Source organism: Balaenoptera physalus, assembly GCF_965194825.1.
Source record: "Balaenoptera physalus genome assembly, chromosome: 18".
In the NCBI taxonomy this organism is placed as follows: domain Eukaryota; kingdom Metazoa; phylum Chordata; class Mammalia; order Artiodactyla; family Balaenopteridae; genus Balaenoptera; species Balaenoptera physalus.
The window spans coordinates 66,573,510-66,626,362 of NC_138899.1; the positions used below are offsets into that span (position 1 = coordinate 66,573,510).

Consider the following 52,853-nt stretch of genomic DNA (forward strand, 5'->3'; position numbering starts at 1 on the left):
CACCTTCATTAGACGCCTAGATTCTGTCTTGTCCATCCTCCTTAGTGTCTGGTTTCCATCTTGAAGATTACGTCATGGTCCTGAATGACAATTGGAGCGCCAACCTTTCATCTTTATTTCAGGCAGGGCTGATATTTACTCAGAAGGCATAGGTATGACCAATTCATTGTTAAAATATCAATGTATTTCTGAATGAGTGGGAAAGTAGCCATTGCCTCTTGGTACCTCTGGATCGTCCAGCAACTAAAGAGTTAACACAGCTGCAGCAGAATCCTGCAGGACTCTGCTCAGTGGTAAGCCTGATGTCCATTGGATTGGTTGAACATGTTCAAAATGACCCCCAATTCCAGGTAGGAAGAAGGGAGGGCCAAGCAAAAGGGTTCACTTCCCAGGTAAGCTGGCCTCCTTTACAGAATGTTTCTCACAAGCCCCACCCATCAACTTCCACTTACAGCTCATTGGCCGCCTCTTCCTGCAATGCAGACTGGGAAATGTAGTTCTATAGCTATCAAGATGTCATCCTTCCAACAATATAGAGTTCTCTTTCTAAGGAAGCAGGAGTGTTGGTTAGGCAACCCTACTGAAAAAACAAACTCTTTGGTGGCCACAGTGAAGGAGGCTCAGTCTTTTTACACCTTAGTGTGAATAATGTTCCAAATCAAGTCAGCAACCTTTTGGAGGGAGATAATTCTTCTCCTCTATTATTGTTGCTTACCGTGTGTGTGTGTGTGTGTGTGTGTGTGTGTGTGTGTGTGTGTGTGTGTGAGTGATGTGGGGAGGACAGGGATGAAAGGTAAGAGGAGGGGGGCTTATCTAGCTGGGATGTTGGATCTCCAGAAAAAAAAAAAAAAAAAAAAGGAACAGCATTTGTAGCTGTTTCTATTTGTCAGGGAAAAACATGATACTTCCCTCTGCCTAGACCAACTGCCTAAGAAAACCCCTCCTACAGTTTTTGAAAACAAAAACAAATAAATAAAACAAAAACAAACCTCCCCCCAAAGCTGGTAGGGTTGTAAATTAGACGGCAATTTGGCAGTATTTAGCAAAACAAAAAATTCACACACCATTTGACCCAGCAAATCCACTTCCTGGAATCTCATCTAAGAACTATTCATCTGCCTGTGTGTAGATGTCTGCACAAAGATGCTGATTGTGGTGCGGCCTTCAAAGGGGGAAGATTGGAAACCGCAGGCACATCTATCAATAGGGGACTTGTTAAACCAAATTAGGGTATATCTATTCTGAAGGATTAAAATAAGAAGTAAACTTATTGTATCATCAGAGAAAAATCTCCGTAATATATTTGGAGAGGAATAAGTAAATTGCATAACAATTTGAATGCAAGTCTAGTATGATAATACTTCTGGAAAAAAAAATTGTATACATACATGTCTGTATAAAATGGAACTGCCCACACTGTTGACAGGGGAAGTGGGGTGGGGGTGAGTGTTGAGGGGTGTCTACGTTTTGTTCTATCTACAGGCAAACCTCAGAGGTACTTCGGGTTTGGTTCCAGACCACCACAATAAAGCTAATCTCACAATAAAGATAAAGCGAGTCACACAAATTTTTTGGTTTCCCAGTGCATATAAAAGATATGTTCACACTATAGTGTAGTCTATTAAGTGTGCTATAGCTTTATGTCTCAAGAAACAATGTACATACCTTAACTAAAAATATACTTTATTGCTAAAAAATACTAACCATCATCTGAGCCTTCAGGGAGTTGTAATCCTTTTGCAATAGTAACATCAAAGATCACTGATCAGAGATCACTGTAACAAATATAATATAGTGAAAATGTTTGAAATACTGAGAGAATTACTAAAGTGTGACACAGAGACATAAAATGAGCAAATGTTGTTGGAAAAATGGTGCAGATAGACTTGCTCGGTGCAATGCGGCTGAAACAGAGTTGTAGAGAGAGTTGGCTGGCTGCTTCCCTAACCCACAGCTGAGAGAAGGGCACAGTGAGCCGGGAAGAAGGAAGCCGGGAGTGAACTCCTGCTGCCATGCCTCTGCTCCCGCCCCTGCAGCCACACTGGCCCTGGGCCTTTTTCTAAAACTTCAACCTCCTCCTTTGGCTTGTTGTTTCCTCCAACTAAATGGCTTTCCCTCAGCTCCCTTAGGTCTTTACTCCACTGTTCCAGAGAGGCCTCCTATGCCACCCTCTAAAATCACACCCAGTCCCTGTGCTCCTTAGCACTTGCCATTGGCCAACATAGGAAATGCTTTACTTCTTCCTCTGGGTTCTGGAGCACTGGAGCATGAGCCCTGGCTGATGTACTGGAGCATGAGCACTGGGTGATGCACTGGAGCACGAGCACTGGGTGATGCACTGGAGCACGAGCACTGGGTGATGCACTGGAGCACGAGCACTGGGTGATGCACTGGAGCACGAGCCCTGGCTGATGCACTGGAGCACGAGCCCTGGCTGATGCGCTGGAGCACGAGCCCTGGCTGATGCGCTGGAGCACGAGCACTGGGTGATGCGCTGGAGCACGAGCACTGGGTGATGCGCTGGAGCACGAGCCCTGGCTGATGCGCTGGAGCACGAGCACTGGGTGATGCGCTGGAGCACGAGCACTGGGTGATGCGCTGGAGCATGAACACTGGGTGATGCACTGGAGCATGAGCACTGGAACATGAGCACTGGAGCACGAGCAATGGGTGATGCACTGGAGCATGAGCACTGGAACATGAGCACTGGAGCACGAGCACTGGGTGATGCACTGGAGCACGAGCACTGGGTGATGCACTGGATGATGCACTGGAGCATGAGCACTGGGGCACGAGCACTGGGTGATGCACTGGGGCACGAGCACTGGGTGATGCACTGGGGCACGAGCACTGGGTGATGCACTGGAGCACGAGCACTGGGTGATGCACTGGAGCATGAGCACTGGATGATGCACTGGATGATGCACTGGAGCATGAGCACTGGAGCAAGAGCACTGGCTGATGTACTAGAGCATGAGCACCGGATGATATATTGGAGCATGAGCACTGGGGCATGAGCACTGGAGCAAGAGCACTGGAACATCCACTGGAGCACGAGCACTGGGTGATGCACTGGAGCACGAGCACTGGGTGATGCACTGGATGATGCACTGGATGATGCACTGGAGCATGAGCACTGGAGCAAGAGCACTGGCTGATGTACTAGAGCATGAGCACTGGATGATATATTGGAGCATGAGCACTGGGGCATGAGCACTGGAGCAAGAGCACTGGAACATGCACTGGTGCACAAGCACTGGGGCCAAGGCAGCACATGTTCACTGCTCTATCCCTGGCACCACACGACTCTGCCACATGGTTGGTGGACTGAGTGAGAGGGCAGGTGGGAAGGACGGCCTGGGAGGGGTGAGGAGCCAGCGGAGAGCCTTACGGTGGAGGCGCTAGAGGCAGGGCTGAAGGGAGTGGGAGGAATGCCTCCACACAAATGTGTTCTAAATATGTTTCCATTGAAGGCCTGTGGCCCCTGGCCCTGCCCCTGGCCCTGCCTGCTGACGGGCGAGCAGCCTTACCGGCCTCTGTGGACAGTGGCCGGGTGTTCGGGTGGCCCAGGGTTCCCTCTCTGTGGGAAAGGGCCGGGCAGCCAGTGGGAGCCGCGGAGCCCCAGAGCGGGGAGCGGGCACCGGGCCAGCTCCCCACAGTCTGGCCCCGGGGCCCAGGGAAGGCTGGGCACACAGCGAGCTCTGTCGCTCGGCGTGTGGTCTGCGGTTGTCCCCTCTGGCTGGGAGGGTGATTGGCATTTCCTGCTCCCATGCCGCCCTTGGCTCTCTGGGGTCCTGCTCTGCTCTCTGACCCCCGAGACAGGAACATCCTGTCCCATCGGGGCCCCAGAGACCCTATAGCTTCAGGTCACCACATGTTCCCTTGCCTTCGTTAACTACTGATCATCTCCCCTTCCTGGCCCCAGGGTGTCCGGTCCCTTAGAAAACCACCCAGAGCTGCCCTTTGTCGCATAACTCAGCCAGGCCCTGTGCCTACTACCTCTGCCAACCCTCAGACTCCCTTGTGAGGCTGCTACTATTGTTGCCCCCATTTTACAGATTGATATGAATGACTTGCATCATTTATTGAGAGCTTTCTGAGTGCCGGGCGATGTCCCAAGCACTTCACCTTTGGGACGGATTCTGCTCTTGTTCCCGAGTGCTTGCTGCCCCTCCCCGTGGGACAGTCAGGTCCCCCACCCTGAGGGTGACACACTGGACTAGTCTGACCAATGGAAGCGACAGACTTCCGCACCGAAGCTCTGAGAGCCATTGCGGGTTCTGCCTTTCTTCCCTCCACACCAGCCCTGCCAGGCCCAGAAAGGGGTGGGTCCGGACCGTCTGGTTCCCAGAATAAAGACATGTGGCCAAACCACAAAGAACATGTAACAGGAGCAAGAAACAAACCTTTGTTGTTGTAAGCCGCTGAGATTTGGGGTTGTTTGCAGCCTAATCTAGCGAAAGCTGGTGGATACAATGTGCATGACCACATTTAACCCTAAGAATAGCCCTCGGGGGTAGGTATTCATAGACCCATTTTTCATCATTAATACTATAACCCCACTAAATCCCGGAGAAGGAGTCTGTACGGCTCCGTCTCCACGTAGAGTCAACTTTAAAGAAACACGGGATGAGAGCCAAACTAATTAAAAGGGAATTTTATTTTTGTGTCTTTAGGAAAAAACTTAAAAGGGGGTCCATGTGAGACTCTTCATTGAATTCCTTCTCCTCTCCTCGCCCTCCCCAGCTGCTCCCCAGCCTGTCACGTGTTTCCCAGATTCTCTCCCATCCCGAGCTCCCCATCTTTCTTCTCCTCCGTTCTCCTCCCTTCCTTCCTCCCCACCAAAGCAGAGTAATTTTTTTTTTCCCCACTAAAAAAAGATCTTGGAACCCCCTTGTGTGGGGAACTTGCCATCTTCTCTTTTTCAGGACGGACACTCTTTGCACACCCTGGAGATGATTGATCAAGGAGGCTTCCTTCCACACCCATTGGCCCAGCGCCATCACCCAGGAGAGACTGGGTGACTTGTTTAGCTCCAACTGCAGAGAATGAGCTTCCTTTCTTGCAAAAAGGAGAAAGAAGGGGGAAGACGGACAGAATTCTCTTTGATGGTCAGGGGGAGGGGCAAAAGCTGTGACCATCCGAAGTTAATAATATTTGCCCTGTTACATTCATAATAATAGTCATAACAGCAGCCCATATTTATTAAGCATTTACTACATCCCAAACACTGTGCTAAGCGTTTTATATACACTCATCTCATTCATTCCTTCCTGCAACCTTGTACAATAATGAAACCCTCATTTTATGGAAGAGAACTGAAAGCCCAGAGCCGTCGAGAAAGTTGCCCAAGGACATAAGCTAAAAAGTGATAGAACGGAGGTTCAGAACCGGTTCCGAATCCACAGCCTGTTGTGTGACCCTGTGCCGTGCCGTGCTGATGAGGTTGGCTCACTGCTTCCAGACCTGGGGGCTTCCGGGCCCTTGGACACGAGCCCAGCCCTGCGCATGCCCAGGAGGTTCTGTAACCCTGTCCTGGCTTCCTTCTCGAGCTTCGTCCCCCGTCATCTTCCTTGTCTTGGCCCTCGTTGCATCTTTCCGGTTTCACTGCGTCCCTGGGGCATAGCCCAGGCCTAAGATGGAGTGTGTGCTCAGTAAATATTTGTTTAATGAATGGATGATTGATGTTTATTTATTCAATTTACATGAAGCGGATGGTTTGGTTGCTCTTACTGTTTGGTGAAGGTTCCAGGCCACATCTGGATTTGATATCTGTCGTCCTGTGGCCTGAAAGCCCTCAATGAGCAACATCTTCCTTCCTGCCTGGGACTCGACTTTTTCATATTTGCCACATGACATGTTTCACCTTTGCCACTTCCAGAGCAGACCAATTTTTTTTTCCCATTAAAAAAAAAAAAACTTGGAGATCCTTTGTCTGGAGGACTCAGTCACTTTTTTTTGTTTTCGGGATGGACCCTTTCCGCACACTCTGAGATGATTTGTCAGGGAGCTGTCCATTCACAGCCCGGGACCCAAGGTCCAGACCCCCGTCATCTCCTAGGAGTAATGGGAAGAGTCCACAGGGCAGAGATTGATTGACTGGCATCGCAGATTTGTCACGTGACATTTTTCCGGACCTCAGGCCTCCATGACAGCAACAGGGATATTGTTCTCATTAAGGGATAAGAGAAAATTCTTTCACAACTTGCAGCCGAAGAAAACCAGCCAACTTACCAACAAAAAGTGGCCAGCCTCCGAGGCCTCGCCTGAGGACCTTTCAGGCTTCCAGCGCAAGGAAGAAAAAAGGCAGGCGTAGAGCTTCCCACGGCACCTTGGAATCTTCACATTTGCTGCATGAGAAGTGCAGGAGGTATTATTCTGCGTGTCTCTCCAGGGCCAGGAGACTCTCCAGGGTCTCACACTCGGCATAGAGAGTGATTGGTGGGCTTGGGGGTAGAGTGAGCAGGGTCTGGACCGCTGCTCCTTTAGGTCACTTGCATTCATACCAACGTACACTTACTCATAATTCAGACCTGCCTGCGCCTCAGCTGATGTGTACCAAGTACAAATTGACAAGGGGGCATGCACAGTTCTACGCCTGAGAGTGTAGACTCTCCCTGGGCCCCAGCAATATGCTTGGTTGATGTATTGATATTAGGCTCCAAATCAATAATCTCTCAGAAAGTCAGAGTCAAGGGTAAATTAACATTTATTGTGTGCCAAGCACTGTGGTAGAGGCCTTAAATTGGTGATTCTCAAATGGCATCAGAATCACCAGGGGGGCTTGTTAAAACACAGAGTGTGAGACCCCATCCCTAGAGTTTCTGATTCAGTCGTTCTGGGGTAGAGGCCAAGAATGTGCCTTTCTAACAGGTTCTGAGGCGAGACTGCTGCTGTTGATCCGGGGACCACATGCTGAGAACCTCTGCCTAAGTGTGCATTCTTATTCTATCCTCCCAAGACTGGAAGCACGTGAAGGTGAAGCATCTCATTCAAGGTGACATCGCCAGTAACCTGCAGAGTGGGGAGTCTAGCCCACCTCCAGCTCTTCCCAGAGCCTGTTCTCTTTTCCGTGGCCCTGCCATCTTTCCATCACACTCATTTGCCCTGGGAACTTTGTACTAAGACAAACGAACAAACCTCAAAAGAAAATCCCAAACACTTAAAGAGAGCATTCCTCGTGTAGCTCGCTGCTGTTTTATTTCCGTGATAGTGACAAGCTTATGAGATTTAGAGGTACGGCAGGCAAGTAACAATCCATGACCACAAATCAAATGCATGATGGAGTCCGGGCTTGAGAATCTGATTTCTGCCTAGTGGGGAAGTCCCAAGGCCACAGCATATTTTAATCGATGTGCAGAATGATCAGGGATGTAGTTTTGAAACAGTCTTGGGTTGGTGGGGGGTGGCAGCCTTCCATATTGTTTCAACGCTCCAGGAACCATCTCTCAGAATGGCAGGGAATAGACGCACAGCCCTTGCTCTGGAGTGACCTTGAGAATGGCCTTATAGGAAGCCCTGGCATCCTGGAACCTTGCTTAAAATCTGCTGAAATTGTAAACAAGCAGAATGACAGCTGCCAGACAGCTAGGAAGCTCCAGCTCCAACCCAATGGGCCAGAAGTGAGAGATGTGGAGAGTGGACTTTTTTTTTGTAACTTCACAAGCCCGAGAGAATAGCATGCAACGTTTGGCCTTGCAAATGGTTTCTACACAATACAGACATCATACCGAGAAAAGTCTATGGACACACATCTATCTTTTGGAGTCACCGTGGAACCCATGGGCACACACTCCATCAATCACATCATCTTCCATTTCTGGAGCAAGGGTTGTTACATCAGTACTGTGCTTGCTGCTTGTGACACAGCCTCCAGCGTGAGGGCAGGGGATGAGCACACTCGCCCCTCGATGCCTTGAGCACCTTTATTTACAAAAAAGGATAAAATTATTCCTAAAGCACAAGAGGTCTCCTTACCTAGAGACAACAAGAACAGCAGATTATCAGAGGGGTTCGGTTCACTTTTTTATGTGGTCAAGAGAGTTTTATGATGTTTCTTGATTTCCCTTGCAAAGATTTTCTTCTCAAAAAATGACAGTAAGAGTAAAAATGATAATAACCAAAAAGACAAGCTAAACTCAATGAAGGAACAAATCTAGCATCTTGGTCAGATATTAAAAATGAAAAATAATCATGAAACATTCTCAAATCTTTCAAAGATTGTAGACTGCATAAAAGCTTGAAGAACTCTTGGGAGAAACTCCTCCAAATAGGTTTAAGAGCTCTGCTGAGTTGAGTGACAGGAGGGCATATATATATATATATATATATATATATATATATATATATATGTCTTTTCATTGGCAGGAGAAAAACATACCACTATTCTGGGTTCCAACAGAAACCCTTTTCCTTTGCTGGCAGCTACCATTTTCCCTGGGCCTCCCAAGACCTTCTTTTCCTTGAGGCTTCTCTGGGGTGAGCCCTGACAATTCAGAAATACTGGCTTTTGCTTTTATAAAGCCAATAATGAATTACAGGTAGAAGGACAAAATTACATATGTGTAGATTCAGCATATCTCCTTCCTGAGGCCCATGGAGGGGACCAAGAGTTCTACCACCATCAGCTTAGATAATCAGGAGTTCATAACACGCCCCACTATAGTTGTTCCAGACAAGCATTGTCAAATTGCTAGTTTATTTCTGTAAGTACAGAAACGTTTTCTCTCATTCCTATTGGATGGAAATCTTTCTAGGAGGCCACACTACTATCTGCCTTCTGCCCTGTTCCTTATGAGCGGAAATTATTTATAGTTCACAGATACCTTCCAGGGTTACCCTAAAAAGCCCTGGCTTGTTGGTCAATCTTTGTTGGTTTGTTTGATTTTTGCCTCCTTTACTGCTGTGAATTTTTCCTAAAGGGAGGAACATCTTACCTGTCTTCCCTGTTGGCTGTGAGGAGGACGTCTGGGTGTGGAGGTGATACGGTAATTTCAGGGCCAGAGTTTATTTGCCAACTCATTTGATGATTAGTCATCCATCACAATGTGAGTCAGGCAACTCATAACCACTCTTGAAGAAATAACTCAAAAGCCTCATTGTTTTTGAGGGCTAGCACTTCTAAAAATAATTTTGTTTAGGAATTTGAGGGGGAAAAAAAGCCCCTTTCCGTTTTCTATCCTTAAATGTATTTGGTCCGTCAGATCGTCACAGAAGAAGAAGGTGTCAGGAGGGGAGCAGGGGAGGACTTTCAGAGCTGAGTGTCAGCACTCACTTTTTATTCACCTGGAGTCGGGGCCCCTAGAGGTGGTCTCAGAGGCAGCTGGCCTTAGTTTCTGAACTGAGAATGAGGGGTAGGTGGTGGTGGACCTGCCCTGGGCCCCGTGAGTTGAGAAGGCGGCCATCACACCTCTCCATGTCTTCATGGTCAATTCCTTTCCCTACACTTCCTCAGAAGCCATGGTTTCCTGGCCCTCCCTCCAGTTGTTTGCCAACTCAGGATTTTCAGCCTTCAGTGGCTCAAACCTGAGTTTTCACAACAGCTCTCTGAGGTGCTTCTTCCCCAGTGTTATTCTTCCTTCCTTGACAGCGATGGTCATTTAAAGCCATTTTCTGGAAGAACCTAGGGGCAGGACAGGAATAAAGATGCAGACGTAGAGAATGGACTTGAGGACATGGGGAGGGGGAAGGGTAAGCTGGGACAAAGTGAGAGAGTGGCATGGACATATATACACTACCAAATGTAAAATAGATAGCTAGTGGGAAGCAGCCGCATAGCACAGGGAGATCAGTTTGGTGCTTTGTGTCCACCTAGAGGGGTGGGATAGGGAGGGTGGGAGGGAGACGCAAGAGGGAGGGGATATGGGGATATATGTATACGTATAGCTGATTCGCTTTGTTATAAAGCAGAAACTAACACACCATTGCAAAGCAATTATACTCCAATAAAGACGTTAAAAAAAAAATAAAGCCTTTTTCTGACTTCATACCTGTTCCTAGTAGCCTCTTGTGCTGCCTGACAGGTAACTTCAAAGGGGTCTCTAAAGATCACATGAGTTCATCTTCAGAATGGAGCAATGGAGGTGTGTGTGGGTTATTCATACAGCAGGCTTCCAGGGGCAGGGGAGGGGGACATTTTCGCGAAGTATTACAGTCAGTGGAAGATGAGCGATCTGAATTCAATTGACTCGACTGAGAATCACAGAATTTCAGACCATAAAAAGCCTGTAGAAAACCTTTGTTTTACAGATAAGGGCACAGAGGTCCAGAGAGAGAAATTGATTTGCCTGGTGCCACACGGCCTGTGGGCGGCCAGGGTTAGGGATGTACGCTGGCTCTTCTGATCCCAAGTTTACTGCTCTTCCTGCTACCTCCCTATCTAATTTCCCTTTGATCCCTGGGGTACTTTCCATTTCCAGTGGAATAATTTCTTAACTACTGTGGCCTACCAATTTGGGAGGAATGAAAAACATACCAGCATGAACATCAATGGCAGACGCGTTTTAAAAAATATAAAACATAATGAAAGGTCCTGAAATATTCTTGATTTTTCACTTCCCATCCCGCTGCTATGCAAAGCTTATTAAAGACTTGAAAATTTCGAAAGAACTACTTAAACTTTTCACCATGGAAACCATTTGGCAATTCCAAAATGTGATTTTTTTTTTTTAACTTCAGAGAGTATTATAAATCAAAGAAAAAGCATTTTACCTGTTCTCAAGTTAGAGGGAATAAAAAGAATGAAAGAAAATGTGTGTTGGGGGTTGGTTATCCTATCCTGAGCAGCAGGAAGTTCAGGGTCAGTGTTTCTTCGTTGTGAAAGAGCAAGTTTGAACCTTGAGCCCAGATTACTGGATGAACCTTGGCCCCTGATCTTAATAGCTAATTTCTCCTAAGTTAACTTTTCCTCCATTTATTCCTCTAGTACTTTTCAATATACAGATTATGGCAGGGATTTCTCCAGGCATATAGGGACATTCTAACTCCTTAGCATTCAGAGAAAAGCTCAGGTTTAATTTGATCCCTGTGATTGGTCTGGTTTCATTAATTTCCCATAGCACTCACAATTTTATTAATTCACCTGACTAGTGATAAGTTTATTTCTGATCAGCTTTTCTTTTCCTAACATAAAGCTTACTAAGGATATTAAATTAAAACAGTCATGCTTTGTAGTTAAGGTTGTCAAATAATGCATGGGATATATTTATACTTAAAAATTATTTCTTATTGATCTGAAATTCAGACTTAACTGAGTATCCTGTATTTTAATTTGCTAAATTTGGTAATCCTATTTGAACTATGTAATAGATACCCTCCTGAAATCTTGCATTTGGATAGTTTTTTTTTTTTAATAAAATCATACATTTAAATATTTTAGGGAGCTAAATGTCTATCTTTTGATAAAGACATGCATAATAAATCTGGATTTTTATGTATCTGGCTTGCTTTCAGTGTGATATACCCATATGTGTTTTATAAATTTAGTTTTAAAAAATGTTCATTTTGTATATCAACCACCACTCACCTTCCCTCCCCTGGGCACGCGTTACACTCTCTCAAAATTTGCAGACTCTAAGGCACAGTTTAGAAGTATATCATTTTCCACTTGTTTAGGTGTCTGCATTTCATGGTTTTTGAGATCTGTTTCAGGAAACAGATTAGCCCGTTGTGAATTTTGTGAGATATTTTTTTGAGCTCTGAGCCATTAACCCAAAAGAGTTCCACCAAGGACTTTGGTATCCACAGTAACAACATTTATTAAATGTCTACTGTATGCCAGGCCATATGTGTGCTTTTTGTATGCATTATTTCATCCAGTTTGAATGACCGTATGAGCTAGGTACTATAAATATCTCCATTTTACAAATGAGGAAACAAAAAAGTCGCAGTCATTTGCCTCTGGTTTCACAACCAGTAAGCTAAAGAGTCAGGACTCAAACCCAGGTCTGATTCCAACATGCTTTTAACTCTTACCTAAAACGGAATGTTTCCCCCTGGAAACGTTGCTGTGGGTCTTGTGAAATATGGAAAGTGCAGAGACTTACTGAGAAAAGGGAGGATCTAGGAAGGTTTACTGCAATCAACTGGCAAAGTCCGGCTCCGTAGCAGCCGACAAAGAGTGGAGATGGTTGTCTCTGCTCTCTTAAGAGATGGGTTTGCAATCCAAAACCCAGAATTTGAAGCCTTATCAGAAGGAAAATCACAAATTATTTACAAATGCTTTGAAATTAGGGTGTCTATCACATTCATGTGTATAAGAATCATCAGGAGAACTTGTATAAAGATTCCTGAGCCCACTCTTAGAGATTCTGATTAAGTTCTAATATGGTGGCTCTGCAGAGAATCCGAAACCTCAACTTGCTGCCAAATGTTTTGCAGCAACCTTCCAGGAACCGGGTGTTCCAAGTGGGTGCCAATGGGTATGCACTTTGAGAAACGCTGCTTGAGCTTGTGAGTTCCTGGAGGGCAGGAATGTGTCTCACCTACCTTTGTATCCTCAAACCTAGAACAGAGCCGGTTGCAAATCCGATACACGTTAGGAAGGTATTACAGGGAATGCTGAAAGGGAAGGGTTTCCATTGACATTTTGGGCTGCTGAAAATAACCAATTTAAATTCTAATCATGGTGAAAGAATTATATTCCAGCTTTTATAAGTGCAAAGTGTTGACTTTGATCTCCAGGGTCTATATTTCAAGGGGGTTGTGGGGGAGATGGTGGTGATGAGCATGTATTTATGTACAGCGAAATCCTTATTATGCTTTATCAGTGAAGCCGGCGCACACGCTTCTTTGTATGTGAATATGCATCTGTGTCTTCCTCCCTTCCACAGCTGACACTGGAGATTAGACTCAATCTTTAAGCTTGTAAAAAGCCTTTGAGGGAAACCCTTAATGAGGAACTGATCCTCTTAAACTCAAGTCTAATTACTTTTACAGCAACATTTCTATTTTGGACGCTTCCCATGAATAAAGTCTCTCTGATGCCATTGATGGCAGGCTAGCTCCTCAGTTGCATCAGAAAGAACACCCAGCACACGGCCTGACCGACAGACCCCAATGAGAAAGCCAGTGACTCTTGTCTGCTCGAGCAGCTGGCTGGATTTCAAAGGCCACCAGGAGAGAAAATCTTGGATCCCATGTTTACAAGCCCTTGAAAATGTTTCTATCTTTTCTCTGCTATTTAGCCATTTGCTTCCTCTACTCATGGCGAGTGACAGGCATCCTGAGGTCATGAGCCTTTTGGCATGGTCTCCTATGTGACCAAAGAAAATTGGAGGGGTTATTGTGGTCATTTTAGTCACATGGACACTTGCTTTTTCAGTGTCCAATATTTGATGGAAGCCATACGGGGGCACCCTGGCAATTGCACTTTTACAAATTGGATTTGGGTTCATCACTCTAAGGAGATCCTTGGCAGATGGTCCCCTCACCATAGTGTAAAAAGACTGGTATAGGAGAAATTAGGTCTGAATTTGTCTCTACTAAGACCCCCCAACCTGGCAACACAGTTTAATCTAATTTAATATTTTCCTGCAGACAGCTCATTTTTGACTAGAGATAGCAAGGTAAAACGGGAAGAGTACTAGATTAGGAATTAGGAGGCTTTCACTAATTCACCAAGCTCACCTGAGCTTCGTACTGAAAACACCTCCATGACCTACAAAACCTTTTATGAATGTAAGGTGTTAAACTCATGGCATCCACCCACCAAATAAGTGTGAGTGAAAGAATGTAAGGCTGAGGTTATGGGTGGGTAGATGCGGCAGGAATGAATTCCTATATCCTGGGAAGAGTGTGCCCCCTGCACTCCCACCAGGCCCCTGGGGTGGACGAGGAGTGTTGCCCTTGACCACCCTTTGTATTGGGTTCTGGAGAAAATGTGGCCAGAACCCTTTGGCTAATCAGGTGAGCATGGGGAAGGAGCACGGGCTTGAGCAAAGATGGGGGCCCCGATAAAACAGACACCAGATCTGCCACGTGTGGGTGTGTAACTGTGGGCAAGTCAGTGAATCTCTCTGAATTCCCATTTCCTCATCTGCAAGTGCCATCCTGCAGGGCACCTGGTACTAGGAAGCACCTTTTGCATTGTAGGTGCCCGTCAAATCAGAGTTGTTATAAATTACTAGCTGTGCTTCTTTGGGTTTGGGCTTTGGCTTGGGGTTCTAGCTGCCACGGTCTTTGTCCAGTAAGTCCAGCAATTGTTCAGTTACATTAAGTCAAGCTCTTTTTAATGACCTTCCCTTAGCTCTTCCACACTGTGAACATGGTCTATTTGGAAACTAAGATCTTTCTCCCATTATTAGCCTCAGGATGCTTCTCATCAGTGTTGGTGAACAGTTACTAAGGTGATTGAAGAGAAATGGGAGAAAGGCCAATAAGAGCATTAAAACCTTAAAAGTTAAGGAACTAGTAACTCTGGTGTCAGACTGCCCAAATGTTGGTACCATCAGTTACTTGCTAGGTGACCCTTTAAGATGTACTCATTCATGGGACTTCCCTGGCGGTCCAGTGGTTAAGACTTTGTCTTCCAATGCAGGGGGTGCGGGTTCGATCCCTGGTTGGGGAGCTAAGATACCACATGCCTCGTGGCCAAATAACCAAAACATAAAACAGAAGCAATATTGTAACAAATTCAATGAAGTGTTTAAAAATGGTCCACATAAAAAAAAAAACCTTTAAAAAAATGTACTCATTCATAAAATGGACATAATAATGTTTGCAGAGTATAGGAGATACTCATAGAGTGATTATAAGAATTAAATGAAAACATCTGTACAAAGTGCTGATTAGCATACTGCTTGGAATATGGCTATCCTTTGATAAATGTGAGCCTCTATGAGAAAAGTGTAAAAAAAGCTGGAGATAAAAGCTTAAAAGCAGCTCAAAGACTATCTTCAAGTATTGGGCTGGCCAAAAAGTTCGTTCGGGTTTTTCCGTAACATGTTATAAAAACCTGAACGAACTTTTTGGCCAACCCACTATATTATACAGCATGTAGAGTGTGATAGAAAATGAGACAAAATTGTAGCAAGAAATATTTAGATCATCATTAAGAATAACATGACTCTAAGGGTGATTAAACATTTGGATAGAATTTTATCCTCCTTCCGATTTCTTAAGACTTCTCTCCTGGTTCTTAGCTCTCCTGGAGCTGCATATTAATAGAATAGCAACCAAAACAAAGGATTTAAAAATATAGTTAGGGGCTTCCCTGGTGGCACAGTGGTTCAGAGTCTGCCTGCCAATGCAGGGGACACGGATTCGAGCCCTGGTCTGGGAAGATCCCACATGCCGCGGAGCAACTGGGCCCGTGAGCCACAACTACTGAGCCTGCGCTTCTGGAGCCTGTGCTCCGCAACAAGAGAGGCCGCGATAGTGAGAGGCCCGCGCACCGCGATGAAGGTGGCCCCCGCTTGCCACAACTAGAAGAAAGCCCTCGCACAGAAACGAATACCCGACACAGCCATAAATAAATAAAATAAATTAAAAAAAAAAGACAATTTCTAAAAATATAGTTAGAGACATTTGCTCCAAATACAACTCATAGCAAATAAAATTATAGTCAATAGTACTGTAATCACAGAATTTAAAAGTGCTCCTACAGCTCAGACTAGCTTCTAAAGATTTCACAGGGAATGGCTGGATTTAGGATCAGGATTTAGCATCAGCAGTTGACATCAAAGACAAAGCACACCTACAATGTGTGTACAGAGATATAAGCCAAGAAGAACAATCAAACTGGGGAGGGGATATCAAGTAGGCAGGGAAGACGGGAACACTGGTTATGTACCTAGTAATTTGCAGAGAGTGTACTGGGCTCCTTATATTTGTTGTTCGTTTATTCTTCATAATAACTTTATTATTCCCAGGAAACTGAAGTTCAGAGACTAAGTTAAATAACTTACCCCACTTCCAGAGTTAAATAGTGGTAGAGGCAGTGTTCACATTCAGGTCCCTCTGATGCCACGGGTTTTTCCTGACGCCGTATGGCCATGCACATATGGTGTATGTATATATTGCTACATGAGGCGCAAGATTATAAATGGTACCCAAACGAGGGATGGAGGAACTCTGTGAGCGATCTGAGGGGGGCTTCATGGAGGAGCTGGGAGCTGAGTAGGGTTCTGATACTGGGATGCCCATCAGGCTTTTTGGGGGCAAGAGAAACCTACTTGGGCCTCCTTAATTCATTAATTGCAAAGATACTAGTGGCTCATGAAACCGAAGAAACAGCTGAGGAGACAGAGGGCTAAGGCAGAGATTCTTAGTGGGAAATGAGGGAGTTAGGGAATGGAAGGTGACCACCCTCCCTGTCAGCTATATTATCAGTTCCATAGTTCCATCAGTTCCTCAAATGTCCTGATTAAAAATCCTGATAACAGAATCATTCCGACGTTTCTCTCATGTTGTCTTAGGCCAGCCTTATAACTCTTTTTCCAGTCAAACCTGAGGTCTCCTGAGTTACCTACTGGCTAATTTTAAACATGGAGTGTGAGTTTCTCCGACTGGAGTATAAGGTGAAGCAGCAGGTGGTGAGGTTGGGGGCAAAGGTGGGGGTGGGGAGTGGTAAGTGAGAGGAAGAAGAGGCCCTTAGGAGTTTAGGTTTGAGGCAGGAAGAAATGTGGGGCTACGGACAATTGAGTTCATTGGATTTGGGGCGAAGAGGTCATCCTCAGTCTTGATAAGGAGCATTTTCTGCGGAGGGATGTGGGTGCTGGGGATGTATCCTTCGAGCTCTGGCCTCTCCCCTGCTTTCTGCTGATTTAGGAGAATTGTAGCACATCTATCTGGTCGACCAGGCTCATGGGGCTGTGAGGACACAGCCTCAGCTGGGAGAGTGGGTGACCAGTGTGGTTACTGACAGCACCTTTGATTTATCTGTTCCACTCAGTGCTGAATGAGAGTAAGCCAGGTGCAAGTAGGAGGCGCCTCCCCAGTCTCAGGATGATTGGGGTGGTGTGGGGAGTGGGATGGGGGAGTAGATAACAAACCTTGCATTTGGGCGATAGCAAGAGCACCTGGGTTGGGCTCTCAGGACCCTGTGTGCAGTTGTGCTGGTCTCTTCTAGGCTAGAGCAGCAGGGAGAGGTGCTAGCGAGGCCGTGTTGGGGGGAAGGAGACTTGGTGACCCCCTTTCATGATGGGTGGCCATGCATGTGAGGGCAGCTGGCAGTGTGCCTCTAGAGGTTACAGTCTTTGATCTGCTGCCATATTGCTGGAACTGCCACCATGGTTTATGTTTGGAGGAAATTCATGTGTTAATATCTCAACCAGTGGTTCTCAAACTTGAGCCTGCAGCAGAATCACCTGGAGGGCTTGTTAAAACACAGATTCCTGGGCCCCATCCCCAGGCTTTCTGACTTAGTGGGTCTGGGGTCGGGCCTGAGAATTTGTATTTCTCACGAGGTCCCAGGTGATGTTGACGTTGCTGATCCTAGACCACATTTTGAGGATGACTGTTCTAGACCTGGTTTTCTCAGGTGCCTAGGGAGCATTCTGGGGTGTTCTTGGGTCAAGGAGACATTGAACCTGACGAGAAAGCCAGAAGACGAATCCTATTAAAGGTCCCAAAGTAAATTCACTGAGGGATGCCGGGGTAATGGGGGACAGGGTAAGATTTTAGGCCTGCAACTTGCCTGGGGCAGAATATATAACATTTGTTAGTCTTATTAAAGCTGCCTGCCCTCTTGTACGGCGTGACAAGGTGATTTCTTTGCTGTATGTCATGTAGCGAGAGATTGCCCCTGGTTTCTGGGAGAGACCTTGCACTAAGAAAAGAAGCTATGACGGCAAAGAAATCTGTGCCTTTCACACCCACCCCACCTACTACTTTGAGACAATACAAGCATTTTTAGAAAAGGAGGGGATATTTGTAGAGCATCTACTAGGTGCTGGGCATTGTGGTAGGTACTTTACACACAGCACCTCCTGCGTTTTAAAAAAATCTGCAAGGTCTGTATTATTTTTCACTTTATAAACGAGGAGACTGAGGCTCAGTAGCATTAAAACGTACCCGAATCACAAAGTTAGTAATGGGCAGAGCAGGGCTTGAAAACATGTATCATCCTTATTCCAACTCTGTGTTCTTGTGATTTGTCATTGGAAATGCAGAGATCTTTATAAAAATGTGCAGTTTTTAAAATGAAACGTTACTTCTTAATTTAAAAACAAGATTATATATTCAGGACGATAAAGATACAGACATGAAGGAGTGGGGATTATAGATAAAGGGATAAAGAACATAAAACATGTGAAATCAGGAACCCCTGGAGATATTTACATCGATCCAAGAGGTTATTTTAAAGCTTCTTCCCTCCTCTGCCCACTTCGTGGCTCTCCTTGGGTAAGTAAGAGTTCAGGAAAACTGAAATAAGATGCAGACGGCAGATCTGGTGAATCTTATATGCAGAGTGTTTCGAGGAGTGCCTGGCACATAGGCAATGCTCGGAAAATGTTAGCTGTTCTCCTCCTCCTCATCTTCACCTGCACCATTATCACCTGCCTGCAGGTGTGCAGGTGTGCCCGCCTGCAGGGAGAGTGAGGGTGGGAGTTAGGTGGGCACCAGTGGGTGCCCACAGTGGGTGGAATCCAAGAAGAAGATACACTGCAAAGAACAGATTGCTTTAGTTGTGGCAGCTTCCTGAAAACTCTGGGTTCTGATTTAGAAGGCAAATGTGATTTTGCTGAAGAAGGGAACTGGAGGAATTAGGGTCGGGGGAGAAGGTAAGGAGAGGATATCTGAGAGAAAAAAGTGCATCGGTCCGCAAGAATCACTGTCAGGAAGGTAATTGGAAATTTGGGTTCATCTTGCTGAGATATAAACTACCTGATTAGAAAACTCACCCTCTATTCATCAGAAATCCTGGTGGTGTGTGCGCGTTGGGTACTTAGGTAGTTCTTGGGAAGGCAGGCTTGGCAGGAAAGCTAGATGAAGACAGAGCTGCTAGGTGAGCAAGAAGCTAGGTGATTGCACCTGGGCATAAACTGGGGAGATGAACACACCTGTGGGCTTTTCAAAGAATGAGTTTAGAAGGTAAAGGAGACCGAAGGACCTTTGTGCAAAGAAAGGGAGCCAGGAGGGGCCCCTGGGAGATAAAGGCAGAGAAGAGGTGGCAGGCTGGGTAAATGGAAGGAGTTGGGACAAAAACAGATGTGGCTGCACATGTGGGGACACCCAGGAGAGGAGCGGAGCGGGCGGCAGGAGGGGGCCCTTTCAGCAGCCCAAGCCAGGCTGTTTCCAGTTGATTTCCACATGGCATGAGGGAGAAGTGCCGGGCGGCAGGCTGGGCTCCTCTCCGTAGGAGGCTGGAGGAGGCCGAGGACAGAGAACTGCCAACTGGGAAGCAGCCGGGGAGGTAAACAACTGGCCAGATGTTTTAGGGACAACCCGTGTGGCCGCCGGAACATATGCCAGTTATCAAGACCGATGAATAAGCAGGAGCTAGCGGGGCATCACGCTGCTGTTTATGAACTCGTGGGCCCTCTGCGCCATGTGTGCCAACGTGTGGGACATGAGATACGCCAGAGATGCACCCGAAAGTGATTCTCGTTTCCGTAGAGCTAATTAGGAGCCTGGTAACAAAACAGGAGCCTGGCAGAGAGGTGAGAGAGGGAGTTTGCGGGAGCCAGTCAGAGCCCCAAGCTCGCTGTTCCGTGCCGTGCTGGATGAATTGTGGCGCAGGGGGGTAGTAGCCATTTGGGAACGGCCTGTTCCTGTCGGCTCTGAAAGCAGAAGGCATTAACAGCCTGGTGATGTGGCCTCGGCTTAACTCTTTTGTAAGACTGGCCTTTGCAGCCTGTTTAAGCATTCTGTGACCGTGGGGCGTGGAGTTCCTGGCACGGTCCACAGAGGTCCTCCTCGCTAACAGCCTCTCCTTGTCTACGACTCCAAGGGAGTTCTCCACGGCAGCTTTTCAGCCTTCAGATCTGCCTGTCTCTGAGGGTAATTGCCGGGAAAGAACCTAGCTGCAGCCCGGAGCCTGGTGCCCACGGCAGGCTAGGGATTAAGTGCCTTCTGTCCAACAGTGGCAGGTTCGAGGCCCCCTTTGGCCATCCCTATGGCTCTACCCGACCTCCACTGCACTGAGTAAACTCTTTTAATGTGAATAAACACGGGAAGGAAATGAAAAAGAGCTAGCAAGTTAACAAACAAAAATTTAGCTAACGAAACTCAAGACTAGCAGACGCTTGGGTGGTCGAGACGCCCCAAATCACTCGCCTGTACAGCTGTCACTGAGCGTGTTTCTAGAACAGGCATTAGTAATGGAAGAAGAGGGAATGAGAGCGGGAAAAGGAAAAGCCAGCAGAGTGGAGGGCTGCTGAGGTGGAAAGGGAGAGTCAGGATGCAGGAGGCGAGGAGGAGAGGGCTCCTGACCCCAGCAAGCTCAGGGACCTCCCGGTGACAAAGCAGGCCAGTGTCCCAGGGCCGGGCGCGGCAGGGGAGTGAGACCTGGCGGCCGAGCAGAGACTGGCTGCGGGTTAGGACACAGAGATGCTGTGTGGACATGGATTATTAATAGGGACCCAGAGCATTTGCTGGGGAGTTGGGGGAGAGCTGCACTTTCCTTGGGAATTGGGAAAGAGGCAGGGGACAGAGGGCTTGGCAGAGCTGCTGGGACATTTAAGAGGACTGCAGAGATCTTGCTGAAATAAAACTCTGAGGTCCCCATCTAAACTTTCTTGCAGAATGATTAGAAAATATAGCTTGGGAGGCCTTTGCCTTGAGAGAAACTGCCTTGACAATTTCTCTCTCTCTCTCCTCTCTTTTTCTTTTTCCTCCTCATTTTGTTTTCTCAGCTGAGAAGTTGCTTTGCCAGCCAGTCTGGTACAATCCGGATCCTTCGGCTCCATATAACGTTCCCTTATGAGTAACTGCCAGCATCTATCTTATTCCCTCCATGACAGGGAATCATGGGCGTCCTGCTGCCTTTCCTCCCTGAGGCGCTCAGCAGCTACCCCTCTTGTCTGTATTGGGTGCGTCTCCTGAATCTTTGAGTAGCATGGAGACTGGGGGCCATCTGCAATGACTTTGGGTCAGTGTTTATCAGCTTTAGGCAAAGGTTCTGGGTCAGCCATCCCGGTGGGTTGGAGGAGAAGCCAAGGATGGGGGTCTCATAGACTCTTTCGATGAATTCCTTTTATGCTCCTTTTATCTTCTTCCCAACTACGTGCTTGTTCCACAGGTATACTCGGAGCGTCAGTTCTGTGCTCTCGGAGCTACAGAGGTGAAAGCAGCCTTGGAAGCTCAGTTCTTCTTTCTCTCTGCAGTAGGGTTTCCAGGAAGCATTCAGGGAGCTTAACATGTAGTACTGGACAATAGGGCATTTTCCTGAATAATCATAGCGTAAAATAGAATGTGATGAGTACACTAAGAGGTGTCTAGATTTAAATACTTTAGGAGTTCAAAGGAGGAGAGATTTACTACGCATGTTGGAATTGTATTCAAGTACAGGTTGTACCGGGAGAAGATAAATAACCTATTCACATCATAGTAATATAATAAATAAAATATTATTGACGTGGCTGGGAAGACAGCTGATACCATTCGGGCATTGCGAAAAAGTCTGATGTATGAATAACCATGGGTTCATAGAACCACAGAATCTAGAATGTGAGCAGCGCTGCAAGTGAGCTTGGAAGACATCCAGTTCAACCTCCTCATTTTGCAAATTTACAAATAGAGGTGCAGATAGGTTCAGTCAGTTGCCCAAGAGGGTTTGTGGCCGAGGCAGGGGCCGCTTACTCACTGTTCGCACTGGAGTGGTGACATCACCCACCCTCCTGCCTCTGCTGAACAGCTGGGGGATTTATATTCCTATCCCAACTTTCTTACCAGAATACCAGCATAACGTTTTTTGTCTCCTTAGAGCATGAAGTGTGGGTGACAGTTCTTTACAGAGGACTCAGATGGCCTGGGAACAGCACAGAACAAGGAAAACAAAGATGGTGGGCTGGAGTATGTATTGATTTTATAATTATATAAAACAAAATGTTGAGCAGTTTGAAGGAAAGAGCTGACTGCCTTGGCCCCCTCTCCCAACGTCCGGTCTCTCCTCTGCAGTGTGCCCAGCCCATACCCCACCTTCTCGGGGATCCGCTCCCCAACCCAGCAGCCGTGTGTCCACCACAGCACGTGACCCAAGGAGGGAAAGTCAGCCAATCGGATTTGTTCTGTCTCTGTCAGTCCCTCTGTTTCTGTTGGCCAGTCTGTCCTTTACTCCCTCTCTAGCTGCTGGTCAGGCTCTCCTTCCATCTGTCTTCCTGCCTATCCTTCTCTCTCACCCTTAGGGACCGCACGGTTTCTCCCCCATCACATTTTTCCTTCTCTCCTAGCTTAATTTCCAGTGTTAACTCTCTCCTAACAAAAGTCAGCCATGGCCCCAACGCTGCATCCTGACTTCCTTTCAGTCTGTTTCCAAGCTTCTGGCTCAGTCTTGCCGAAGACCCCTACTCCCATTACCCACCCCCTACCCCGCCACTGCATCCAGTCCTTCTCTTCTCCCCCTGCTGGACAATGGGCTGTTGCCTTGGTCAAGTGTCTCCTCTGGACCAATTGTCAGTGGCCATTCTCAGTTGTCCTTGAAATCTGAGTTATGAGGGCTGAGCATGGGTTGGCGTCTCCGGCATCCACTCAGTCATTGAGTCGGAACCCTGTCTAGTAAATTGCTCCCTCTCCCCTGATACCAGCCGTGAGTGGTGGCCCCCTGAGCCCATCGGCTGTGGGGTTCCTGTGGCACTTCTGCAACTGTGCCTTGGGCCATAGAGGGGCCTCTGCCACCCCCTTTCCGGCACTAGAATGGAAGCTACAGCAGGAGAGGAGCCCTAGCGAGGGCATTTTCATCACGCTTTTAGCACACTGTCTTGCCCGGGGACACTGCTCAGAATAAGAGAGAGGTTCTGAAGTTGCTTCCACTGGACTCATCTGACACACTTGCAGGGCTCCTTAGGGAGGAAAAATCTACTCGGGGTAAGAGGGCGTGGATACATGAAAAAGACATCTTCATGAAATTATATAGTAGCAAAGTGACACCACTAACATCGCCATCATTTATAGAACCTTTCCGCCAGGCATGTTCTACAAACACTTTGTGTACTTTCCCTCATTTATTCCTAACGTCAGCCAGGTAACTATAAGTACTATTATCTCCTTTTTACGGATAAGGAAACTGAGCCTCAGGGAGATTTAGAAACTCACCCAAGTTCACAGAGCTAGAAAGTGAAAGATCTTTCCAGCCCAAGCCTCTCTAATGCCAAATCTAGTATAAATTGTGGCACACATTGGAAGAATGATGGGCTGATCTTCCAAACATCTTATTTAGTCAACATATAAGAGCTCAAGGTTTCTCTTGCAGCCATTTTGTTTCTAAATACATATGCCCCCCCCCAATCCCTCCCCTTGGTCCACTCGATGGTGTTACCACACAGCTGGTAGTACTCATGTTTTTTTTCTTCTTCCAGATTTGCCTTCCAAAACAAATTATTAATTGCCCTGCTTCTAGAGCTTATGTCATACTCTTTGATTCCTGGCATCTAAATTGTCATTAAAACGTCTCTTGGAACTGTTCCCTGTGACATTACAGACCGGGTTCCTGCAGCATAATTCCACTGGCTGATTTTTTTCCCCTTGTGTTGCATTCAGATGATGAATGGTCCCCCGATGCTCCTAGAATCTGCCTTCCTGCCCTCAGAGACTGACAGCACGGGTCCTCTTTTCCCTTCTAATGGCCCCGCTTGCCTTCTGGAATTGTCGGGGCTCAAAAGTACTTGCACGCGATGCACCTTTGGGCATTCCAGTTTGCCTCCATCTCATTGTTCTTTCTTCTTCTTCTTCTTACCATTACTATAATTATTTTTGGCCATGCAGTATGCGGGCTCTTAGTTCCCCAACCAGGGATGGAACCCGTGCCGCCTGCAGTGGAAGCGCGGAGTCTTAACCACTGGACTGCCAGGGGAGTCCCTCATTGCTCTTTCTTTGTTTCCTTTTTCTCCACTCTGGCGCCTCCAGTCTTCACTCTGGCTCTTCCGTGCTCCCTCCAAGCTCCGCCTGTGCAGAACTGTCCCCATCCTTCAGCCTATCCTTCGGACTGGCGACACAGCACCCAGTCTCTCTCCCTTTCTTTTGAGGCTTCCTCTAAAATTTCCATTACTTGACCCCTCTCCTCGCCTCCTCCTCGCCTCTTGTTATGGCGAGGTCCTTCCTCACGTCTGTTCCTCAGTCCCACGAGAAAGCAGCTGTCCTGCCCGTCATGCTTTCCTTCAACATGCATTTGTGTAGCCTCTTCTATATGCCAAGCTGTGTGGTTGCAGAGATGGATAACATAGTCTTAGGAATTTTAAAAATTTAAATAAACTTTTTTTTAGAGCAATTTTAGGCTCACAGCAAAATTGAGCACAAAGTACAGAAATTTCCAATAAGCCCCCCGTCCCCGCATGTGCACAGCCTCCCCACTGTCAGCATCCCCCATCAGAGTGGTACCTTTGTTACAGCCGCTGAGCCTGCAGCGGCCACATCACGATCACCCAAAGTCCATGGTTTACATTCGGGTTCACTCCTGGTGGTGTACGTTCTGCGGGTTTGGACAAACGTATAATGACATGTATCCACCATCGGACTGTCATACAGAATAATTTCACTGCCTTAAAAACCCTCTGTGTCTCAGGAATTTTTAAAGCCTAGTAAAAGAGGCTGGAACATAAATAATCACCATACAATTGAAACCATGTTGAAGTAGAGTTAAGAACAAAAGAACGCAAAAAAGAGATACTCCTTAGTGGGAAGGCATGGAAGTTTGGGGGTTCAGGTAAAATATTTGAATTCTATATATTTGCAAAGGATAAGGGTGTCGGGAGGCGTGCGAGGCCAAGGGACCAACCTGAGCAGGGCCCCACAGGCATGAGTGCCCGGGCATGTTTGAGGGAACGCAGAAGGTGTGTCAGTGGTGATCAAGAGCGAGACTTCTGCAATCTCATGGGTGGGAGTTGGAATCTGACCTCTGCGTCGTACTTGCTGTGTGATCTCGGCCCATGACTGAATCTCTGTAAGCCTCAGTCTCCTCATCTGGAAAACGGGGGTGATGATAACACTTGCTTGCAGAGATGCTCTGAGGGTTAAAGGGATGCACTCCTCTCTGCTTGGCCTCTGGTGAGGATTGTATCTTATTTCCTTTGCCCAGCCGGCCCTGTCCCAGTTCCTGTGGCTGCAAGAAACTGTCTCCACCTCTTATATGAGGGCCTCCGAGCCTTTGGATAGCCAGGGCTAGTTTTCTGACCTACCCAGCTGGATTATCACCAGGTTTACAAAGAAAACCCTCTCCCTTCCTCAGCAATTCATCTTGTTTTTTTTTTAAAATTTTTTATTGAAGTATAGTTGAATTACGAAGTCATATTAATTACTGCTGTACAGCAAAGTGACTCAGTTATACATATATATACATTCTTTTTCATAGTCTTTTCCGTTATGGTTTATCACAGGATATTGAATATAGTTCCCCTCCTCCTCTCTTCTGAAAGAGAATCCTGAGGGTTCATTGAGGTCCATAGGCCCCTGGTCACAGAGAGCTGTTGGTGAATCCTGCGTTAGGAGTCCCTGCTCTGATTTCCAGTTTATTCTTAAATCCCCTGAACCAGCCAGGCCTTCCTCATTTTTAAATACAAAGCTTTGTGTGCTTAAGCAAGAAAGACCTCTCTTTTCGACTTTTTGGCTTTTTGTGGCTGAGATATTTGAGAGCAAATTTGTCGATGTGGCTGGTGCCCCCTCTCCCCCCTCCCTGCAAGCGCCTTTCAGCGGGAGTGAAACCCCATGTTAAGTGGGCATCACGGAGCCCAGAAAGGACCAGCTGCATTGGCCCCAAGTCCCAAACAGAGCTTGTAAATGAAGTGCTGGAGCAACTGGGAAGGCCATGGCCTCAGAGAGCCCTTGACACTGAGCCTGAGACTGACATAGGCCCTTGTTGGGGCCAGTCATCGTGGCCAGCCTTTAAGCTTTCTGAATGTTCAAGGCTTTGGAGAAATGACACATCGAGTTTCCCAATGCCACTGGGGCAACAAAGGCATAGGCCCAGCTGTTTCTGCAGCTTTCCAGAGGGATCTGGGACAGCAGGGGGCCTGGAGGGCTGTGGAATCGTCTCCTCCCTGTTAACTTTGACAGTGACTGGACCCTCCCAGGAGCCATGGGACCCTCCCAGACTTCACTCCCTGCTGCTGCTGCTTTCTAGCTCTTCGGCTGACATTAAATAAAAGCAACCTGGTGCTTTATATACATTATCTCAAATCATGACCAGCTGGGGAGCTGGCCCCCATCCCCATTTTACATACAAAGGCTAAATGATTGACACAGGGCAACTGCACAGCTGGGGTCCACCCCCACGATGGCACGAGTCCCACCCTGGTGATCCTTCACCCAGGGTCCCACGTTGTGTTGCCTCCCCTGGAATGAGTCAGATCATTATCCGGGGTGACAGGGAGGTTGCTTAGTAACCGAAACCAATCGAAAAGCATGAACTGTGGCTTGACAGATTACTCAGGATAAATTGGTCCCAGTCCTGGCCATGTGTAGTTCTGGACATTCCCAGAACTCAGGGAATTACTTGGAAAGGAGGCGGTAAGAGGGAATTAGAGCCAAAAGAGAGATAAAGTGCTGGAACTATATGTTGACAAGAGTTTGTCTGCTTAAATATGTAGGTTTTAAATTACACTTGCCTCGTGATTTCCACTTCTTCTGTGGCTGCGGCCTGAGGTTTCAGCCCCAGCAGTCCAGCTTCCCCAGCTGTTCACATGCCAGGAGGAGCAGTGCTCGGGGTGGGGGTGGGGGTGGGGGTGGGTGGGAGGACGCTCCCCAGGGGCCAGGGCACCTGGGACTAGAACGAGTTTACCTTCCATGGTCTAGCAAGTGGGATTTATATTCACCATTATTATTATTATAGGTTAAGTGGTTTTGATTCGTATTTTTTGTTGTTGTTGTTTTGTTTCTGTTTTTGTTTTTATTAAACACTTGGACAGTCTTAAATACATTCAAGGCATTTAAAATATTAAATTTTCCATGCTTAGTACGGTTCCTAAAAAACAAATTAACTAAGATTCAGATATTTCTTCCGAACAAAAATGTTGCAGATTTCTCCCACCAGATCTGGTTTTGTCGCACTAAATCTCTACGGCATGGAAGATGAATCTAGAAAGCCCAGTGTTGACTTCCAATGAACCATAAGCCAAATACTCGACCTCTTAACCCACAAAAGAATGTAATTTACTGCATAAATTTCCAGTACTCCTCTTGGGCCCTGGGTAGGCCGTTATTGGCTCACAGCCCTTTTAGCCACCAGGTAAGGCATCCCCTATACTTCTTAAGCCTTGGAAATCTAGCGCCATGATTTGACTTGTATTTTGATGGGTGACTTTAGTTGCGATTCCAGGAGCTCACCAGTGGTGCGTCTCCCTCAGGTCTTAAAGTACGCACTCCACGCCATCCGCACTTGCGTGTGAGGAAGCAGTGGGCACTGATTAGATCTGCTGTCTTCAAACCTGCAGTGCAGCAGGATCACTGGGAGAACAAACAAACCCCAAAGCAGCAATGAACAGACAGAGTCTAAAGTACTTACCAAGCCTGGAGATTGATCTGGTAGAGAAATTATATTTTGAAAACCACCCAGATAATAATTCTGGCATACAGCCAGGTTTGCGAAATCTTGAATGAACTGTCTTGGGCAAACAAAGAAATTCTAGTTTTTGATTTGCCAACTCTTGAAAGTTCCCCAGTTTTGAAACGAAAAGGTTGTATTAACCAATTTCCTAGGGTCAAGGTGATAGCAAAACAGCATCATGTTCTGGTTGGAACCTTGGGGAGAACAAGTGAGGTATTTGCATAATCCCGGTATCTTGTGGATCAGAAGTAGGAGGTCTCAGTGATGATAATAAATAGCCGCTGGGAACATGGGTGAATTACCTCACTTTTTGCTACTCCACTTTCCCCGTCTACGAAATGAAGGACTTGTTCTGTGTGATTTCTGAGTTCCCTGATAGGTCTAAAATTCTGTGATGAGAATCTCAGCTCTCTGGAATATCCTTTCATGCCGAGTGATTTAAATCATATTATCAAATATTTATTGAACCCTTGCTATGTGTCCAGGAAGTGATATTCTTTGAAAAATTGGTTCTGGGATTTTAAAAAAAGTCAGGGGGGTAGTGGGCGGGAGGGGACAGATGCTAGTGAAGAGAGAACGACGGAGCTCAGTGACTAAGAATTTCTGAGCCCTAATAGTGCCCCTACTTTCTTGTTTTGAGCCATTTTGTGTGTGGTTAAAGTGCAGGTTACAGTGAGACAATTGACTGAGAGCAGCAAACAAATATAACCTGCTAGATGGGAACTGAGCTACTCAGCCCTTTGGATGACAAATATTGCTAGGCGATAAAAAGCACTAATGCACCAGGGGCTAATCTGGTGCTAAAATGCTGCTTCAGGAAAAATGTATTCCCAGAAAGGAAATGCTGGTGATTTGACTGATGGGAACAGCTGGAGGCCCCCATATTCGTCCAGATAGGAAGCAGGAAAAAATAAAAAAGAAGTCGTATGGAAGAAACTGGTGAGCTCTGTCTCTCGAATGTTCTTGTTGCCCAAGGTTTGGGAAGGTATTGATTATATTACCTCTCGGTGGCTTGCAGGGCTCCGAGTCTGGGTGTTAATGATGCTGAAGGCCTTATCCACCCGGGGGCCCCCAGTGTCATGCTTTCTGTCGAGGAGGTAGTGGTCCAGGGTCGGGGCTTTCAAATAGCTTTCAGAGTTTCGCGGAAGTGCTGAAGGTAGAGGGGCTGGGAGGGAGAAAGGAGGAGTGTGGTATCACCGGCAGCATCTCCTTAAATCAGAAGAGTTCTGCTGCTACCTGCAGTGTATATTGGGGCCCTACCTGGGACGCTGGGACAAGTAGCCTGTTGGCAGCCTCACGAGCTACTTTGGTGGCATTAGTCACCCATCTGGCAAAGCCAAGCAGGGCAGAGACTGAGTGCTCGGTCCGCCCCGTTTGGCTGGGGCAAGTGACTAACAGTGTTTGGGATGAGTCTGTGGGGTAATGTGACCAGATTTCCTGGAACAGAGAACTGGGCAGATGGTACATTTGTTACTGCACACCTTCCCCCGCGTCCCGCCACTGTCCTGACCTCTGGGGGTGGTGTGGTGTGAGGAGTGAGGGTGGGGTCCACATAGGGCAAATATTTAATCTTCACAACAGCCCTCTGGGCTAGCTCCTATTATTTCAACTTTTAGAGGAGGAAACTGAGAGTCCCCAAGTTCTAGGATCTTGTCTGAGGCCACGGAGCAAAGGAAAATGCTGGGGAGACATCAAGCGGTGTGGTCATCCGTCGTCTCTTGGAGCCGACTCCAAACACACCCCAAAGTGGCCTAGTGCTGGAAGCAACCAGAACCTTCTGTGGGTACCATGAAAACCAGGAGTCCGGAAGGCCGACCTGGCCAGGGACGCTGAGAAGGAGGCAGGGATGGGAGTTGAGCTCCGGTCTCAGGAAGACTGTGACATAATCCATAATTCTTTACTCGCTTCAGCTCACAAGGCCTAAGGCTCATCAGCCCTAAGACTGATCTGGGGATCAGTCTAAGAAGGGAGGTCGAGAAAGGGCTCTTCTGAATCTCAGATCGGCCACAACTTCCTGCAAGAGCTGAGAAAAACCCCTCTAACAAATGAACCAGGGTCAGAAATACTGAGCAGTACCATAGGCAATACAAAGTAATAAATAGTTGAATTTTCCCCAAATTTATAAAAGGTGATGCAAAGAACTCATTATTTTTCCGTAATACATGTTGATTCAAGATCCTTCAAAATTTAGGGACCACCATTTTACTTTCCGAGGTGAAGAAAGTATATGATGTGGAATAGGCACTTCATAAACATTCCTGGAATGAATAGATAGAAAAGGAAAAAGACAGAGTTATGTAAAGCATTCCTTCTGTCCTGTGATAAATGCAGGAGACTCTACCCCTTGGAAGGGAGCTTTACTATGAACCCAAAACATGTTCTTTACTTCTGTAAAGTTGCTGAAAACTTGAGTGATTTTTTTTTATGTTTAATACTATTTATGTGTTACATGTCGAAGGTCTTATAAAGTTGACAGACTACAAAGAAAGGGGCTGGGGTGATATTAGTGGAAGGAGAGTAAGATCTTCTTCCTTCTCCCTTGTTTTCATGGCAGACCTCTCAGGTGGAGTTTCCCTCTGGTCTCTCTCGGGATGCAGACCCCAATAAGAGTGTGGCCTGACACACCCGTGGCCTCACCACAGACACATGTTTAGAATTCCTCAGTCCACTGGGAGGCGGGCAAAGAAAGCCCCAAGCAAGAAAGGCAGACACTGGGCACTTTTGAACTCGTTCTGGGTATTAAAGGAGCATTAAATGGGAAAGGATATGTGAAAACAGCAGGCAGCCGTTTTAGCTGACTCAGGAGATAGCTGTCCAGGAGCCGGTGGCTGCACGGCCACATCTGCAGTACGTACATTTAGTACGTACATGTACGATAGTTTCTAGACCAACTGTCTAGACCCACTTGTGTGCCTGGTGTCACCATATGCAGAATAAAGCCATCTACAAAAGGAGGTGGATCAGAGCCACTTCGGTGCCTTCTTCCAGGTAGAAAGATTCATGGCAGTTTGGATTTTTCTGCCCCGGGCTGGCGTGTAGCCTGCATACCTAGGGGTGGGTACCCTGATTGCCTATGGCCGGTGCCCATGCTGACTGGCCGATGCCCATGTTCTACCTGCTGTTAAATACTTTGAATATCACCTCTTGTCATATCCTCTGTAATACTGATTAGTGGAAGGTCTCTAGATTCCACAGATTCACAGACCTCCATCCTTGTTCCTGTCCTCAGTAACGGCTTTAAAGAAATGGCAGAAAGTGCCATTTAGAGGTGAAACAAGCTTGATAAATTGGTCTCAGTCTCGCTCTCCACTTGGATAATGATTGGGTCTTGGCTTGAATGTGACTTCTCTAGGGAGGCACTCCATGACCCCTAATCTAGACTACGCCCCCTCCTATATGTGCCCAGAGCTCGCGGTACTTACGCCCTGTGTTATAACATTCCGTGTGCTCCATTGTTCTCACTTGTTTTTAGGGAACTTCTATCCTCTGTAAAGTGCATAAAGGCAAGACCTCGTGGATCACTCCCTGGGCCAGAGCCTAGCATCAAATAGGTTCAGTTAATATTTGTTGAACAAATGGAATGAATTGGTGTTGAATATGTTTTAGATGGCAGATATAATAGCGTCCTCAAGGGAGTCATTCTGTAGAGGAGATAGTAAAACCATCACCTGGGCACAAATGCCACATATACAGGGTGTTACAGGAAATGCAATGAAAGGAGAAATTGTCTCACTGTCCTGGGCTGGTGGGAGTGGGGGTGAGGGGTGGTGTCATTGGTAGGATTTGGGGAAGACTTCATCATGAAGGCAAGTCTGAAAGTGGGAACTAAGAATTTGCCAAGTGGGGAAAAGCGTTCCAAAAAGAGGGAGCTGCAGATAGAAGTTCAGGGGGTATTGGCCAGATGTGGCGTATCTGGAAAGGACACTCATTCAAATTGAAAAGAGTTAGAGCATCAGGGACGAAATAATGAAACAACAGGCCAGAGAGGTAAAGCAGAGTTTTCTAAGGCATGCTACAGAGGCCGGGCCTCTCTATACAGCGGGGAACTTTTATAGGATGTTAACAAGGGTAGTTACATGTTTCAAAAACATAACGTTAGTGCTAAGTATGGAGAATGGGTTGAAAATTGGAAGATCCTGGAAGTAGAGCTATTTTCTAGAGGGCAGGTCCTCTCTTCTTGTAGCATTCAAGGTGAAAGGGAGAGGAAATAGTTACAGATGCCACGATATTTCCCCAGAGGGGGATGGTGTCTATATCTTGACGGGCTGACATGTAGTGATTTGCGATTTAAGACTATCCTATGACCTCTTTGTATCTCAGTAACTGCATCTGTAAAATGTAGGGAGTGGACTCAAAGATCTGCATGTCTCTGAGCGTGAACATTCTATAACTCTATGGAATCATAAGCTAATAAGATGAAATAATGTAGGAACAAGTAGTATATTACTATTAGTAATAGTGTTGTGGGAACACAAATTATAAAGAAATCAACACAAATACTGGCTTACCAGCAATTCTTGTGAAAAGACCCAGGACTTTTATTTGACTGCAAGTTGGCATGACCAGCAACGTGGGAGGCGGGCTGGCCGAGAGGAAGAGGATGGAGAAACAGAGGTCCCAGTCTCTGTGTGCCTGCCAGGGCATCCCTTAACTTGGAGATTGTCTTGGGCCTCCTTTTAGAGGGACATGAACATTCAAGAATGACAAAGTTGCCAGGATGGTGAAAAGTCTGGTGTCTGGATTGTAGGAAAACTAAATGAAAGAGCTGGGAATATTTAGCCTGGAAAATAGAAAACTTAAGGAAAATGTATTAGCTGCATTTGAAAGACTTCTGTATAGGAAAGGGATTTGATTTTATTGGACTTCAGTGGCCAGATTTAGGACTAATGATGGGACATTTCTGAAGGCATGATTTGGCGAAAAATATGTAAAAAAAAGTCTATCCACCAAGTAGGTTTTTCAAAAACGAAAGAGACTTTTGTAAGTTTGGTTCATTTGCCGTACGATTTTTATGAGGGAGGGAGGGAGGAGTTCTGTTTTGTTCAGTGTTATATCCGTGGTACCTGTATAGAGCCTGGCACACAGCACTTGATCAGCAAATTATTTATTAAATGAGTGAATGAAGAAGGTGTCACTGAACTCCTTTTCATCCCTGATATTGAAATTAATGTCTCCATCCCCAGCTCTTTTGTTTACACAGCCCTCACCATGTTAGATTCTAATTTGTTCTTTCAGTATCTCCTTTTCTGGCTAGACTATGAGCTTGACAAAGCCAGGGACTGTGTTTAATTGTGTCCTCAGTGTTCAGTCCAATTCTTGGCATACAGCAGGTGCTCAGTGAGGAGGGAGTCATATAATCTATTTTGCAAACCAGGACTCTTTAAGAAGAAGGGGGGTGCTGACCAGATGGGAGCTGATACCACAGCATCCACTGGCACTGTATTGGGCAAACCAGGATGTATGGTTCCCCTAATCAGTCAGTGCTTGTTGAATGGATACAAAGTGAATGAGCTTCTGGAGCCAGAAGAGGCAGGCTGCATGAATGCCTTCCTTCTACTGAGATTAAAAACTGCTCCCTAGGAATGCCACCCGCTGGGCTCAGTTCTGTTTGACTAGACACACAGAATGCATCTAGACTTTCGTGTGGCATTTAAATATTTGAATTCATCTCCTGCTTCCCCCTTGGGCTGAGTTTTCTCTTTTCTAGCCTAAACATTCTCAGTTTCTTTAACCATTTCCTGTTTTGCCTAGAGGATAGCCCTGCTGCACTTGGGATTCTCTTTTCTGGATGGACTTTCATTTGACAAGGTCATTTTCGGCATCATAGGCCTTGACCCTCAGTAACCACATACCTCCATCCTCCTGTGTCCGTCCACTCACACCTGTCTTGTCATCTGTTTTCCCTTCACACCTCAGGTCCCTGGACTCCTACTCGTTCTCTGACCATGCAGCCTTGGCAGGGTCTCTAGAATGAGTTTTGACCATGGACAAAAGGGATTTAGAAAGTTCTGAGCCAACGTTCTGCAGATCGTCCTCATACAAGCCTTGCCACTGGTCCAGCCCTGAACTGGTGACCTGAAGCCCTGAACTGGTGACCTGATTCTCATCCATGTGCTCTGGCCTCCCTCCAAGATGCAAGTCCCTGGGACCCTAGTTCTGGTGACCAGGCTTCTGTCCTGATTCCTTGGACTGAGTGCTTGTTGGTCACCCACAGAGAGCTCGTCATATTCTTACTCTTCTGTCTCCCTCTTGGCCCAGGGGTGAGGTCTTAGCCCATGAGACCCAGCCCGGAAGGTGTCCAGTCCCTGGAGCATTTGTTGTATCAGATTCTGGCTCCCACTGCCTACCTGCAAGACCTGAGCTTGGCTCCTCGCCATTGGGTCTGTACTGGGGATTCTGCCTGCTGACTTGGAGGACCTCCCTGTCCGCATCTGTAAATAACCCTGCTCTGCTAGAACATTCCCTGGATGCAGCACTGTTGCCTTTTCCCCAACCTCACTGATGGTCTTCTTTCTTTTTTTACTCTCATTGTTTTCCTATTTGCCCCCTTTTCACTTTCTTTTTTCTCTAGATTTAATTAATTATCTCAAAGAATGCAGATAGCTCTTAGTTTTTCTGTGGCTGCTTGTTTTTATGGACAAAAAAGGGGAAGAAAAATCTCAAAGATTCTAAACCCCTTGCAGCGAGGGGCTGGGCTGTATCTTCTACTTCCTTTGTCTGCATCTTACTTCCCTCATATTCCCCTGTGCTGGGAACTCGGGGATCTATCCGTCAACTGACCCATCGTTTCAAACAATAACTGAGAGATACTAAATTTTGATGCTTCCATCCCCTTAGTGGAAAATGTTCCATATAAATGTACAGCATTATTATAAAATTGCTAGAAGGCCCTGAAGAGGGAACTGACCTTTTTCAGTTAAGTCACATTATACCCTTGAGCTACATGTTCCATAAATTCTGGAATAAAAGTCAAGCCTTGGAAAGGTTAATCATCTCAACTGGAGAGGGACATCTTTTCAGGAAAGGATGATGATCTTTCTTATCTGTTCCTAATGCCAGGTTACAGGTCCAACTGCATTTTTAAGACAGAAAAAAAAAGGAATGGAGTAAATAAAACAGCATACCACTTTTAACTCCAAAACATGACTCCTTGCTCTGACTTCTAGCCGTGGGATCCTGGGAAAGCCATTTCACCTCTCCAGGTCCTACGTCCTCATTTCTAAAACAAAGGTTGGGGCCAAGCATCCTCAAAAGCCCCCTGCAGCTCTAGCATTTTATGATTTAACACAAACATTAAGAACTAGCAGTTGGAGACTTCCCTGCGGTCCAGTGGTTAAGACTTCGCCTTCCAATGCAGGGGGTGCGGGTTCAACCCCTGGTCAGGGAGCCGAGATCCCACATGCCTCAGGGCCAAAAAACTGAAACATAGAACAGAAGCAATATTGTAACAAATTCAATAAAGACTTTAAAAATGGTTCACGTCAAAAAAACAAATCAAAAAAAAAAAAAAAAAGAAGCAGTTGTGTTGGGCTTGGAATGGAGGTAGATGCAATGTTCTCTAGGATTGTATGTGGTTTGCCCTGTATGGGAATGGAAAGCTCCAGCCCAAAGAGGGTCCCACTGGGATTCTGGAGTTCTGGAAGTTCACGGAGGCTCTTTGGCTGGAGAAGCAGCCAATATACTGCAGTGGTTCAGAGCTCAAGGGACCAAGTCGGAGATCCGGGTGCCGCTACTTCCTCAGTCTGTGACATTGGACACATTGCTTAGCCACTCTTAAAATCTCACGTGTTAGATGTGGATCATAAAGCTCCAACTCTGATGGGCCATTGGGGGATTAAAGGAGGCACTAATGTGGTTCTTGGGAGATGGTCTAAGGTCGATAAATTACGTTGTTATCACTGTTCCTCATCTGTGATAGACGATCACGTAGAGGGTGGCATGGACCATCTCAAAGGTCCCATTCAGCTCCTCACGGCTATAACTTTTATGGCTTTGTGGAAAATGTATTGGCAGATGACCTCCAGGATGTTTGGTTAACTGGAGTTTGGGGAATGAGGCCAAAGTTCACGTGAGAGCTCCAAGCCTATGATAACCACAAATGCTATTTTTAGGTTATAGTGCTGACATAACGGAACCTTCTTTATTCACCATGTCTCTTGCAGGCATTCTTGTTCTGCAATCGCACTTATATCTTTCCGGAAGGTGGGGAAAGGCAGGGGAGTATTTTGTGACACCCCCTGCTAGAAGCTAAAGAGACAGAGCTACTGATTTCTCAGAAACGCACTGCCCGAGAAAAATGGTTCCTTTAGTGAATCTGAGGTGATCACAAAGGAAATAAGGTCGGATCTGGGCACGGATGGGTGGGAAGGAAGTGCTGGCTCAGGGCTGTGTCTGGCCTCGCTCACAACCGGGTCCAAAGTCCACAAGCCTGAGGCTCTTTGCTGATCGCTTGCAGAAGACTGTCTTGGCCTTGTGCTCATGGTTGTTCTTCTGGGCACCCTGGCTTGGACTCTGACGGTCCTGAAGTGTCACTGGAGACCTCTGTGGCTGTCACTCCAGTCTGTGATGTGCCTCTGACTGTGACTTGGCCTCACATGGCAGGGCTGGGGCAGGACAGTGAAAGGGAGCTTGAGTGTGTAGATGGCGTGGCTGAGCTTGGGAGGCCTCCTGGCAGAAGAAGCAAATGACTTCGATGACACATTCTGAAACTCAACGCACAGTAACCGTCTGTTAAGGGGCTCTTTGCATTTCCATGAGATCGTTGGCCTTCAATCTGTTGTGTCAAAAGTCTGTAGGGTAAAATTCAAACTGAAAATTAAAAGTTAAAATAATTTTATGGGACTTCCCTGGTGGCGCAGTGGTTAAGAATCCACCTGCCAATGCAGGGGACACGGGTTCGAGCCCTGGTCCGGGAAGATCCCACATGCCGTGGAGCAGCTAAGCCCACACGCCACAACTACTGAGCCTCCGCTCTAGAGCCCACGAGCCACAACTACTGAAGCCCACGTGCCACAACTACTGAAGCCGGCGCACCTAGAGCCTGTGCTCCTCAACAAGAGAAGCCACTGCAATGAGAAGCCCGCACACCGTAACGAAGAGTAGGCCCCGCTCGCTGCAACTAGAGAAAGCCCGCACACAGCCACCAAGACCCAATGCAGCCAAAAATAAATAAATAAAATAAATAAATTTATTTTTTTAAAAAGTGAAAATAATTTTAAAAAATCAATGTAAGGCATAGTAAATTCTTGAGAGAAGAAGTCCATTCAAAGGTTGCCTGTATTTAATAATAAATAACAGGATCTGTAAACCAGATTGAATGACCTGTTAACTGCACGTAAAAGGAAATTGAAGTCAATGCAAATGTAAAATAAGCGCTGCACCTGGTATGTTTAATTTGGGACATTGCATTTTCAAAATCCCCTCCACCATGTCCCACCCGTCCCTTGCATTTCTGTCTTGACCGGCAATGCAGAAGAATGGCAAAGAGCGGTTTCTTTCGCTGATGTAGGGCCTTCTGTTGGCTCCGGACTTATCACAATATCTGTAAGACAACATCATCAGGCACAGTGTTGAGATGGCTGATTAGTAAGATCAAGGATATGATTAAAGGCATGTAGATGAGTAATATTAAAAAAAATTCAGTTATTCATTTTGAGACCATTTAATCAAGGTACAATTAAAACAGAAGTTGAGATCAGAAATTAAAGAACCCAAAATGAATCACATTTGACCCACAACTCCTACCAGTGACTTTTTATGTCTCAGTCTCCAAGAGCAACCGAATGTCACCTCCCTAGAGTGGCCTGCTTAGATCAATCCCACACCCTCCAATTCCTGCCCCATCTGGGCCCCCGGGACGTGTTCAGTGGTTAAGCAGGGCATCTTCCTTCTTCTCTCTGCCACCTCCAGTGTACCAGGGCTTGTGCCTGGCTCTGATTTTGTTCTGGTCGTGGTGATCTGCTCCTCTCTCCAGTATGGCTTCAAGGCTCCTCTCTCGGGCACAGCTACCCATCACAGGCAGCTCTGAGTCTTATCTGCTGCATGGATTCCCTACCTCGGAGTTGAACCCCAACTTGTATTGGCCTCTGGCACACGTGATCCTCTCTAGCTTTGACTGTTCACCTGCTTGGCAAGGTCCCAACATGTTAGCGTCTGAGTACTCCTTGGGTTCAGCGAGTTCTGGTCCTGGTTTGTCCAGACATTCCCGTCCCTGCCTTCTCACCTCCTCTCCTTTACGTGTTGCTGTCTCTGTGTGCCCGATGATGCGTGCCCAATCCCTCTCACCCCCGACTCTTCTCATAGGATGCTGCCCTAGAATCGCTGCTGGCTCTCTGAATTACTGGATGTGTCATGGAAAGACACTGGGCTGGAGCCAGGGCTCTAGTCCAGACTTTCTACTTCCTGGTTGTGTCATCTTAAGTCACGTGATCTCTTTGAGTTTCGGTTTCCTCATCTGCAAAACTGAGATGATGATGATGATGGTGATGATGATACTTACTTGGTTTACCTTCAAAGTAATTACTAGGACAATGATGTTGGGCGTAGTTTGGGGTTTTTATTTGCTATCCATATCTCTTCTCTGGTGAAGTGACTGTTCAAATCTTTCACCCACTTAAAAAAATAGATTGTTTGTTTTCTTTTATTGAGTTTTGAAAATTCTTTATATACTCTAGACACAAGTCTTTTACCAGATATATGCTTTACAAAAATCTCTGCCAGACTGTGCTTGCCTTTTCATTCTCTTAATAGTATCTTTAGAAGAGCAAAAGATTTTAGTTTTGAAAAAGTTCAGTATCTTATTTTATAAATATTGTTTTTCCTCTTATGTCCTATCTAAGAAATCTTTGCCTGCCTAAGATTGCAAATATGTTTTGCAACTGTGTTTTTTTCTAGAAGTTTCATAATTTTTTTTTTGTATTTAAGTTTATAATTTATTGTGGAGATATATATGTGTCTGCCTGTCTAGCTATCTATCTCATGTGAGGTCAGGGTTGAAGTTCATCATTAGTCATTAAGGAAGTAGCCATAATGAGATAATACTACATACCTGTAAGAATAGATAAAATTTAAAAGACTGGCCATACCAATTGTTGAGGAGTTGGAGGAATTGGAAATTCATACCCTCCTGGTGGGAATGTAAAATGGTACGACCACTTTAGTAAACAGTTTGATAGTTTCTTAAAAAGTTTAACATTCATTTACCATATGATACAGCTACTCCACTGCTAGGTATTTACTCCAAAGAACTGAAAGCACATATCCCTACAAGGACTTGCATGTGAATGTTTACAGCTGCTCTGTTTGTATAGCCCCAAACTGGACACAACTATAGGAAAATGAATAAATAAATTGTGCTATATCCATAAAATGAAATACTAGTAAGCAACAACATGGACAAATCTCAAAATAATTACGGTGAATGAAAAGAGACAGACAAGTACTGTATACGTCCATATAAAATTCTAGAAAATGCATACTAATCAGTAGTAACAGAAAGCAGATCCATGGTTGCCTGGAGATGGGGGTGAGGTCACAATGAGTGATTCTGAAGGAACGTGAGGAAATTTCCTGAGGGTGATGGTTATGTTCGTCACCTGATAGTGGTGACGGTTTCACAGAGTATACATATTCCAAAATGTAACAAGTAGTGTACTTAAACATGTTCAATTTATTGTATATCAATAAACTATCAAGTGGGAAAATGTTGGAATAAATAGCCACCAATTAAAAAAAAAAAAAGCGATTACAAGTCTCCAATGAAGAAATGCCCAGGGAACTGCATTGATAACTATAATCTGCTCTAGAAGTATGTGAGTCATCATTATCTGTACCACAGAGGCTAGGAAATTTTCCTGTAAAAGGACTAGACCAGTTTCTGGGGCGGGGGCTGGCCTCATACTCTAGCTTTCCCAACACCATCCAATGGAAAATGTCAAGTTGAGACTGTAACACACATTATTGGACAAAGGCCTGATTGCATACGAGGACATTCGGGCACTCAAAGCATCTCTTTTTGGGCTTGACCATATCCCAGTCCCCTCATCCCTGTCCCTTTCTCCCAATAAACAATAAAACAGTGGCTTCAAGTGCCCAGGCTTTCCTGTACGTAAAAGAGAAGTTCTCAATCCTGCCGTACATTGGAATTTCCTGAGACGCTTGTGGGAAATGCTGATGCCTGGCCCCGTACTTGGAAAATTCTGATTCACTTGATTTCTATTTTTAAACGCTCTAGGTGATTCTAAAGTACAGCTCAGGTTGAGAAGCACTGAGGTGGAGCCTGGATCCTCTTTCATCACCTGCCCCACCCCTGTGGCCATGTCACTTCCGGTTCATTCTGTGCGCCTCTAACTTCCTGTTCAAATAGTGTCAGAAAGTAGTCAGGCAGGACTGATTATGATCATAATAATAATGGACATTCAAATAATGTGGCCTTTTCTCAAAGTGTTACCATGTGTCTCATAGATAACCTGAGAAATAGGTAGGAGAGGATGATATTATTTATAACTTTTATTATATTTGTCCTAATTAATTATAAGTGCAACAAATGATCATTTAAGAATATTTTAAGTAACCAGTATGGAAAACTACAAAGAGGAAAAAAAATCATCTGTTATCCAGTCTCTCAGAGAAAACCAGGCTTAACTTTTGGGTTCTTTTCCTGCAAATACAGTATATGCATTTAATTTTTTTTTTAACCACATCAGGCACAAGCTGTATCCATGTTTCGTAACCTGCCCTTTTCACTCATTACATTATAATTACCCATTGGGCAGACTGGGCTGTCTGCTCAGATACATTTCCCAGCCTGCCTTGCAGTCAGTTGTGGGTGTAATTGCTCGACACCAGTTCCAGACCTTGCCTATACAAACCTGCTGCATTCACTCTTCCACCGATCTCTTCCTCTGTCTGCAACCTGCATGTAAGTCTCAGGACAACTCGGTGATGCAGATCAGGTATCAAAGATGGCAGAGTCTTCATCGGTCTTGTCCCTGAAAGACTGAGTGGTGCAGAGCCTCTCCTCCATGATTTTGAACTTTTCATGTTAGAAAAAATTACTATTGGGTCAAGCCACTCACATTTTGGGATTTGTCTCTTAGAGTAGCTAGTGTTACCTTAACAAATATATCTGACCTTCAAGCCGAGCTCAAATCCCCTCTTTTCTATCTTCCTTTATTGCTCCAGGCAAAAGTCATGCCTCCTTCCTTTTAGTTATTATAGCATAGAGTTCTTAATTTTATTTTGATTTCATAGTGCCTGTTCCAAGCTACCTTAGCTTCCTGCCCACCTGCCTCCTAATATTGTACCTATACTCACGCTTAGTCTGTCTTCCAGGCTCTTCCACTGAGACTTAAGGAAAGGAAGTGCCTCTCCTCACGTCTTAGGCCAGTCCCCTCCCTCTGGAAAACATCTCCCTCTTGCTGCCTCAGAGATCTTCTTCCCCTGTCTGTCCACCCCCTTGCCTGTGGTTTCAGATTTTCCCTGAACTGGCTCTGCAGCATTTGACAATGTGCATTTCTAGTTACTTCATGGAACTCTCTTCCCTTTGGCTTCTGTGGCTGCATCAGTTAACGATGGGCCAGGTCACGCGGCAGTAATGCAATTATCAGTGATTCCCAAATTCAGTGGTTCACCATGGCAGAGACTTATTTCTCACTCGTGCCCTCTGCCCGTTGTAGGTTGGCTGCACATCCGATCTGCGTCCTGCTCATTCTGGGACCTGGGCTGATGAAGGGAACTCTGTGAACAGTGGTAATTCTTGTGGCAGAGGGAAAAGAGGGATCATGGAGAAGCACATACGGGCTCTTAGAGCTTCCACCTGGAATTGACACAGGTCACTTATGCTCACATTCCATTGTCCAAAGCGTGTGGCATGGCTCGGCACCTCCTCCTCCCGGAAGCCTTCCTTGACTGCTCTTTCCCTCAACCATACTGGCGTAGGTGTCCTGTTTGATGCTTAAGAATCACCCAGTATCTCCTCTACCATAGTCCTTAGTACACTTAATTGGAATCACTTTTAAACTTCTCTACTTCTCCAATTAGATGGTGTTATGGGCTGAACTGTGTCTTGCTCCCCAAATTCGTATGTTGAAGTCCCAAACCCCAGTACCTCAGAAGTAACGTATAAGGTCTTCAAAGTGGTGATTAAGTTAAAACAAAGTTGTTAGGGTGGAGTCCTAATCCAGTCTGACTGGCGTCCTTATAAGAAGAGGAAGAGACACCAGGGTGAGTCTTTGGGTGCACAGAGCAAACACCACGTGAGGACAGGGTAAGGAGACGGCCGTCTGCCAGTTGAGCAGCAAGGCCTCTGAAGAAATCAAACCTGCCAACACCTTGATCTTGGACATCCAGCCTCCGGAACTGTGAAAAAATAAATTTCTGTTATTTAGGCCCCCCCAGTGTGTGGTATTTTATTGTGGCAGCCCTAGCAAACGAGCACAGAGTGTAAGCAATTTGAGGACAAGTTCAAGTTTCGTTCCTCTTGGCATCCTTCTCATATACTCCAAAGCCTGTCACACAGTAGAGGCAAAACAAACGTTTATGGAATCGATTGATAACTTGATTAATAAATGGATAAATAAGTTTGGTATTGAGAAATAAATTGGTTTTGAGAGTTATTTTGATATGGTAAATTTGAATTCAATTAACTTGTAGCAAGGAGCCCTATTATGAACGAATTTGCAAATCACAGATGTGCAGGAAAAATTGGTTGGTTGGTGAATTATAGGGTCATATCATAACAGTGTTCTGTATTTATAGAAACTTTCCTCTCAGGAAACAAAAAAGGCTTCGGCTTCCATTAATACATACATCCCCCTGGGATCGGCAGAGAGAAGCACTAGGAACTGGGATCTTGCAGGGGAGGAACCCGAGGGGTGATGGTCAGGCGACCTGTCCAGGACGGACAGAGCCAAGGGCGCGGCCAGCACGGAGGGGAGGACAGCGTTTCCGCTGGGCGGCCGAGCGCCGTCCCCGGGGTCATCTGTGCGAAGCTCCAAGGAGGTGACTCAGCCGCACTTGCTCTGAAATGACAGTCACGCCTGGGATTCACCTTCTGGATGTCAGTGGAGAGAACGAAATGGCAGATTTGAGGGGAAAAGAGAGACGACCCCATCAGAGTTTTATATGACAGACAGCAAGCATCTGGGCAAAAAGTGGACTCCGGGTCAAGCAGACACCCAGATGTCTTCTAACCACAAACATGACAATATCTGGAAACATCTGGATGGTAAGTGGAAAGCCTTGTGTTTTTCCACCCGTGCGGCCCATTTGGGCAAACCGCGGCCAGGAACGGGCTGAGTCAGAAGGGAGCAGGTGAAGTCTGCCGCCTCCCCACACGCGGCTGCACTGGGTCGGAGGAAGCTGGATCTGGCTGGGGTTGTGGTTGAACAGGCATGTGCGTGCACACACGCACACGCACACGCACCCGCGGTAGGAGGCTGCGTGCGTGGATCCGGCGCTGCAGCACGCCGGGGCTTCCAGGGAGGGGCTCCCCTGGGCACCGAGAATGCCAGGCAGTGGCCAGCCGGACCCGCAGCGCTCAGGGCATGGAGCCAGCCCCGGCCTGTGCATGACTGGTGGCCAGTATTGGTCAGTAGCAGCAGCGGCATCCAGAGGGTGCAGTAGGATAACGTGCTCAGAGAAAGAACGAGAATAGGGTCAGGCCAGCGGCAAAAGTCTTGGCGGTCAAGGTGGTTGGCGTAGATGGGACTCCGTAGACAGGGTTAAGTGTCAGTTCTTACGAGCAGATGTCGTCTCCGGTGAACGAAGAGGACTCCCTAGGAAACGGGGCTTGTGGGTCACAGCCGGCACGGCTCGCTGCAGATCCCTGGAGCTGCGGGCTCCTCAGACTTGAACCGGTCCTGAGATCAGGTGAAGTGGTGCCATCATTCCCGTTCCTCGGTCCATTCGTCCTCCATTCACCTGACCTATATTTATTGAATGCCTCTAATGCACAGATCAACAACTACCCTGTTAGTAGGGATTAAGTAGTAAATGTCTAGGGGAGGATACAGAGAAAAGAAACAGGCCACTGCAGTACAAGGGAATCGGTACTGCGCTCGGGGAGCCATCCTGGACAGCGGGAACTCCTCCGGGCCTGATGCCTCCGCGCTTCCAGGAGGGTGGTTTCCACATTGAGATCTGAAGGGGGAGTGGAACTGAGCCAGGAGGGGGCGCTAAGGAGTCTACCGGAAGAGGGGACAATGGCTGTGCCGCGGCTCAGAAGACGAAGAGCCAGTAGTTCAGAGAGGCTGGGATATTTGGCGGGAGGAACGAGGCAGGAAACGTCAGCATAGCCGGATCCTAGAGAGGCTTTGTTCCTCCGGGTGGTGCGGCGGGACCACTGGGGCTGGATATATGGGCTAAAGTGCAGAACGCAGAGCAGGGTGAGAGGTAAAGATCTGGGAACCTCTGGCATTCTGATATCAGACTAAGGCCTGAGAGAGTGAAACCCTGCCCAGAGAGTATCCAGGGTGAGAGGGAGAGTCCGAGACAGAATCCCAAGAAACCTCAACATTTAAGGGATGGGCAGAGTTGTAGGGGCACCTAAGGCCAGCTGGGACGGGCAGCCAGAGAGCTGGGAGGCAAACCCGGAGAGGTGGCAGTGATGGTCCCAAAGGAAGAGCGGGTTAGAAGAACAAGGTCATGGTTAACAGTGCAAAAGGGGCTGACAAATCAAGTAAAATAGTAACTTAAAAAACCGCCTACTTAGCAACAAGGGGAAGGTTAGTGATCTTGGTGAGATCAGAAGCTTCCTGATAATTCAGGTGTAGGCAGTGAGTAGGAGGTGAGAAAATAGTGTTGCACACATTTTGTAGAACTCTGGCCACGATGGCAAGAGAGAGTTTGGTCTGAACTTGGAGGGCTTTGGTTGGAAGTACTTTTAAAGATGGAAGAGTCAAGAGCACATTTGAACATTACCGAGTGCCTAGGAGAGCTGAAACGTTGCGGCAGGGAAGGGGTGGATTCCGGTGTGTAAGGGCTGGAAGGTGTGCCCGATGTCAGGACAAGCCCAGAACTGGTTTGGATATGAGATGGTAAGGAACTGGAGCTCTGGGGCCAGACCACATGGATTCAGTCCTACCTCTTCCGTGTCCTGTCAGTGTGACCTTCAGGAAGTCACTTAAGCTCTCTATGTCTCCATCTCTTCATCTGCAACAATACGACCTACCTCCTAAGGCTATTTGAAAACCAAAGTCAGTGTTGTCCATAAAGGGGTCAGCCCAGTGCCTGCTGAGTCCGCATCACTGCCCGGCTGTCAGCGCGCCTGCCTCGCAAGGGTGGCTGGTTGTCAGAAACCTGTCCATCCACGTGGTGGGAGCCTCCTCCAGTGCCCACCTCTGCCCTGGACGGGGCGAGGGCTCGTTCTCTTCGCCCTGCTGGACTCTCTTTCCCGGCACCAGAAGCCGGGCACACAGTCCTCGCCGATCTCTGTGATCTCCAGATTGTGCTTACTGCCTGCAAGCCTCTGGCAGGGAACAGCGGCTGGGGACACACCTACCGGAAGCAGCATTGCTGGACGGGTGACACCTCGGGGGGAAACCGCAGCTTCGTGCCTCTTTGCTGGGAAGCCCAGCTGCCTCTTTTTCTGCAGGCAGAAATGTTGTTAAAGGGAATGCGGATTGAGTTCCTGGAACACTGTAAGGTACTTCTGAAATGGTTTCTTTGTTTTTGAACACCACGGCAAGGTACAAAGTGATGCAACAAGATGGGAGTGCCCGAGGGAGGCCAGGCTTCACCTTCTAAACCAGATTCTGTGCTTGCTTTCTCTTTTGCTACCTGTCTCCTCCTAGTAGAGACTATCTGCTTTTTTTGGTCCCCTCCCATTTGGAGCCTGATAGGTTTATTCCCATTGGAATCAGATGGGGACCCAGGGACGGAGCTGGGGGCAGGTTAGATAATCTCGTTCCTGGAGAGGAAAATGAGGCTCGAGGTCACACAGTGAGTAACTGAGGGGCCAGAACAGGACTCCAAGCTCAGGACTCCTGGTTTCTGGTCCAGTGCTCTGTTCACAGCTTCTCCTCATAGATGATGCGGATTTTAGTAATCCATGCATCTCCCTTCAGCCTCCCTGACTGTTGCTGATTTTTTCATCCAACATGCATCACACACTTCCTTTCCAGGACTCCAAAGGACTCACATCCGGTCCTTTCTAGGCACTGGGGACTTATCAGCAAAACAGAAATAATCCCTGCTCTTGTAGGGCTTGCAGTCCAGTGAGAGGAGACAGATACATAAATAAAATACAGGCGCACCTTGGAGATATTGTGGGTTCGGTTCCAGACCACCGCAATAAAGTGACTATCACATTAAAGCGAGTCACACGGATGTTTTGGTTTCCCAGTGCATATAAAAGTTATGTTTACATTATTAAGTGTGCAATAGCATTATGTCTAAAAAAACAGTGTGCATGCCTTAATTTTAAAAATAATGCTGTTGGAAAAGTGGTGCTAGAAAACTTGCTCCACACAGGGTGGCCACAAACCTTCAATGTGTAAAAAATGCAATATCTGTGAAGCGTAATAAAATGAGGTATGCCTATAAGTAAACAAATGATAGCTACATCCTCCACAATGTCTTTCCAGGGAATATTTTCTCAATAGAATGCCTTTTGAATGATTAAAACCCAACTTCATAGAATGTATGTATCTCTCAATACGATGTTTTTCGGTCAATGATTACATAGAAAAAGCGTGTGTCTTTAGGACCCCCAAACGCCATACAATATTTAAGCAGAACAATTTGCAGGAGTGGTCTTGCATTACATTCTAAATACAATTCATAGGCAGAATTGTTTTCAAGGCGTGTTGAATGTCGACTGGGGGTGAGCGCCTTGGTATCTAAGCTGAGAGAGAAGACACAGGACGTCAATCAAGCAACTCTTTGTTACAAATGTATTAATTTTTTGGTGATCATGAAGCAATGTTCGAAGCGTTTTACATCCTAACATGATGTTTTATTACTTAGGCGTGCATACATAGGTGTTTTCTACTATATTAGTTACATTTTAGGAAATTGGTTGGAGCTTTGGGGTTTAAGGTCATGGGCAGGAGGCTCCCGCTTAGCGTGGTTGGGTAGAAGGCTGATTTTCGGGAGTCTCTCGCTGATGTATAGCATGTGGTGCTAAGCAGTGTTACGCCAGGCCCGTGTGTGTGCGCCTTCTCACAGCAGCGTGTGTCTGGCACTCCGGTCGCAGCCTCAGCATCCCCAGAGGTGACAGGTCCCTTTCGTGAGGGAGCTAGCACGGAGACTGGTCCTTGAATCGAAGACATTTAGGTGGGTACCCTGGCTGTGAACATGACCTCCACTAGGAAGCTCGGCTCAGTGGGGACGACCATGGCTACTTGCAAAATAACTTGGACAGGAAGAGCAGAATCACCCCCTCGTCAGGTTCCGTGCGGGTCTCTTGCCGGCAGGGGTGGCCCAATTTCATGACCTTTTCTTTCATTTTTTATTTTTTTGAATGGTAGCTCTGGAATGGTAGGAAGTCTCCCACAAAGGATTTCCTTTGGTCATTGTTGTTTTTCCCTTAGGAAAAAAAATGTGGTAGGGGAGGGCAAAGCATCCCTCTCCCTTTGTGACTTCTGTGATTCAGAGTTTAAAAGGCCAGTGACAGGATCTGGGTCACAGACTTGGTTTCCTTCTTGTGTGAGGCCTGGTGCTTCACAGGCCTGTTCCTTTAAACACTGGGACTAGGGCCTCAGATTCTGTCCTATTTTTATATTTGGTCACATGGGTGAAGAGTGTTTTCCTTGAGGTTGGAATCTGTACTAAGGGAAGTACCGTGTATTGGAATAACCAAATCTTAAATTTTAGCTCTGTAAAGAGTTGGAAGGACATTTAGTCCCCCTTCCTCAAAGCAGAACCCCCCTCACTCCCAGTGACAGCTGGTGGAGACTGCGTACGCTCTGAGCACATCTGATTTGGGTCATGTGTTTTATGGAGGCTGACAGGTCCAAAATCTGCAGGGTGGGCCAGCGCTCTGGTCCAGTGCTGTCATCTGAATGTTTTGTCCCCCCGAAATGCATATGTAGAAATCCTGTTGCCCAGTGGGATGGTATTAGAAGGCAGGGCCTTTGGGAGGTGATGAGGCCGTGAGGGCAGAGCCCTCATGGATGAGATGAATGCCTATGAAAGCGGCTCTAGGTCCCTCCTTCGCCCCTTCTGCCTGTGAGGATACAGTGAGACGTCTGCAGCCCAGAAGAGGGCCCTCACCTGACCATGCTGGCACTCTGATCTCTGACTTCCAGCCTCCAGAACTGTGAGATATAAATTTCTGTTGTTTATAAGCCACCCAGTCTGTGATATTTTGTTATGGCAGTCTGAACGGACTACGACACCCAGGAAAAGCTGGTGCTGCGGTTCAAGTCTGAAGGCCATCTGCTGGCAGAATTCCCTCTTGCTCAGGGGAGGCCAGTCCTGTGTTCTACTCAGACCTTCAACTGATTGGATGAAGCCCACCCAAATTATAGAGGATGATCTGCTTTACCCAAAGATCACCAATTTAAATTTACATCTCATCCCAAAACACCCTCACAGAAACACCCAGATTAATGTTTGATTAAATATCTGGGCACTGTGTCCCGGCCAAGTCGACACTTAAAATTAACCACTGCAGTGGGGTGCAGCATCTAGGTGCTTGTGAATGTCCAGCAATTAAACACACACACACACATGCACACACACACACACACACACACACACACACACACAAATGAATTGACCTCCGCCTGTGTAGAAGGAGAGGAAGAACCAGCCTTGGATGGAGAGAGTGTCTCTGTGTTCCCTTCTGCCTAGGAAAAGGGGTGTGCAGAGGATATGACACCTGGGCTTGGATGACTGATTAAGAGCGACCTTGGCTTCAGAGCTTTTAAAAGCTGATGTCAGCCAGCTGCAGAACTTCCTGCATCCCTGGATTTGCGTAGGAACTGAAAAAGGCAATTGACTGATGTGTGTGTACGACGAGTGTACACACGTACACACATGTGAGGCAGTGTAACAGAAAGGTTAGGAGGTGCATGGTGTGTGGGCCCCGCTGCCCAGCATCCCAGCTCTGCCATTGACTTGCTGTGTAACTGCAGGCAAGCTACTTAACATCTCTGTGCTTGGTTTTCTCATCTGTAAAGTAGGGAAATAACAGAACCCATACTACATAGGTTGTGAGAATTAAATGAGGTAGTAGCTGTGAAGTGCTTACAAGATTGCCTGGCACATAAGTCCTAGAAGTATCTATCTATCTATCTATCATCTATCTGTCATCATCGTATTCAATGCATGTCACTTGTTCACACACACATATCACATATGGTTATTTGTAAGCAAAGGCAACCTACACTACTGGCAAATAAACGGGAACCTTATTCCAAAACTCTACTAATGTACTATTGCAGAGCCCGTGCTGGATTCAGCTTCATAAGAAGATGTATGCTTTTGGAACTTCATTACTGAAACCCTATTGGATAGGCTCCAGATCATATCTGCTTTAAATTAAATTGATTTTTTTTTTCAGTAAACAGTGTTACAGCAAGATGCTGCATGACAGTGGAGTAAATTCGGCATTTCAGATTTGCAAGGACCACCTGCAGCGACGTGGCCTCTCTGCAGTGGAACGGGGATCGGGGGGTGCGGGGCGGGGACCGGCAGTCTCTCTGCCGCCTGCGTGCTCAGCAAACACGCGGGCCACCTGAGGCTCAGGTGTGCCTGAGGCTTCAGGAACGAGCGCTCAGATAATGACAGCTGGTGGGCTCCAGCGTGCTCCGGCTCCTTCTCACTGATAAATGGCTTCACGGATGATGCCGGCTTCATGCTCAATTAATCTCAGTTGAATTGATCATCCAGTTATAAAGAAAACCATTAGCAATAAAGCAAAACTTCCCAAAGAGCTTTTATGGGGAGGAGGAAAGGAAGTGAATCGGTTTTTTAAAGAAATTAAGATGATGAACTGTGTTTGAAAGGAACATATCACCAGCCTTCTCTCTACCCAGCTGACTCAGCCCTAAGGGGGTGGGATAATGACGTGATTTTTTCACCTATTCATCTCAGGCATTGTTAAAAGGAAATATTTTTAAATAAGCAAGTGCGTGTAAAGCTTATCACCTGCCAGACTTTGTTGGAAGCTGAGAAACTTTATACATGCTGTATTAACTCATTTAGCTCTTAACACAGTGAGGTAGGGAGGATTATTTTTCGCCCATTTCATAGATGAGGAAACTCAAAAAAGAGATTAAGTAGCTTGACCAGCATCACAAATGGTTGAGCTGGGATCCAAAGCCTCGCTCTTGGGCATTTGCTACATGTATTCTATTCCTCTATTCCTATTAGAACTCAGATTCTGACTGGGCTGGTCCCCTGCTGCACCTTTCATTCTGATGCTCATTGCCTTATTTCTGAAATCTTACATTCATATTTGTAATACCACATGCACATCTTCAAAAAGATAACTCTTATTACACACGTAGTATACATTCATTTTAGAAACAAAGCAACAATTAAAAAATGCCGAGGAGCAAACAAGAAGAAAATTAAAATTATTCATACTCCACTTATTATAACCCTTGTTAACATTTTGGTATATATTCCTCTAGATTTTTTTTCTATGCACATCCTTTTGTTTTTAAGCACTAGTGAGCTCCTATGTTGCGTGCTCTTTTGTAATTTGATTTTTTTTCACCCAACAACAGAAAAAGTCTTTCCATTTAAATAAATACATTTCTATGGCATTATTTTTAATTCTTAAAAAGTATTTCATCATATGGATACATGATGACTTATTCAACTAATTCTTTTTGGACAATTAAATTGTTTCCAAATTTTGAGATTAGTAATAAGACGACTATGAACATCCTGGTAGCTTAACCTATATGCAAAACAATTTTAATTAAATTAATACTATTAATTAGTATTCATATTATTAATAATTATTATAAATTCCTATTCATTCAAAAGGTTTATTTACAAACTACCACCATTTTTCATTTCAGATACTTACCTATTAAGGGAGGTGATCATTGGAATTAGTAGTAAGTTCTATACTTTTCATTAACATGGATCTTGATTTCATTAAAATTGTATGAATTCCACATGAAAACCGTTGTGAATCGTGTTTTAATTTTTTGGAGGATGACTGATGACATATGAATAAAACATACAGAAAGTGGCATATTCTGTGACAAGCTCTCAGGAGGCCTTCCTCTAACTCCTGGTTCCCAAGAGCCTAGGGGGGGAGGTGCCAGCACTGATGGGCCTTGGTCTTTGCGTCCGTGCGCACTGGCGATGTCTCTGCTGCTCCTTTGGTTCAGGTCCTCACTCGCCTCTTCCTGAGACCTTTCCTCAACCTCCTACCTGTTTTCCCACCTCCTGGAAACTTCCCTTCTCCAAATCCATTTGCACAGTGTTAGCAAATTTAGCTAACACACCAGTCTGACCTTGCTCAGATATCCAAAAGTCTTCAGAATGGTTTCTCATTGAGGATTAAGAGGAAGAGATTAAAGCACAACAAAAGGTTTAGCCCGAGTGTCAAGGAGTTTCTTTCCCACTGCTCCAGATCGCCCGCTCTGTCCAGGAGCAAGCTAGCAGCCTGCCCCTCCGCTTTGATTATCAGCGGATTCTAAATGCTCCTGGATGCTACCAGGGGGGGCTCCCTGCTTCCCCATCCCCTTTCCAGAAGGTCTGTTCTGGGTCCCCAGGCAACCCAGCGGCCCCTGAGTGTTGCAGCTATTTTCCCACCTGGCCGTGAGGCACCCATCCCTCCCCCTGTGTTCACCTCCCCTCCTTAGGCACCTGCTTGTCTGGACCAAAGGCTGAGAGTCTCCTCATTAAGAGTATTTTTCATCCATCCTCCTGCCTCTCCCCAGTCAGGGTTGAGGAGTCTGAGCCCAGATGTATATTTTCTGTGGCTCTGTAAGAATTGTGTCCTTCCTCGAAAAGTGTCTTTAATTGGGGAAGCAGAAGCGGCAGGAATTTACAGCCAGATCGAGGGACAGTGTGACACTTGTTTTCTCACAGAAAAGGTGCCTGTGAGGAATTTTCCCCTTATTAATGTGATGTCAATAGGAACTGAGCTTGAAAACAGATTAATTGAGCTCACAGGGTATCTCTTACGGATGCTGAGCTCTTAGGAGAGTGGGTGGCTTATCATAACTTTGCATATTTTAGGTGGCTTTCATCCAAAAAAGTAATCTTCCGTTTTCCTTCCCTCCTAAGGTCACATGTACCCAGAAGTTACGGACAGCATTGATATGCTCCCGTGGTCTGGTCCCAGGCACTGCACCTACTATGCGCGAGCAATTAAACAGAAAGATGGAGACACTTTTATTTATTTATTTATTTATTTATTTATTTATTTATTTATTTGGCTGCGCAGGGTCTTAGTTGTGGCATGTGGGATCTTTTAGTTGCGACATGTGGGATCTAGTTCCCTGACCAGGGATTGAACCTGGGCCCCCTGCATTGGGAGCGTGGAGTCTTAACCACCGGACCACCAGGGAAGTCCCTGGAGACACTTACTAAGCATCGAATGTCTCATACAGTGTGACCGAAATGAGAAAGAACACTTGTGTTGTGGAGGGATAGGCCTAATGACCTTGTTCTTTAACTGGCGTCTCTTTATATGTCTCTTTTTGCCTAGTGCTTAAGTGTTATTTCTGTAACCTCACTTTTACTCAGGGAAGTGGATTCATAGAAGTTAAGTGGCTGTCTCAAAGTCTCATTTCTTAAAGTGATCAGGGTCAGACCCCATGACTTTGAATTGAGGTCCTGCCACTCAGATGCAAGTGTCTCTTGGTAAGCGATATTTCTGTGCCGTTTTTTCATTAGCTCTACGTGCAGTGTGGTTGCATTTTATGGAATGGCTTGCGGAAAGCATGAGTTTGAGTCTCCAGTGTGAGTACCCAAACCCCACCTTGTCCAATGCAAGCATCTGCGAGGAGGAATGGCTCATGATCTTGGGAGGAATGGCTCTTGATCTTGGGCTCCACTGGGGGCATTGGTGGTGGGGGGGAGGGGCGGGCTTCACAGGCCTGGGGGCACAAAGTACAAATGTTAGGGCTCGGTTTCCCCAACATCCCCCCAAACTGCACTTGCACGGCTGCTGGACGCTCTCTGAGTAAGTGGTTCTCCACCCCAAAGAGCTTTGGGAGGGTCCAGAGGGGAGTAGATGACCTTACCCACAATGCTCTACATTTCCCTCAGTGCCCTTGACTGCTGTCACTGACTTTGGGAA

The 52,853-nt window shown here is 46.4% G+C and overlaps 1 long non-coding RNA gene across 1 annotated transcript; it reads right to left on the reverse strand.

Moving 5' to 3' along the window:
• Positions 1 to 16,471: 16,471 nt before the first annotated feature.
• LOC309647597 lies at positions 16,472 to 52,574 on the reverse strand. Its single transcript, XR_014256173.1, has 3 exons — positions 37,757 to 52,574; positions 18,843 to 36,423; positions 16,472 to 18,525 (listed from the first exon to the last, which is right to left on the reverse strand). It is a non-coding gene; the product is annotated as an uncharacterized lncRNA (long non-coding RNA).
• Between the last annotated feature and the right edge of the window lie 279 nt (positions 52,575 to 52,853).